General features: G+C 37.3%; 1 protein-coding gene across 6 annotated transcripts; it reads left to right on the top strand.

Moving 5' to 3' along the window:
- Positions 1 to 29,105: 29,105 nt before the first annotated feature.
- LOC130935511 (pyridoxal kinase-like) lies at positions 29,106 to 36,223 on the top strand. 6 transcript variants are annotated; one of them, XM_057865291.1, is made up of 14 exons: positions 29,106 to 29,365; positions 29,465 to 29,557; positions 31,095 to 31,191; positions 31,515 to 31,608; positions 31,763 to 31,867; positions 32,032 to 32,115; positions 32,651 to 32,724; positions 32,960 to 33,024; positions 33,723 to 33,786; positions 34,734 to 34,799; positions 35,039 to 35,095; positions 35,510 to 35,554; positions 35,654 to 35,707; positions 35,970 to 36,223. In XM_057865291.1, exons 3-14 carry the CDS (start codon positions 31,114 to 31,116, stop codon positions 36,108 to 36,110), a joined length of 927 nt encoding a protein of 308 aa, XP_057721274.1. In that variant the 5' UTR covers positions 29,106 to 29,365; positions 29,465 to 29,557; positions 31,095 to 31,113; the 3' UTR covers positions 36,111 to 36,223. The 6 variants fall into 6 exon arrangements, with proteins under 6 accessions (XP_057721274.1, XP_057721269.1, XP_057721272.1 ...); XM_057865286.1 differs by having other exon boundaries at positions 29,465 to 29,564; XM_057865289.1 differs by having other exon boundaries at positions 29,465 to 29,565; positions 31,088 to 31,191.
- The last annotated feature ends 35,866 nt before the right edge of the window (positions 36,224 to 72,089 follow it).

Below are 72,089 nucleotides of genomic sequence, written 5' to 3'. Positions count from 1 at the left end.
TTGGCAGGGTTAAAATAGAAAAGAAAATTGGATACTAAATTCCATATACTTGCATTATATATTATTATAGATATACTCTTTTTTGAGTTCTAATTTAAATAGGTTGGTTTTTAAAAAAGAGGTAATGACCAATTCGATACCTGAAAGATTTAAACACTGACATTTTGGTACCTGACTATTGTTATTGACAAAAAGGTACCTGAATATTTAAAATTTTTGCCAAGCGTGTCGACGTGCTTACCGGACCATAGCTCCGGTGAGTATAATGCTTATGTAGACACCGGTTTTTACTAACAAGAGGAGTTTTATATTAGATAGAATTTGTAATTAAAAAATTGGTTAGCCTACCTGAAAATTAAGTTAACCTAATTCAATTTAGTTTTTGCCCCAATTTAATTTTGCCCTAAAACCTAATTTTGCTCTCTTCGTTCACTCGTAGTTCAGGATCCAAATTTGGAAGATGCAAGCAATTAGGGCTCGTGGAAAAGGTGGAACCGTGAGAAAGCACTCATCCATTCAAGCCTTTGACGTGGATGGTGGTTCAAGAATTGTGAGTAAAATCTACGATGGGTGTTGCTTTTGTCCCCTTCCAGTGGTTCCATTGAAGTCGAAGACAAGTAGCAACCTTGATAGATGGTTTCTATGTTGCCCTATGTGAAAGGTAAGCTTAGAATATTGATGGATACGTGATGAAATGATGTAATTTTCTTGGGTTTGTTTTCTCCACTTATTCAGTTTTAGCTTTCAATCGCATTCTGATTCACGAAATTTTTGTGCCGTGCTAGAACACACAAAGACGTTGTGGGTATTTTCAATGGTTAGATGAAATAGAAGAGCAATGTGTGGAAGGAGAAGTTTTTTCGGAGAATAGCAACATGGTGGGCATAGCAGAACCAAAGAAGAAAAGTAAAATTAATCTGGAGTGCAGTGATGGCCGGGAAAGGGATAGGATGATTATGGTGCTATCTGTGGTGAATGACATGAAGGAACAGTTGAATAGGGTTGAGTTGTTATTTATTGTTATCTGAATATTGTTTGGGTTAAATCTAATTTTGAGTATTTTTATTTGGCTAAGTAGAAAGACAATGGTTAAATTTAAGAGTTTAAGAATGAAATTTTATTTCTTTGTAATGTTCTCCTCATTGTAATTGAGATGAATTAATGGATGCTATGTTATTATTATTCTGTGACTGGGTTATTGTTGTTGAATTGTGAGCAAGCTATATATAAGATAGGTAAGCATTTAAGAAAAGATGCCATAAACAGAAGCTGAATAAAACACCTGTCTCATAGCATGAAATCATAATCCATAAGTATTCAGAGTAATATAGTTCAGACCCAAAATAACACAAGCTAGCCCCAAAAAAACCTAACATGGCATAATGACACTTATGTTCATAGCAAGTACTACTAACCCAAGATGACAGTAACAAAATCACAAAAAACTTGGTTAGCACTTAACATGCCATAATGGCACTTAGGTGCATAGTAACTACATCAGGTCCAACATAGAACTAAAAACAAACTAAAAATCTAAGAAAGTAAGGTCACTTCTTGTTGCTTGCTGGTTGCTTTAATGGTGGTGGTCCAGATTGCTTTTTCTTCTTCAAGGATGGGGTGAGCATGAAGCCTATGAACCTGCTCTGTGTGGCTGAGCTCGCTGCTGCCATGGTTTTCCTAATCACACTTGGTGGCCTAGATGTGGCTGAAGGTTGGGCTTGAAGAGTGGGCCTAACCAATGGATCTTGTGGCATTGACCCAGATCCACTACTTGGTCCTGCAGCATTGGTTGGTGAGGGTGGGATCTAAGATTTAGACCCAGCAGCATGCCTGAGAACCATAGGTTGATGAGGGGGTGGTGGTGCAACTGCAACATTTTGTGTGGGAGTATGAGGTGTTGTTGAGCTTGTTGTTGTTCCTCTTCGAGTGGTCCTACCTCTTCTTCTTGTTGGTGGTATTGGTGGTGTTAGTGCTAGTGGCCTTGCTGCCACTGGAGGTGCTGGTTCTGAGCTGGTTGCTGGTGTACTGGCCGCATTAGGGGGTGCAGCAGTTGTTGTAGTAGACACATCAGGCTCAGTGTTCTGTATCAATAGGGTCATTAGTTTAAAAAAAGGCTTTCACAGGTCCAGGTCCAGGTCCAACATTTTGGAAAGAATAAGGTTTGCTAAAATATAATTGTTTACCTCATCAGGCTGACTTTCTGGGTGGTTTTGAGTGAGGTCTTCCTCTTCTGCAACATGTGCAGCATGTGCTGCCTCCATGGTCTCCTCCCAGTTAGCTTCATCCTCATCAATGTCTTCTTCTTCAGTTGCTGATCCAGTTGATCTCTCAAGACAAGTTCTACTATTATGTCCAACCTTGTAGAAAGACGATGAATAAAGTAAATCAGTATTCATCAAATTTAGAAATAGTTCAATGATATTATGTAAGTAGGTAGTAGAGAATAAATTTGTTTGACTGACTCTCTTGCCAGTTTGACATGTTATCTAGCCATATCTTCTCTTGGCATTGTATTGGCTCCCAGAATTTTGTTCGCTACTGTCCTTCTTCCTCTTCTTTGAAGGTCTGCCAATAAACCTCTAGTATAAAGGAGGCAGACAAGGCAACCCTTCATGATGCTCCCAATACTCTTGACTTGGTATGTTGTTAATGTGAAACTGGTAAGCCCTTTTGTATGCCTCAATGGTGAGCTTGTGATGGATATAGTCTTCAGACTTCTCATTCTTCCTCTGGATTGCTGCAATACCATGACAGCATGGTAGTCCAATCAGCTGCCATTTTCTGCAGGAACATGTTCTCTCTTGTGTATTCACCCTCACTCTATGTTACCACTTTCTGACTTCAAATTCGTTGTGCTCATCATCACCACACCATTGTGCTTCCCAGTAGTTAGCTTGTTTTTTCTCCTTCTCTAATCTACTCACTTGTATAAGGGCTATTTGTCCAGTGTAAGCCATGAGTGCGTCTTTGTGAGTTGCCATCGTCTTCATGATATAGAACCTGAGCTCCTCAAGCATTGTCAATATGCTTTTTCCCCCGCAAACCCACAATGGTTGAATTAAATGATTCACAGTTATTGCTAGTCAAACTATCTACCTTTGGCAACTTAGAAAACCTGCTTCTTGTTCCGAGGGTTACCTAAAACTGTAGGTCAATCTTGGACGAGACCTTCTGTGCTGGTCGGAACCGATGTGTCCGGCTGGTAAATAGCGGCCGGAGCTGGCACGTCCGACTTGTTGGACTGAATGTGCCGCTAATCCTTTGTCACCGAAGGGTCGGGGGTACCTGCAAGGGACTCCGATGCTTAAGTTAGCAAGGGTATTAAGCAGGTATTGAGTAGAATCAGAGTATGAGTTATACCTGGGTACTCTAATGTATTTATAATGGTGAGATGTGACCTTCTGTGGATAAGATAAGTTAGTTATCTTATCTTATCTTTAGCTTTGAGTTGAGGTCAGCGTATCTTTCAATAGAACCGCCTTTATCTCTATAGCCTTAGGCCGCCTTAGGATTTGGGTCGTGCTCCTCTATTTGGGCCCTTTACTGGACTCTTCTGTCGATTTGGCCGAGCTCTTTAAGAAGAGATCGGATAGTCTGACCTGAAGAGGTCGATCGCTTTATCTCTAATCATCCCGGGTCGGATAGCTCGACCCAGGGTATGAACAGTGCCCCTGCTTGAGCTCGGTTCTTCCTTTGGAGGTCGAGTCCTTGACTTCGGTCCTTCTTAAGTGAAGTTGAACTCAAGCATTTTGTCGATTCCTTTCTTTGTAGAGTCTTTTTTGAATGTAAAACGTTTTTCTCTAAAAGCGCGCGCTTTTGTATTAGCGCTTTTTTGGGAACGCAAGCAGTTTTAACATCCGCATTTAATTGGCATTAATTGCCCCATTCTCTCTTGGCTTTTATTTTGAATCTCTCAATCAAAAAACGGTTTCTCTTCTTCACTTCTTCTCCGTAACTCCTCCCTTGACTCTCTCATTTCTGTTTCTTGCCCAGAGTTGGTAGTTTTTTCTTTGCGACGTCTGTTCTGCTACTGCGTTTTTGGAAGAGGGCTGATTCTCCTTCTGTCTTTGCATTCTTCCACTTCGGGGGGATGGCTTTGTTGCTTCTACTCTTCAGCTTTTCTTCGAGGTTTTCTTCTATTCTCCAGGTTAGTCCCATTTCGTGTTTCCTCGTTTATTTTTGACTTTGCGATGGAGTTTTCCTTTTGATCTTCCTTTTGGAGAAAGTTTTGATCTTTCTGTTTTTATCATGCTTGACTTGTTGCATGCTCTGGATTTTTCCCTTTTTTGGTGCGAATCTCTTCTTTGTTTGCTTGAATCTTTTTCTTTTGTATGTTGCCACCGTTTCTGCCTGTGCTTTTACTGATGATTTTTTTACTTGATTTTAAAAAAGTTTGCACCTTTTCTATTTTTCTTCTTGGTCTTTTTGGTGTTCTGATAAACTGTAGCAGTAGTGTTTTTCACTGATAAACTGTAGGAGCAATGCTTTTTCTGATGAACTGTAGAAGGGTGGTGTTTTTGCGTTTTTTGCTTCTTTTGTTTCTTTCGGGATTTTATTTTCTTTTTGATGAGTGCCGGGATGTAGGCTATAGAAACAACTTGAAAACCTTGCCTGTTTACTGCCTCCAAGGGATGCCCCCAGACTTTCTTATCTTGAGTCTTGGGGTTTTCCCTTTCTGTTTGTCGAGATGTTTTGCTCCTCGTCTGGGATGTTTTTAAGTAATCCATTCTTCTCTTCTTTTTGTAGGATTTAGTTGACCTCATGTCTTCCCGAAATAACGTTGTAGAGATGCCTTCCCAGGTTCCTGTGGGTATGGCCGATTAGGTGGACTCCATGGTTCTCATGTGTGTCTCGCTGGTTGATTCTAAGTTTTGTGCTCAGCTTAGGCAGTTTTGGTGCGCGAAATTGTGATCACTACAACTTCGCACAACTAACCAGCAAGTGCACTGGGTCGTCCAAGTAATAAACCTTACGCGAGTAAGGGTCGATCCCACGGAGATTGTTGGTATGAAGCAAGCTATGGTCACCTTGTAAATCTTAGTCAGGCAGACTCAAATGGGTATAGATGATGAATGAAACATAAAGATAAAGATAGAGATACTTATGTATATCATTGGTGAGAGCTTCAGATAAGCGAATGGAGATGCTTTGTCCCTTCCGTCTCTCTGCTTTCCTACTGTCTTCATCCAATCCTTCTTACTCCTTTCCATGGCAAGCTTATGCAAGGGTTTCACCGTTGTCAGTGGCTACCTCCCATCCTCTCATTGGAAATGTTCAACGCACCCTGTCACGGCACGGCTATCCATCTGTCGGTTCTCAATCAGGCCGGAATAGAATCCAGTGATTCTTTTGCGACTGTCACTAACGCCCCGCCCTCAGGAGTTTGAAGCACGTCACAGTCATTCAATCATTGAATCCTACTCAGAATACCACAGACAAGGTTAGACCTTCCGGATTCTCTTGAATGCCGCCATCAGTTCTTGCCTATACCACGAAGACTCTGATCTCACAGAATGGCTGGCTCGTTTATTAGGCGAGCGCTCGGTTGTCAGGCAATCAACCATGCATCGTGTATCAGGAATCCAAGAGATAAACATTAGAGCCTTGTTTGCTTGTAGAACAGAAGTGGTTGTCAGTCACTTGTTCATAAGTAAGAATGATGATGAGCGTCACATAATCATCACATTCATCAAGTTCTTGAGTACGAATGAATATCTTGGAATAAGAACAAGCGGAATTGAATAGAAGAACAATAGTAATTGCATTAATACTCGAGGTACAGCAGAGCTCCACACCTTAATCTATGGTGTGTAGAAACTCCACTGTTGAAAATACATAAGAACAAGGTCTAGGCATAGCCGTGAGGCCAGCCTCCCAAGGAGGGTTCAATCATAAAAACATGATCAAAAGATCCTAAGATTGAAAGCTCCGTAATACAATAGTAAAAGGTCCTATTTATAGAGAACTAGTAGCTTAAGAATGAGTAAATGACATAAAAATCCACTTCCGGACCCACTTGGTGTGTGCTTGGGCTAAGCAATGAAGCATTTTCGTGTAGAGACTCTTCTTGGAGTTAAACGCCAGCTTTTGTGCCAGTTTGGGCGTTTAACTCCCACTTTGGTGCCAGTTCCGGCGTTTAACGCTGGGAATTCTGAAGGTGACTTTGAACGCCGGTTTGGGCCATCAAATCTTGGGCAAAGTATGGACTATTATATATTGCTGGAAAGCCCAGGATGTCTACTTTCCAACGCCGTTGAGAGCGCGCCAATTGGGCTTCTGTAGCTCCAGAAAATCCACTTCAAGTGCAGGGAGGTCAGAATCCAACAGCATCTGCAGTCCTTTTCAGTCTCTGAATCAGATTTTTGCTCAGGTCCCTCAATTTCAGCCAGAAAATACCTGAAATCACAGAAAAACACACAAACTCATAGTAAAGTCCAGAAAAGTGAATTTTAATTAAAAACTAATAAAAATATACTAAAAACTAACTAGATCATACAAAAAACATACTAAAAACAATGCCAAAAAGCGTACAAATTATCCGCTCATCAATTATCTGTCTTTCCGACTTATCCGACTTGTAGCTTAACTTTCTGTTTCATTTGCAGAGGCAATGAAGAATAACGAATCTATGAAAGTTTTTAAGAGGGCACAGAAGGCGACTGCTGCCAGAAATATTGCTGCCAAGGCGGCTGGGGAGGGGTCCTCCCAAGTGCACGAAAATCCATCAGTGCCGAGTTCCCCCGGGGTGAGGAAGGTGATCCCAACACCTTGGGTCCGCTTGGTGGATCCTCACCCTACTTCTGCCGCTCCATCTGCTGCTCCTCCAAGTAAGAAGCAAAAGACGGTTGAGCCCTTCGACCTCAATGCCCCTGATTTCAATGCCATTGAGTTTGTAGATCAACAAATCGGGCCCTACGGTACCATCTCCATGGACGATGTGTCCATTCTCCATCATCTGGAGTTTATGGCCCGAAATCATGTTAGGATGGCATATATGTCGGCTGCTATATACTGGACTGCTCAAAATCTTCCTCTCCATGCTACCAATGCATTTATGGAGGAGGCAAAGCAGGAGTTTGACCGGATGAATGGCCTGAAGGAGGAGCTTGAATTAAAGGTGACCAAGTTGGAGAAGGATCTAGAGAATGAGAAGGCAAGTTCCCTTTCACTGGCGGCTTCTTTGAGGTTGGCCGAAGACACAGCCTTGATGCATAAGGAGAGTTACGTTACGACTTATCGGGAGGTGATGCGCCTGAGGGAGGAATTGAACAATGCCCGGGAAGATTATTCTGAGCTCTAAGGTCATCTCGTTGGTAGCGTGACTGCTGCTTTCGAGAACTTGAAGGAGCAAGTTCGGGTTATTGCTCCCGAGGCCGATCTCACCCCTTTCAGCCTGGACAATATTGTCAGGGATGGCAAGATTGTCCCTGACGACGATGGTGATGATGATGCTGATCCTCCTCCTGTGTCCTCTGCCAAAGTGTCGACTTCTTCTGCTCCTCCGGTTGCACCTGATTCGGATTTCCAGGTTCTGAACCGGAAGGATGGAACTATAGATGTCGTGCCTATTCAGACTCGTCCTCCTTCTCCTTGTCCTGATGATGTCAAGAAGGCTCCTGATGCTTGTTGATCTTTTGCTGGATGTAGTTGGCCCGGCTTGTGGGCTTTCGAAACTTTTTATTTAATTGCTGACATTTATTAGTTGCTTTATCTAGCAACTTTTTATTTTGAAAGACAAACAATAGCTTGCTATCTTTTTTATAGTAGGTTTTGGTGGTCCTTTCAAGGCCTTTATAACTCTGTAGAAAAAGAAAGTTTTTTTTGACTTGGCATTTTCTTCTGTTTTCTGCTGATGTTGAAATCTTGCAGCTCGACCTCCTTGGATTATTTCGTTTTATTGCTTGTATCTCGGATCCTTTGAGGCTGTGATTGTATAGGTCCAACTTGTTTTTCGGTTTTCTATATTTGTGTTCGATTCCTTTGCGTTGGTCCTCTTCTAAGTTATTTTTGTAATCCTCTTTTTTGGACTTTTGTCAGGTCTTTTTTAGGGATTACTTATAACTTGTTTTGTAGGAGGTTGACTTCGATAGGTCGACCTCTTTCTAGGTTATTTTCGTAATCCTCTTTCTTGGACCTTTGTCAGGTCTCTTTCAGGGATTACTTTGATAACTTTTTAGTGGTAGGAGTCCGACTTGGTTATGTCGGTCTCCTTTAAGTTATTTTTTGTAGTCCTCTTTCTTGGATCTTTGTCAGATCTCTTTCAAGGACTACTTGTATAACTTTTTAGTGGTAGGAGTCCGACTTGGTTATGTCGGTTTCCTTTAAGTTATTTTTTGTAGTCCTCTTTCTTGGATCTTTGTCAGATCTCTTTCAGGGACTACTTGTATAACTTTTTAGTGGTAGTAGTCCGACTTGGTTATGTCGGTCTCCTTTAAGTTATTTTTTGTAGTCCTCTTTCTTGGATCTTTGTCAGATCTCTTTCAGGGACTACTTGTATAACTTTTTGTTTTGGGCTGACTTTGTTATGTCAGGCCCTTCTAAGTTAAAGTAATCCTCTTTAATAGGGTTGGCCAGACCTCTTTCCAGGGTTTACTTATAACTTGGGTTGACTTGGTTCGACTTCTTAACGTTCGACCAGTCCTTAAGTTATTATTTTAGCGATCCGTAAGACCTCGTCAGGTTCTTTTTGGATTGCTTTCGATAACTTCTTACATTATTCTGTGTTCACCTTCGCCGATTTGTAGAAAGTGGTTGGCATCTTTAGATCGTCCTTTGGGTGAATCGCGTTTTCACCTTTGTCAGACAATTTATCTTTATCGTGGTCGTGCAGTGAAATTGTTTTTCACTTTCTGCCGACCTGTCGCTTTATAATCGGACGATGAATACTTCAGATTAATGCATCTTGGATTCTTTGTAGAATATTTAAATAAACTTTATTCAAAGAAAAAATGCAAATATATACATGTGGGAATTTTCTTATCCCTTTAAGTCGGGCATGACCTAGATCTCAACATGGTGCCTCATTAAAAAACCTTTTTAGGAAAAAGAGCACATCCACTAGTGAGATCCGTTGCCTTTTCTAGCTGTAGTACCTTCTTAGGTTGTAGGCGTGCCATGATCGAGGAAGTTCGGACAGTCGGTAGTAGCCCTTCCCAAGTACTTCTATGACTCGGTAGGGTCCTTTCCAGTTTGTTGCCAGCTTCCCTTCTCCGGGCCGAGTTATTCCAATGTCGTTTCGGATTAAGATGAGATCGTTCTTATCAAAACTTCTTGGTACTATCCTTTGATTATATCTGGAAGCCATTCGACGTTTTAGAGCTTCTTCTCTGATCCGAGCTCTTTCCTGGATTTCAGGTAGTAGGTCGAGTTCTTCCCTCTGAAGTTGGGAGTTTGCTCCCTCATTATAATGGACTACTCTATGCGATCCTTCTTCAATTTCTACTGGAATCATTGCCTCTATTCCGTATGCTAATCGGAAAGGGAATTCCTTTGTGGTGGAATGTGGCGTCGTTCGGTATGCCCATAGAACCTGTGGAAGCTCCTCTGCCCAGGATCCCTTTACATCTTGCAGTCTTCATTTTAACCCTGCCAATATGACTTTGTTGGTGGCTTCGGCCTGTCCATTGGCTTGTGGATGTTCGACAGAGGTGTACTGGTGCTTTATATTCAAGTCGGCTACTAATTTTCTAAAGCCTGTGTCTGTGAATTGGGTGCCATTGTCTGTGGTTATTGAGTATGAGACTCTGAACCTCGTGACAATGTTTCTATATAATAATTTTCGGCTTCTTTGGGCGGTGGCATTGGCTAGGGGTTCTGCCTCGATCCATTTTGTAAAGTAATCTACTCATACTATGAGGAATTTAACTTACCCTGATCCCTGGGGAAAGGGACCAAGAAGGTCGAGTCCCCATTTTGCGAACGGCCAAGGCGAAGTCACGCTAATGAGTTCTTCTGGCGGGGCGATGTGGAAGTTGGCATGTTTCTGACATGGTGGACATGTCTTTACAAATTCTGTAGATTCTTTCTGTAAGGTTGGCCAATAAAACCCTGCCCGAAGTATCTTTTTGGCAAGAGCCCGTGCTCCAAGATGATTGCCACAAATGCCGCCGTGTACCTCTTCTAACACTTCCTTGGTGTGGGAGGTCAGCACGCATTTTAGTAATGGTACCGAGATCCCTTTTTGTACAGGATGTTGTTTATGATGGTGTAGTACTGTGCCTCCCTTTTTAGCCTCTTTGCTTCCTTTTCTTCTGTGGGGAGCGTTCCTGTTTTGAGGTAGTTGATTATGGGGATCATCCATCATTGGTCCTGGCCTGTTATGGTTAGGACTTTTTCTGCTTCCGAGATTTATGGGTTTTGTAACATTTCCTGGATGAGGCTTCTATTGTTGCCCCCTGGTTTGGTGCTGGCTAGTTTTGAGAGTGCGTCAGCTCGGGCATTTTGCTCATGGGGTATGTGGCAGATCTTGTAGTCCCCGATTTGTCCGAGTTGTTCCTTGGTCTTATCCAAATACTTTTTCATGGTGGGGTCTTTGGCTTGGTAGCTCCCTGTTGTTTGTGATGTGACCACTTGCGAATCGTTGTAAATGTTAAGTTTTTGAGCTCCCATCTCTTCAGCCAGTTTCAAACCAGCTAGCAATGCTTCGTATTCCACCTGGTTATTTGAAGCCGGGAATCCGAACTTGAGGGAGAGCTCAACTTGGGTTCCCTGGTTGCTTTCTATTATCACTCCTGCGCCGCTTCCTGTTTTATTTGAAGAACCGTCTACATAGAGATTCCACTCTATGGGGGTTTCCAGGGCATCTGTGAATTCTGCGATAAAGTCGGCCAGGTATTGTGATTTGATGGCCGTCCGAGCTTCATATTGGAGGTCGAACTCTGATAGCTCGACTGCCCATTGTAGAATTCTACCTGCTAAATCTGTTTTCTGCAATATTCTTTTTAAAGGCTGGTTAGTTCGAACTTTAATGGTGTGAGCCTAGAAGTAAGGGCAGAGTCGTCGAGATGTTAGAACGAGAGTATAGGCAAATTTTTCTATTTTCTGATAGTTCATCTTAGATCCCTGTAGTGCTTTGCTAATGAAGTAGACGGGTTGTTATCCGTTTTCGTCTTCTTTGACTAGTGCTGACGCTACTGCCCTGCTTCCTACTGCGAGATATAATATGAGTGGTTCTCCTTCTCGTGGTCGGGATATGATAGGTGGCTGACCTAAGAACTTCTTAAAGTCTTGGAAGGCTTGTTCGCATTCTATCGTCCATTCGAACTGTTTTCCCTTTCTTAAAGTAGCATAGAAGGGGAGGGATCTTATCACGGCTCCTGCTAAGAATCGGGATAGGGCAACCAATCTCCTGTTGAGTTGATGTACTTCTTTGACGCAGGTTGAGCTCTTCATGTTGAGTATGGCCTGGCATTTATCTGGATTTGCTTCAATTCCTCTTTGTGTGAGCATAAAACCTAAGAATTTGCCTGCTTCTACCGCAAAGGTACATTTTGCTGGATTGAGTCGCATATCATGCTTCCTTATGGTGTCGAACACTTGGGCTAGGTCAGACAATAATGTCTCTTTACTTTGTGTTTTAATTAGCATGTCATCCACGTAAACTTCCATGATCTTTCCGATGTGATCTGAGAAGACTTTATTCATTAGCCTTTGGTAAGTAGCTCCTGCGTTCTTGAGACCGAAAGGCATCACGATGTAGCAGTAGTTTGCTTTTGGTGTTAGGAACGAGGTTTTTTCTTGATCTGGTGGATACATGGGGATTTGATTGTACCCCGAGTATGCGTCCATAAACGAGAGATATTTGTATCCGGAGGAAGCATCTACTAGAGCGTCAATACTTGGGAGTGGGTATGGATCTTTTGGACAAGCCTTCTTGAGATCGGTGTAATCGGTGCACATTCGCCACTTCCCATTTGATTTTTTCACCAAGACAACGTTGGCTAGCCATAAGGGGTATTTGACTTCTCTTATGAATCCGGCTTCCAGTAGTGCCTGTACTTGTTCGTCCACAACTTGGGATCGCTCCGGCCCAAGTTTTCTTCGTCTCTGCTGCACCGGTTGAGATCCTGGATAAACTGCCAACTTATGACTCATTAGCTTAGGGTCTATGCCTGGCATGTCTGCGGCTTTCCACGCGAAGAGATCGACGTTATCTCGCAAGAATTGTATTAGTAATTCTTTTAAATCTCCTTTTAGGATTGTGCCAATATTGGTTATTTTTTCCGAGGTGTCCCCGATCTGAATCTTTTCTATCTCGCTTTCTGGCTGGGGACGAGGTTCTTCTCGTCAGTGAACTCCGCCCAGCTCGATTGTGTGGAACTCTTCTCCTTTGCCTCTGAGGTTTAGGCTTTCGTTATAACAGCGACGTGCCATTTTCTGGTCTGGTTTTATCGTGGCTATCCCTTTTGGGGTCGAAAACTTCATACATAGGTGTGGGGTCGAGACTATTGCGCCGAGTTGGTTGAGTGTTGTCCGTCCTATGAGAGCGTTGTAAGCTGAACTTACGTCGACTACGATGTAGTCTATTTTGAGGGTCCTGGATTGGTCCCCTTTTCCGAAGGTTGTATGTAGTGGTATGTATCCGAGTGGTCGAACCGGGGTATCTCCTAGCCAAAACAGGCTGTTTGGATATGCTTTAAGTTCTTTTTCTTCCAAGCCGAGTTTATCAAAGGCTGTTTTGAATAAGATGTCGGCAGAACTCCCTTGGTCTATTAAGGTGCGGTGTAGGTTGGCGTTTGCCAATATGATGGTGATAACCATGGGATCATCGTGTCCTATGATGATGCCGGATGCGTCCTCTTTAGTGAATGTAATTGCCGGCATGTTGAGTGCTTTCTCCTCTCCTTCGACATGATATACTTCTTTGAGATATCTTTTGCGAGAGGATTTGGAGATCCCACCTGCTGTGAATCCGCCGTGTATCATGTGGACATGTCTTTCTGGTGTCCGAGGTGATCGTTCTGTTTGTTCGGTATCTTCATCCCTTCGTCTCTTTCTTTGATCATCCTCTCGGGTGGCCAGGAATCGATCTAATTTTCCTTCTCTCACCAATTTTTCTATGATGTTTTTTAGGTTGAAGCATTCGTTTTTGGAGTGTCCTCAGACTTGATGGTATTCACAATATTCCTTTCGGTTTCCTCCTCCCCTTTTGCCTTTGAGTGGCCGTGTTAGGGGAATTTTTTCTGTATGGCATACTTCTTTGTATATCTCGACCAGGGATGCCCTGAGAGGGATGTAGTTATGGTATTTTTTATTTTTTCCCCTTGTCGATCTTCTTTTCTTTTGGATTCCTTGTCTTTGTCTCGGTAGGAGGCCCCCGATTTTGAGGTTTCTCCTAACCGAGCGTTTTCCTCCATGTTGATATACTTTTCTACCCGCTCATGTACTTCATCTAAGGAGGTCGGGTACTTTTTTGATATAGATTGGCTGAAAGGTCCCTCTTGTAGGCCATTGATGAGTCCCATGATGGCGGCCTCCGTTGGTAAACTTTGTATGTCCATGCATGTTTTGTTGAATCTCTCCATGTAGTTGCGGAGGCTCTCCCGATCTCCTTGTTTGATCCCTAGTAAACTGGGGGCGTGCTTGGCTTTATCTTTCTGAATGGAGAATCTGGCTAGGAATTTTTTAGCTAACTCATCAAAGTTTGAGATGGACTTCGGGGGTAGGTTGTCGAACCATCGGATCGCTGTCTTTGTGAGAGTTGTTGGAAAAGCCTTGCAGCAAACAGCATTTGGGGCGTCAGTGAGGTACATTCTACTTCTGAAGTTGCTGAGGTGGTGGTTGGGATCCGTGGTGCCATCATACAGGGTCATATCCGGGAGTTTGAAGTCTTTTGGAATTTTGGTTTTCATGATTTCCCTGGTGAACGGGTCTTGCTCTTTGCGTGAATTTTCCTCGAGATTAGCCCGTGGGGCTTTTGATTTGAGATCGACTTCCAATTGCTGTAGTTTTTCTTCTAACTCCCGACGTCATCGCACCTCTCTTTGGAGATCTCTTCCAATTTCCCGTTGTTGTTGGGTTTCTTTTTCCAGTTGTTTTAGGCGATCCAAGAGTGCTTATATTGCCCCTGAATTTGGTGAGTATTTGTCTTTGTTGGTTTCCGGAGTGTTTTGTAGCGTGACATCCACGTTTTTGTGTGGTGTCCGATCCTCCAGACCTGAATCGTGGTTGTTGTCATGGTCGTCCGCCATGGTGATGGGATGACTTCCAGGTTCCCCGGCAACGGCGCCAATGTTCAGAGGGTTACTGGTGCACGAAATTGCAATCACACTTTTGCAATCTCGCACAACTAACCAGCAAGTGCACTGGGTCGTCCAAGTAATACCTTACGTGAGTAAGGGTCGATCCCACGGAGATTGTTGGCTTGAAGCAAGCTATGGTTATCTTGTAACTCTTAGTCAGGATATCAATAATTATCAGGGTTGATTGTAAAAAGCAAAAGAACATGAAATATGTACTTGTTTTGCAGTAATGGGGAACATGTTGAGGTTTTGGAGATGCTCTATCTTCTGAACCTCTGCTTTCCTACTGTCTTCTTCTTCAAGCACGCTAGGCTCCTTCCATGGCAAGCTGTATGTAGGGTTTCACCGTTGTCAATGGCTACCTCCCATCCTCTCAGTGAAAATGTTCAACGCGCTCTGTCACAGCACGGCTAATCATATGTCGGTTCTCAATCGGGTTGGAATAGAATCCAGTGATTCTTTTGCGTCTGTCACTAACGCCCAGCCCTCAGGAGTTTGAAACTCGTCACAGTCATTCAATCCTTGAATCCTACTCAGAATACCACAGACAAGGTTTAGACTTTCCGGATTCTCTTGAATGCCGCCATCAATTCTAGCTTATACCACGAAGATTCTGATTAAGGAATCCAAGAGATATCTACTCAATCTAAGGTAGAACGGAGGTGGTTGTCAGGCACACGTTCATAGTTGAGAATGATGATGAGTGTCACGGATCATCACATTCATCAGATTTAGGAACAAGTGATATCTTAGAATGGAAGCAAGCATGATTGAATGAAAAACAGTAGTAATTGCATTAATCCATCAAGACAGAGCAGAGCTCCTCACCCCCAACCATGGGGTTTAGAGACTCATGCCGTAGAAGATACAATGAGAAACGTGTAAAGTGTCATGAGGTAAAGATACAATATCAAAAGATCCTATTAATAGTGAACTAGTAACCTAGGGTATACAGAAATGAGTAAATGACTTAAAAATTCACTTCCGGGGTCCACTTGGTGTGTGCTTGGGCTGAGCATTGAAGCTTTCATGTGTAGAGACTTTTTCTGGAGTTAAACGCCAGCTTTTATGCCAGTTTGGGCGTTTAACTCCAATTTTTGTGCCAGTTCCGGTGTTAAACGCCGGGAATTCTGAAGCTGATTTGCAACGCCGGTTTGGGCCATCAAATCTCGGGCAAAGTATGAATTATTATACATTGCTGGAAAGCCCAGGATGTCTACTTTCCAACGCCGTTGAGAGCGCGCCAATTGGGCTTTTGTAGCTCCAGAAAATCCACTTCGAGTGCAGAGAGGTCAGAATCCAACAGCATCTGCAGTCCCTTTCAGTCTCTAAATCAGATTTTTGCTCAGGTCCCTCAATTTCAGCCAGAAAATACCTGAAATCACAGAAAAACACACAAACTCATAGTAAAGTCCAGAAAAGTGAATTTTAACTAAAAACTAATAAAAATATAATAAAAACTAACTAAAATATACTAAAAGCATACTAAAAATAATGCCAAAAAGCGTATAAATTATCCGCTCATCACAACACCAAACTTAAATTGTTGGTTGTCCCCAAGCAACTGAAAATCAAAATAGAATAAAAAGAAGAGAATATACCATAGACTCCAAAATATCAAAGAAACTTAGCTCCAATTAGATGAGCGGGACTAGTAGCTTTTTGCTTCTGAACAGTTTTGGCATCTCACTTTATCCTTTGAAGTATAGAATGATTGGCATCTATAGGAACTCAGAACTCAGATAGTGTTATTGATTCTCCTAGTTAAGTATGATGATTCTTGAACATAGCTACTTTATGAGTCTTGGCTATGGTCCAAAGCACTCTGTCTTCCAGTATTACCACCGGATACATATATGCCACAGACACATACTTGGGTGAACCTTTTCAGATTGTGACTCAGCTTTGCTAAAGTCCTCAATTAGAGGTGTCCAGGGTTCTTAAGCACACTCTTTTTGCCTTGGATCACAACTTTATTATTATTATTTTTTTCAATACTTTTTTTTTGTATTCACTGTTTTTTCTTACTTCAAGAATCAATTTGATGATTTTTCAGATCCTCAATAACATTTCTCCTTTTCCATCATTCTTTCAAGAGCCAACAATTTTAACATTCTTAAAACAACAAATTCAAAAGACATATGCACTGTTCAAGCATTCATTCAGAAAACAAAAAGTATTGTCACCACATCAAACTAATTCAACTAGTTTCAAAGATGAATTCGAAATCCTGTACTTCTTGTTCTTTTGTGATTAAAGCATTTTTCATTTAAGAGAGGTGATGGATTCATAGGACATTCATAGCTTTAAGACATGAACCTTAAATTTTTATTAATCATGAATTAAGAACAAGACTCAAAAATAGATATAAGATAAGACTAATAGTAATAGAAAACAAAAATTTAAATAGACTCCTAATGATAGAGGTTATCACAGAGTTAGGACTCAACAACCTTGATTTTGAGAAGTGGATGCTCCCTCAACTTGTGGGGTATTTGACCCTTCAAGGGAGAGCTTTTGGCGCTTCAACTCTTGTAGCTCACGCCCCTGCTTCTCTTGTTCCTTTAGCAATTTGCAGAGCATGCGGTTTTGATTCTGCTGTTCTTCCTTAATTTGTTTCATAGCTTCTTGCAGCTTGGCAACAGATGCTTCTAGACGAGTCCAGTAGTCAATTTCAAAAAGTTCAGGGAGGAACTCCTGCGCCCTTCTTTTGATAGAGTTATCTTGCATTTGTCCTTCCATTGACCTCTTGGTGATTGGGTGCTCAATTGGGATGAATTCATCTACTCCCATCCTCACCCTAGCATCTTTACATAGCAAAGAGATTAAGCTTGGGTAAGCCAGTTTGCCTTCAGTGGAGTTCTTGTTTGCAATTGTGTAAATCTCACAAGCAATCAGATGATGAATCTCCACTTCTTTTCCCAGCATAATACAATGAATCATCACTGCTCTCTTGATAGTAACCTCAGAACGGTTACTAGTGGGCAAGATAGAATGCCTTATGAAGTCCAACCAGCCTCTTGCAACTGGTTTGAGATCTCCCCTCTTGAGTTGGTTTGGGACACCTTTTGAATTGGTCATCCACTTGGTTCCAGGGAGGCATATGTCCTCTAGAACTTGATCCAACCCCTTATCTACTCTCACCATTCTCCTATTAAAGGATTCAGGATCATCTTGTAGTTGAGGTAATTTGAAGACCTCTCTTATTTTGTCCAGATGGAAGTAAATAATTCTCCCTCTGACCATGGTTCTGTAGGTATAAAAAGCGGTTCCAGTCATTCTCTGCTTATCTGTCAGCCATAGATTTGAGTAGAATTCCTGAACCATATTTCTCCCAACCTTTGTCTCAGGGTTGGTTAGAACTTCCCATCCTCTGTTTCGAATTTGCTCTTGGATCTCCGGATATTCATCTTCTTTCAGATCAAATTTAACTTCCGGGATCACTGACCTTAGACCCATTATTTTGTGGTAATGGTCTGCATGTTCTTTGGTTAAGAACTTCTCTTGGCTCCAAAAGTCTTTTGGAGCATTCTCTTTCTTGCCTCTTGAGTTGGTTTATTTTCCTTTGGGGGCCATGATCTTGATGAGCCTTAACTTAGTGATCACGGAAAAACACACCAAACTTAGAGGTTTGCTTGTCCTCAAGCAAAAGAAAGGAAAGAGGAGAGAGAGGAGGAGAGCAAATTCGAATGGTGGTGAAGGGGGGTGTGGCTGAACATATATTTATAAGGAAGGGAGAGAGAGTTCGAAAATTTTGAAGGAGATTTGAGAAGATATGGGAAGAAATTGAGAGATATTTGAGTTTTTTGAAGAAGATTTGGAAAGGATTTGAAGAATGATTTTTAAATTTGAAAATTTGAAGGTGAATGATGAAAGTTTGAAATGTATTAATGTAAAAAATTATGGATTAAAACAGGAAAGTTTGAAAAAAATTTTAAGTGGAAAGCAGAATCTCTGTCTCCCACCTTTCTGGCGTTAAACGCCCAGAATGGTATCCATTCTGGCGTTTAACGCCCAAATGTTAGCCAATTTGGGCGTTTAACGCCCAGCCAGGTACCCTGGCTGGCGTTAAACGCTAGAAACCCCTTCATCACTGGGCGTTTTGCTAAATGCCCAGGATGCTGCACACCTGGCGTTAAACGCCCAGAATGGTGCCCATTCTAGCGTTTAACGCCCAAAATGGCACCTTTACTGGCGTTAAACGCCCAGAATGGTGCCCATTCTGGCGTTTAATGCCCAAAGTACCCCTTACTGGCATTTTTTCGCCAGCAAGCTCCTTTTCTCTGCTTTTTGCTCTGAATCCTTCTGTAACTCTGTGAATTCCTTCAATTTTGATACTTGCCCTCTGAGAATATGTATCAAACTTTGATTAAATAAAACAGATAACCTGCTAATGACTGGGTTGCCTCCCAGCAAGTGCTTCTTTATTGTCTTTAGCTGGACCTTCACTGAGAATCATTCAAGCCTCAGTTTTGAGCATTCTTGCTCAAAATTGCTTTCAAGATAATGCTTAATCCTCTGTCCATTAACAATGAACTTTTTGTCAGAATCAGTATCCTGAAGCTCAACATATCCATATGGTGACACTCCTGTAATCACATACAGACCCCTCAACTGGGATTTAAGTTTTCCTGGGAACAGTCTGAGCCTAGAGTTGAAGAGCAGAACTTTTTGCCCTGGCTCAAAGACTCTGGATGACAACTTCTTGTCATGCCACTTCTTTGCCTTTTCCTTAAAAATTTTTGCATTTTCAAAGGCACTGAGTCTAAATTCATCTAGCTCATTTAGCTGGAGCAATCTTTTTTTCACCAGCTAGCTTAGCGTCCAGGTTTAGGAATCTGGTTGCCCAATAGGCTTTATGTTCCAGTTCCATGGGCAGATGACAGACCTTGCCATACACAAGTTGGTATGGAGAGGTTCCTATTGGAGTCTTGAATGCTGTTATGTATGCCCACAGAGCATCATCCAAGCTCCTTGCCCAATCCTTTCTACGGGCAATCACAGTCCGTTCTAGGATTCTTTTTAGCTCTCTGTTAGAGACTTCAACTTGCCCATTTGTCTGTGGATGATATGGGGTTGCCACTTTGTGGCTAATTCCATATCGGACCATAGCAGAGTACAGTTGTTTATTGCAGAAATGAGTGCCCCCATCATTGATTAGTACCCTGGGAACACCAAACCTGCTGAAGATGTGTTTCTAGAGGAATTTCAGCACGGTCTTAGTATCATTAGTGGGTGTAGCAATTGCTTCTACCCATTTAGATACATAGTCCACTGCCACCAGAATGTAAGTGTTTGAGTATGATGGTGGGAACGGAACCATGAAGTCAATACCCCATACATCAAACAATTCAATCTCTAAGATCCCTTGTTGAGGCATGGCGTATCCGTGAGGCAAGTTACCAGCTCTTTGGCAACTGTCACAATTACGCACAAACTCTCGGGCATCTCTATGGAGAGTAGGCCAGTAGAAGCCACATTGGAGGACCTTAGTGGCTGTTCGCTCACTTCCGAAATGTCCCCCATACTGTGATCCATGGCAGTGCCATAGGATCTTTTGTGCTTCCTCTCTGGGTACACATCTGCGGATCATTCCGTCTGCACATCTCTTAAAGAGATATGGCTCATCCCATAGGTAGTACTTGGCATCTGAAATTAATTTCTTTCTTTGCACCCTGTTGTACTCCTGGGGTATGAACCTCACAGCTTTATAATTTGCAATATCTGCAAACCATGGAGCTTCCTGAATGGCAAAGAGTTGCTCATCTGGGAAAGTCTCAGAGATCTCAGTAGAAGGGAGGGACGCCCCAACTACTGGTTCTATTCGGGACAGATGATCAGCTACTTGGTTCTCTATCACTTTTCTGTCTCTTATTTCTATATCAAACTCTTGCAGAAGCAACACCCATCTTATGAGCCTGGGTTTTAAATCCTGCTTTGTGAGTAAGTACTTAAGAGCAGCATGGTCAGTGTACACAATCACCTTTGATCCTACTAGATAGGATCTAAATTTGTCAATGGCATAGACCACTGCAAGTAACTCTTTTTCTATGGTTGTGTAATTCTTCTGTGCGTCATTTAGAACACGGCTGGCATAATAAATGACGTGCAGAAGCTTGTTATGCCTCTGTCCCAACACTGCACCAATGGCATGGTCACTGGCATCACACATTAATTCGAATGGTAATGTCCAGTCTGGTACAGAGATGACTGGTGCTGTGACCAGCTTGGCTTTCAGGGTCTCAAATGCCTGCAAACACTGTCTGTCAAACACAAATGGTGTGTCAGCAGCTAGCAGGTTGCTCAGAGGTTTTGCAATTTTCGAAAAATCCTTTATAAACCTTCTGTAGAATCATGCATGTCCCAGAAAGCTTCTGATTGCCTTAACATTGGCGGGTGGTGGTAATCTTTCAATTACCTCTACCTTTGCCTTATCCACCTCTATTTCCTTGCTCGAAATTTTGTGCCCAAGAACAATTCCTTCAGTCACCATAAAGTGACATTTCTCCCAGTTTAACACCAGGTTAGTCTCTTGGCACCTTTTCAGGACAAGTGCTAGATGGTTAAGACAGGAGCTGAATGAGTCTCCATATACTGAGAAGTCATCCATGAAGACTTCCAGGAACTTCTCCACCATATCCGAGAAGATGGATAGCATGCATCTCTGAAAAGTTGCAGGTGCATTACACAGACCAAAAGGCATTCTCCTGTAAGCAAACACGCCAGAAGGGCAAGTGAATGCTATTTTCTCTTGGTCCTGAGGATCTACTGCAATTTGGTTGTAACCTGAATAGCCATCCAAAAAGCAGTAATAATCATGACCAGCTAGTCTTTCTAGCATTTGGTATATGAATGGTAGGAAAATGATCCTTTCTGGTGGCTGTATTGAGCCTTCTGTAGTCAATACACATACGCCACCTTGTAACTGTTCTTGTAGGAACTAGTTCATTTTTTCATTATGAACCACTGTCATGCCTCCCTTCTTGGGGACAACTTGGACAGGGCTCACCCAGGGGCTATTAGAAATAGGATAAATAATCCCATCCTCTAGTAATTTAGTGACCTCTTTCTGCACCACCTCCTTCATGGTCGGATTTAGCCGCCTTTGTGGTTGAACCACTGGTTTGGCATTATCCTCCAATAGGATCTTGTGCATGCATCTTGCTGGGCTAATGCCCTTAAGATCACTTATGGACCACCCAAGAGCTGTCTTGTGTGTCCTTAGCACTTGAATCAGTGCTTCCTCTTCCTGTGGATTTAAAGCAGAGCTTATGATCACTGGAAAAGTGTCACCCTCTCCCAGAAATGCATACTTCAGGGATGGTGGTAGTGGTTTGAGCTCAGGTTTGGGAGGCTTATCCTCTTCCTGAGGAATTTTCAAAAATTCTTTTGTTTCCTCTGGTATTTCCTGATCAGGCTGAACATCCTTGAAGATGTCCTCTAGCTCTGATTCTAGACTTTCAGTCATATTGATCTCTTCCACCAAAGAGTCAATAATGTCAGCGCTCATGCAGTCATCTGGTGTGTCTGGATGCTGCATAGCTTTTACAGCATTCAACTTGAACTCATCCTCATTGACTCTCAGGGTTACTTCCCCTTTTTGTACATCAATAAGAGTTCGTCCAGTTGCTAGGAAAGGTCTTCCTAGAATGAGAGTTGCACTCTTGTGCTCCTTCATTTCCAGCACTACAAAGTCAGTTGGAAAGGCGAATGGCCCAACCTTGACAATCATGTCCTCAATTATGCCTGATGGATATTTAATGGAGCCATCAGCAAGTTGGAGACATATCCGGGTTGGTTTGACTTCTTCAGTCAACCCAAGCTTTCTGATAGTGGATGCAGGTATTAGATTGATACTTGCTCCAAGGTCACACAGGGCTGTCTTGGTGCAAGCACCTTCTAATGTGCATGGTATCATAAAGCTTCCTGGATCTTGAAGCTTTTCTGGTAAGCTTTTCAGAATGATTGCACTGCATTCTTCAGTGAGAAACACTTTTTCAGTTTCTCTCCAATCCTTCTTATGGCTTAAGATCTCTTTCATGAACTTAGCATAAGAAGGTATTTGCTCAAGTGCCTCTGCAAACGGAATCTTTATTTCAAGAGTCCTTAGATAGTCTGCAAAGCGGGCAAATTGCTTATCCTGTTCTACTTGGCGGAGTTTCTGAGGATAAGGCATCTTGGCTTTATATTCTTCAACCTTAGTTGCTGCAGGTTTATTCCTTACAGAGGTGGTTAGAGAAGCCTTTTTAGAGGGGTTACTATCAGCACTCTCAGGTGTCTGATTCCCCATTGGCGTTTGAACACCAGGATTGGGAGAAGAATGGGCGTTTAACGCCAACTTTTTCCCCTTTTCTGGCGTTTGAACGCCAGAACTGGGCAGGGAATGGGCGTTTAACGCCAGCTTCCCCCCCTTTTCTGGCGTTTGAACGCCAAGAGTATTCCTCTCTGGGCTCTTACTGTCCTCAGAGGGATTTTGGACAGTGGTTTGGTTATCCTCTGTCAATTGTTCTTTTATTGGCTTTTTGCTACTTTGAGCAGTGTTGTTCAATGTTTTCCCATTCCTCAGTTGAACTGCTTGGCATTCTTCTGTTATCTGTTTAGATAACTGCTGTTTTGCCTGATTCAACTGTGATTCTATGTTCTTGTTAACAATTTTAGTTTCTTGGAGCATCTCTTTAAATTCTGCTAACTGTTTTGTCATCAGGTGTAATTGCTGATTAAGCTCAACCATCTGTTCTTGAGGATTAGGATCAGTGGCTACTGCTATAACTTCTTCTTTTGTAGAGAACTCATTGCTAGAGTACAAATGTTGATTTCTAGCAACAGTATCTATAAGCTCTTGAGCCTCTTCAATCGTCTTCCTCATATGTATAGATCCACCAGCTGAGTGGTTTAGAGACATCTGAGCTTTTTCTGTAAGCCCATAGTAGAAGATGTCTAACTGTACCCACTCTGAAAACATTTCAGAGGGGCATTTTCTTAGCATACCTCTGTACCTCTCCCAGGCATTATAAAGGGATTCATTATCCTCTTGTTTAAAGCCTTGGATGTCCAGTCTTAGTTGTGTCATCCGTTTTGGAGGGTAAAATTGATTCAGGAATTTGTCTGATAACTGTTTCCATGTCTTTATGCTTGCTGTAGGTTGGTTATTCAACCACCTCTTAGCTTGATCTTTTACAGCAAATGAAAACAGTAATAATCTGTAGACATCCTGATCCACCTCTTTATCACATACTGTGTCAGCAAGTTGTAAGAATTGTGCCAGAAACTCAGTATGTTCTTCCTGTGGAAGACCGGAATACTAGCAATTTTGCTGCACCATGATAATGAGTTGAGGATTTAGCTCAAAGCTGCTTGCTTTAATGGGAGGTATACAGATGCTACTCCCATATGCAGCTGTAATGGGGTTAGCATATGACCCCAGAGTCCTTCTGGACTGTTTAATTCTACTTAGGTCCATGACGGAAAAAGGGAATTTGATATGAATTCACAAGTAAAGTATTTTTTTATTTGACCGAAAATAATAAAATAAAACAAATGGAAAATAAGATCAAATTTCGAAAACTAAAAGAAAATAAGATCAAAGCAAATTGAGAACTAAATCAATTAGTTAATTAAAAAGATTTTGGAATTAGCAATTGAAAATATATGATTGAAAATTATTTTGAAAAAGATTTGATTTTTGAAATGAGGAAAGAGAAAAACAACAAAATGACACCAAACTTAAAATTTTTAGAAAATCAAACACAAATTTTCGAAAATTTTAAAGGAAAAACACGAAGAAGACACCAAACTTAGAATTTTTTAAAGAACAAGAAAGGACTAAGAACATGCAAATTCGAAAAATTAAAACAAAACAAAAGCATGAAATTGACACCAAACTTAAAATATGAAACTAAACTCAAATAAAAGACTCTAAACCAACAAAAATAAAATAGTCCTAATCTAAGCAACAAGATATACCGTCAGTTGTCCAAACTCGAACAATCCCCGGCAACGGCGCCAAAAACTTGGTGCACGAAATTGCAATCACACTTTTGCAATCCCGCACAACTAACCAGCAAGTGCACTGGGTCGTCCAAGTAATACCTTACGTGAGTAAGGGTCGATCCCACGGAGATTGTCGGCTTGAAGCAAGCTATGGTTATCTTGTAACTCTTAGTCAGGATATCAATAATTATCAGGGTTGATTGTAAAAAGCAAAAGAACATGAAATAAGTACTTGTTTTGCAGTAATGGGGAACAGGTTGAGGTTTTGGAGATGCTCTATCTTCTGAACCTCTGCTTTCCTACTGTCTTCTTCTTCAAGCACGCTAGGCTCCTTCCATGGCAAGCTATATGTAGGGTTTCACCGTTGTCAATGGCTACCTTCCATCCTCTCAGTGAAAATGTTCAACGCGCTCTGTCACAGCACGGCTAATCATCTGTCGGTTCTCAATCGGGTTGGAATAGAATCCAGTGATTCTTTTACGTCTGTCACTAACGCCCAGCCCTCAGGAGTTTGAAACTCGTCACAGTCATTCAATCCTTGAATCCTACTCAGAATACCACAGACAAGGTTTAGACTTTTCCGGATTCTCTTGAATGCCGCCATCAATTCTAGCTTATACCACGAAGATTCTGATTAAGGAATCCAAGAGATATCTACTCAATCTAAGGTAGAACGGAGGTGGTTGCCAGGCACACGTTCATAGTTGAGAATGATGATGAGTGTCACGGATCATCACATTCATCGGATTTAGGAACAAGTGATATCTTAGAATGGAAGCAAGCATGATTGAATGAAAAACAGTAGTAATTGCATTAATCCATCAAGACACAGCAGAGCTCCTCACCCCCAACCATGGGGTTTAGAGACTCATGCCGTAGAAGATACAATGAGAAACGTGTAAAGTGTCATGAGGTAAAGATACAATGTCAAAAGATCCTATTAATAGTGAACTAGTAACCTAGGGTATACAAAAATGAGTAAATGACGTAAAAATCCACTTCCGGGGTCCACTTGGTGTGTGCTTGGGCTGAACATTGAAGCTTTCATGTGTAGAGACTTTTTCTGGAGTTAAACGTCAGCTTTTATGCCAGTTTGGGCGTTTAACTCCAATTTTTGTGCCAGTTCCGGCGTTAAACGCCGGGAATTCTGAAGCTGATTTGCAACGCCGGTTTGGGCCATCAAATCTCGGGCAAAGTATAAACTATTATATATTGCTGGAAAGCCCAGGATGTCTACTTTCCAACGCCGTTGAGATCGCGCCAATTGGGCTTTTGTAGCTCCATAAAATCCACTTCGAGTGCAGAGAGGTCAGAATCCAACAGCATCTGCAGTCCTTTTCAGTCTCTGAATCAGATTTTTGCTCAGGTCCCTCAATTTCAGCCAGAAAATACCTGAAATCACAGAAAAACACACAAACTCATAGTAAAGTCCAGAAAAGTGAATTTTAACTAAAAACTAATAAAAATATAATAAAAACTAACTAAAATATACTAAAAACATACTAAAAACAATGCCAAAAAGCGTATAAATTATCCGCTCATCAGTTACCTGAAACTGTAGATCGATCTCGGACGAGACTTTCTGTGCTGGTCGGAACCGATGTGTCCGGCTGGTGAATAGCGGCCGGAGCTGGCACGTCCGACTTGTTGGACTGAATGTGCTGTTGATCCTTTGTTACCGAAGGGTGGGGTGTACCTGTAAGGGACTCCGATGCTTAAGTTAGCAAGGGTATTAAGCAGGTATAAATCAGAGTATGAGTTATACCTGGGTGCTCTAGTGTATTTATAATGGTGAGATGTGACCTTCTGTGGATAAGATAAGTTAGTTATCTTATCTTATCTTTAGCTTTGAGTTGAGGTCAGCGTATCTTTCAATGGAACCGCCTTTATCTCTATAGCCTTAGGCCGCCTTAGGATTTGGGTCGTGCTCCTCTATTTGGGCCCTTTACTGGACTCTTCTGTCGATTTGGCCGAGCTCTTTAAGAAGAGATCGGATAGTCTGACCTGAAAAGGTCGATCGCTTTATCTCTAATCATCCCGGGTCGGATAGCTCGACCCAAGTTATGAACATTTCTCGACCACTGTTCTTGCTCAAATTTGTCCAAATACTCCCATGCCCGTTTATTGATCCGTTTCACATTAGCCATTCCATCCTTGAACTCTTGATCAGTAGTTGCTTTTGCACATTGCCAGAAATGCTCCCTTATGTTCCTTATCTTTCCATTGTTTGTTCAGATAGTCTCCATGTTGGCTCTTGACCCAGGATTAGCCTTGATGATTTCATTCAGATAGTCTCTAAGCCTTAGATATTGATTCAGGACCGTTCCTTCAATAATGTCTTTGGCATTGTCCATAGCCCGATACATCATCCTCTCATTAACTGAGATATCATACTCCACCTTAAACCACTCCTGTGCCTCCCTTTGTAACATGTTGGGATGGATTTTGAGTTTCGGCACCAGCTCCTCAGCAACCCAGGCACAACTGACTGACTTACTCTTGTTGCTTATCGGACACGTATGCTCATCCACAAATGTCTTAATCTGAAACGAGGCTGGATAATTGGTCCTCGAACAGTAACACAACCAAGGGCAGTCGGGATCGTAGCAAATCATCCTGCACCTCTTCTTCTCATTCCTAAGATAAAATACATGTCTCTCAATTTGTATGTTGTACTTCTGCACTGCTGCTTTAAACTATTCCATGGTCTCGAACTCCATGTTCAACTCCAGAGTAATTTTCCCAAATGGTGTGTTCGGGTGTTGAGGAAATATAGGTTCATCTTCATTATCAGATCCAGGAGGGCTATACAGTTCATCAGATTCGTATTGGTACATCTCAGGTCCACTGTCTCCATCTGTTCTGTTCGGGTTAGACACCTCTACCCTTGGTGCTTCATCATTCTTTCCAGGTACAATCCTCTGCCTAGATGGTTGAGACCGTGGGTGATTTCTCCTTGTATTTGTCCTCTCATTTCTTTGTGTTTGTGTATCTGTTAAAACATCAATTGATATATGTCAGCCATGATGCAATACTTATCCAAACATGCTGTAACAAAATAGAAAAAATAATTTTACCTACTGCATTTTCTGTAGCTGGTTCCTTTGCCCTCAACTCATCCACAACAGGTTCTTCAATGTTAGCACCTTTATTGGCAATATGTGCATCATCATCATTGGTCTCATGTGTTTGTTCATTTACTGTTTCAACTTCTCGAGGATCACCCTCAGGTTGTTCAGATTCAGCAGCTCTTCTTTTTTGGGATAAACCACTTGGTGGTGGTCTTGGATGCCTCTTCTCACCTTCTTAACAACCTTCTCTAGAGCTGTATCTTTTTCAATGTCTTTATTCCCATTCCCGTGATTCACATCTTCCTTCATAACACCACCCTCACATTTATCCGACTCGTTAACATCAACAGCCTCCTCAATCACAATTTCATTCAAAGTCTCCTTCACAACAACAATCAAAGCCTTATTCAACTGATTAACCTCACCAATGGCCTCATTCACAACTTCAGTTTCTCTCTCATCACCAGGTGGATTGACCTCAACCATACTCTCATTGCTACCATCAGACACCACATCGTCATCAAGGATTTCAAGGTTAGCATCAATGTGGTGATCAAAATAGAGATGGACAGTGTTGTCATTTTTAATCGCACACTCACACATCCTCATCACTTCAGCATCTGTCCTAAGCACTCTAAGACCCTTACTTAATTCGCAACCAGGTTCTAGCTAATACGCTTCATTATATCCAGGGTAACCCAGGTCTAAAAATAACCCCTCAACAAAAAATAAATTACATGTCTCCACATTCACCCTGTGTATCTCAGTTACTAAACCCCCTTCGTATATCACATTACCATCTCTAACAATTTTCAAACAACCCATGTGATGATACACAAACGTAACTACACGATCCAACTAAGAAATAGTAGAGGGAAGATACAATGAATAAACAAGATGTCACCAGCAAACAAAATAAACCACTACTTAAACAAAGAACATGAAGCAGAACGTACCTCTTCGTAGGGTTGCTCCTAGCGAAGAATGGTGAGCCAACGATGTCACTTGAAAACCGTTGCCCTTGATTCGACAATGTCTCTCGCCTAGTCTCGTTCTTCTTCGTGCCAAGCTTCCAGAGCAACGTCTCTCCCTCTCTATATGACCTTTGAGTTTTACTAGTAGTGACACACTAAGTCACAGTAACTCAGTAACTAGTAATAGCATTTGCTAATTGGATTTTAGGGCAAAATTAAATTGGGGCAAAAATAAATTAAATTAGGTTAACTTAATTTTCGGGTAGACTAACCAAATTTTTAATTACAAATTCCATCTAATATAAAACTCCTCTTGTTAGCAAAAATCGGCGTCCACGTAAGCATTGTACTCATCGGAGCTATGGTCCGGCAAGCACATCGACACGCTTGGCAAAAATTTTAAACATTCAAGTACCTTTTTGTCAATAACAATAGTCAAGTATCAAAATGTCAGCGTTTGAATTTTTCGGGTACCAAATTGGTCATTACTTCTTTAAAAAATAATGTACTATTTCAAATCACTCATTTTAAATAGTAGAGTAGCAATTTTAAGATATAATTTTTAAAAATAAGAATAATTTAAAAATAAAAATAAAATTTAATTTTTTATAATAATATATGTATTTTATCTATAATATAAATAAAATAATAATAAATAAAATACACATATCATCTATTTTTAATATTATTTTATTCACAATATAAACGAAATATATACATTATTATTTTATTTACACGGTAAACTAAATAAGTATATGTGATGAATTTTTGTATAAATACTACAAATAATTTATTTTAATAAATAAAATATTTTATTTTATTTTAAAAAAATCCCCAATCCCCTCTCCCTTCTGTCTCGCTCTCAGTCCCACCAAAATGGCAAAATCCCTAACCCAATCAGAGCAAACAGCCGCCGCTACTCTCTGCTCGCCGTGAAGCCCGTTTCTGTCTTCGCCGTCGTCGGCCGCCTCTTTCTCGTCGTCAAAAACGCCTCTGTCTCCGAGCCATCTCTCTCTCTCTCTGTGTCGAGTACCACTTTCTGTGCGTAGTGCGAACGTACCCGTGCCGCCGTAGACTCTTTGCCGTCGCCGTGAGTTCTTCAATCTTCGCCGTCCCTCAACATCTTCTTCGTGCTCTTCTTTATTTCACTGATTTCCTCCCTTTTTTCACTTTAGCTTGTGATTTGCAGCTTCGTACTCAGAACGCATCCCTCGCAATTCCAGCTACCTATTAGGATACATAACTTTCTCATATCGCAGAGACAAATTCAAATCTGAACCAGGTCTTCGGTAATTCTTTACCCTTTCCATGATTTCTTCATCCAATTTTGCATGCATGTTTGGTATCTTTAACTTTACACGTTGCTATTTCTCTCTGTATTCTATGTTACATCCACAACTTTCTATTAGAGGTTATTTTTCTTCGGTCGCATTCACACTCCCAGTGCCATATTCATTAATAAACAAATTCCTAATGTCAACTTGGGTCTGTTTCCAAAATTTTAAACTTGTAATCTACCGATTTCATTAAATGCCTTTTTCCCCTCTAGAGATCTGCTCAACCTTGATGATATATGAAATAAAATAGGTAATGGAAGAGACTATGCAATATTGCAATTAATCATGTCATAGTTAACAGGAAACTTTTTTTGGGGTTTTTTGGGTGGGTTGGGGGGGGGGGGGGGTGTTGCGGAGCCTTCAAGTGTGGAATCTGGGGACCGTGGACTTTCTGGATGCATCGAAACTTAAAGAAAAGTTGGTATTTAGACCATTGTTTATATACTATATAGAATATATGCTGGATAAATCTAGTGCATTTTCATTTCATTCTTTTTGAAAATTTATAATAGATTGATTGGAAAAACTTTGATAATGTGTATTTGATCATTGCTAAGTCATGCTTGTTAATTTTTTTTACTTGGCAAAGTTTGTAATAATTTTATCTCTTTTGCATTGTTGCTCACACTATCAGATGGGTGTAGTGAGAGGAGTGATATTGGATGAATCGGTACTCTTAACTGAAGGTGGTGAGGATAAAAATGGATTCATACTATTGGTCTAATAAAGATAAATATGTCTAATAAAAAAACTAGTTTCACCTTTTTTTCCGAAATGAAGAGAAAAATATATTTATTTATTCTCTCTTAAACGTCCAAGAAGAAAACACCTTTTATTTATTTATTTCATTGGCAAGTCCAACAATAAAGGTTCAAAATATTGTTAACTTATTTATGTTCTTGATTCAAGTCAATGAATGGTTTTGTTGTGTTATTCCCCGCAATCTGATCCAAAGGCCAAAAATGGAGCAATGAAATTTGGCTGTGTATGCATCATGCATGAAGTAAGCATATCTGCAGCCATACCACACCAGACGACACCAGTGGCACTTTCATACTTTCACCAACAACTTACCGTAATAATGAATTCCAATCCTCAGAATTACTAAAATCTCAATTTAAAATAGGGATTAAAATCTTTTAGATAAGTAATCAGTAATTAGTATGTAATTTTTTTAATTCATTATTAAAAAAGAATAAAATAAGATGAATGAATGAATATAATAATAGAATGCAAAAAGTGATTTGGGGACATTTACATCAGCATCGAGCTCTTCTTCGATGTTGTTGTAGTCTCTGCTAATCAATTCATCACCACTCAGATTCTCCCCTAAAACTCACATTTTCCGGTTAAATCAAATATTCTCTCATTATGTACCTACATTCTTGCAGTCACTCGTTAATTTTCATATTCTGCAATTGATTTCGCTCTCTTGTGAATTTAATTTAACATTCTGTTATTTCAATTTCTACGGGCGAGAAGAAACCCGAGAACTTCACAGATGGCGCCTCCAATCCTTTCACTGGTTCTTCCCTCGGAGACTGGTCGAGTTCTCAGCATTCAATCTCACACCGTTCAGGTGCTTTTCATTTCTTCGGTTTTTCCTTTTCATTTTGGATTTTGCTTCATCATGTTACTTATTCAGTGATAATAATTTGTCAAATGCGCTCTTAGCTCGTTAGCAGTAGCAAGATACTATGATGTTTAGGTGCTATTAGTTTCTTGGTGATCAAATTCAAATCAAATATGCTTTGGTCAACGATTGGACACATAGTGAATGATTAAAAGAATTTTAACTTTATTGGCACTCAAATTTTAACTTTGGTTGTTGCATGCATAGAGATGGTTGAGAGTAACTAGCTAGCTTGACATCATGGTCATTTTTTGTGTTCTTCTTCTCAGGGGTATGTTGGTAATAAATCAGCTGTCTTCCCTCTGCAACTATTGGGCTATGATGTGGATCCGATTAACTCTGTGCAGTTCTCTAATCATACAGGCAAGCTGCTTCTATTTCGCTCTGAAGCCTATCATACATAATAGGGTGCGATGTTGTATCTGTCGTTCTGAATAAGTTTCAAGGATGGTATTGGTATCCTCGTTAAAATTTAAGGCGAAGTTTTTGTTAAATGGATTTGAGGACTATAATGCAGGATACCCTACTTTTAAGGGTCAGGTTTTGAATGGACAACAACTCTGGGAACTAATAGAAGGTCTTGAAGGAAATGATTTGTTGTACTATACTCATTTATTAACAGGTGAGACATGTAGAGTTTTGTAACCACTAGTTGTTATTCTATTTGTGCTGTATTTTTGTGCGGTAATGTGTTTTTGTCACAGCTTACTTGCCAGCTAATTTGTTGTGTTTTTTTTTGTTCCTTATTTTCCTTACTTCTATCTGATATAATTTCTATATTTTCAGGTTATATCGGTTCAGTCTCTTTTTTAGACACTGTATTAGAAGTTGTTAGCAAGCTTCGCTCAGTAAACCCTAAACTTATATACGGTGAGGCTTTTAGTGATGTGTTCACACACCAATAAAACTTTACAAGATAGGATAAGCTGTCCTATATTGGCCTTATAAAATGTTTTGATATGATCGTTTATCATTTTCGGGTTTATTTTAGCATGTGTCCATCTTATAGTGGTCTAGCTTTTATGAATATTTAGATATTAATTAAAGTAAAGAATGGAGGACATAGCTCATGTCCTCAGAGGAAAAGTGAGAAACAGAAAAGGAAATTTACGTACTGTTGTAGCTAGAAGGGACTTTGCTTTTTCTTTATTAGTGTCAACTACAGTTTGTTCCGAACTGCCCCAATATTACTGGAATGTTTTATTGCAATTTTCACTCGTTAGTGGTATATTAAGACTGGGAAATACGACTTAATTTTTCTGTTTTGGTACTGGACTGGAATCTCTTTTTTTTTCTCCATTCCCTGTTGATGGGTTATATTTGAAGCTTGGGTAATCTGAGTTGACTTGAATTATTTAAACAAATTTGTATATTTTCAGTTAAAGAATTTGTGTTTCATTGTCAGTTTGTGATCCAGTGATGGGTGACGAAGGAAAACTTTATGTTCCTCAAGAGCTAATATCAGTCTATCGTGAAAGGGTAAGACTGGTTAACAAAGATGTTTCTGTAGATGTTCATGTGCAAATAATATATACAATGCATCAAGTTTAAAGAATATAAATCTTTTAGCTTAGTTACCAATAATTGAAAACTATATTTTAATGCACTAGTACTGGGTTCCTAGTTATGAAAAGATTCAAACAAAATTCCTTTCCATGTTACCTTTCTTATTTTTAATTTAAAAACTACATATTTGAATAACACATTTTGGCAGGTTGTTCCAGTAGCTTCAATGTTAACTCCTAACCAGTTTGAAGCAGAACTACTAACAGGATTCAGGTAATTATCCCACAAATAAGGTTGCATGAAGCCTTTCCCCTCCTGTTATATAGTTTCCTTTCTTTTCTTTTCGTATGTTTGTTTCAATGTCTACCACTCTATAGGTGGTATAAGATTAGTTCCCTTTTTGTTTTTGAAGTATGAAACTTCATAATCAATTTTTGTCTATGGAAGTAGATTAATTTTTTTAAAATTAGGATCGGGATATGAACATACATTGAAATTTTGCATTCAGCACTCTATTTGTAGTGTAGTGTACAGCAACAAATTTGATTTACTTGCAATAGTTTCTAACGAAGGTTCCACTTTCACTTCTTTGTCATTGTTATTATTATTTATTATCCTGGTAGTATCAGTTTGGGAGGGAGAGGGGAGTCCACCTTATTATTATTTATTCTTATTTTATTATGCACTGATACATTTACTCATCTATTGCGTTGTAATTTTTCTCAGAATTAAATGGGTTTAAACTTTAGAACCAAGTTTGTTATACACATTTTCCTTTTTATTAGATGTTTTCTAGTGATTGAAATTTGAAAAATTAGTTTCAACAGCAGAAGGCATTATGAATTTCGTTATTATTATGCTGCTTCTTTGCCACAACTGATGCTATTAGATTTTTACTTATTTATTCTGTTTGTGTATTTATACGAATATGTCAGTTTTTCCTGCATATTTATTCATTGTACTTACTGTAGGATTCAATCTGAAGATGATGGCCGGAAAGCTTGTAATTTTCTTCATGAGGCTGGACCATCAAAGGTTTACCTTTATATTTGTACATGGAAAAGCTCCAATTTTGACAAGTGAAATATTCAGTACTGTTGCAACTATGCATATTTCATTATTTATTGATTTAGATAGTCCTTTAGATAGAACTGGAACCACATAACTTCGGCATCTCTTCCACCCTCAATATTTCACTGAATGGCAAGACATGGATTACACATTACAGATAATGCTCATCTGCTTTCAGGATTGTTGGATCAAACCATCTATACTCAATTGCATTTTGCTTTTGACTAAATTTTAAATTGGATCGTTATCTCCCTCCTTTATTTCATTTAATTTCCATGCATTGTCAATATTACATTTTAATTTCACACATACATTCAATCATATATTGCCATGTTAATAAACGTAGTTATCTTTCACACTAGTAGTTAAATCTTCTCAATGAAAAGAATTTGATGATACTGAAAAAAAATTTACAATGTTAATGCATTAAAATTAAATTTTAGTAATGATATGATGATGATGATGATATGTCAGGAACATGGTTATTATGGAGTGCTCAAAGTCCCACATAACATGATATCTCGTTATTTTCTTAGTTGTCATATTTCTTTGTTAACGTAAAAATGATTTAGGTCTCTTGCTCCAATGAAAATTGTGGCTTTTATTTCTTAAAAAAATAAAATTTTGCAACATCATTTGAGAGGTCAGATATTGTGTCAGCCTAATGTGGTGCACCTCTATTTTTATAGGCAACCTGCATTTACTCTCACAGACACAGTTCAAAGTTTGAGGCTTATTGTTCTCAAGTTTTAGATATTCTTTTCGAAGTGTTCTCTTTTTACTGCTTTTTTTTTAATTCCAAGAAATAGTATATGCCTAGTGTTACAAATTATAATGAACTTGTCAATTGTTCTGAAAACTGCAATTTAAGTTCTCTCTCAAACATTTAGCTAATATATATGACCCTTCAGGTTGTAATAACAAGTATAAATATAGAGGGGAATCTTCTTCTCATTGGCAGCCATGAAAAGGAAAAGGTGGGCTAGATTTCACTTGAATGTAATTTGATCCAAATTTTCTATTTCTGATTTCACTTTCAGATATGAGCAACATTGCGAATCAAGTTTTCTTAATTTTCATATTGACCTTTCATAATATGGTTGCTTGTCTAAATTCATTTTTCTGTAGAACTACTTTAGTTTTAAATACTGGTTTCACTTCTATATGCTGCATATTCTTCAGTGACCGCTGAACTAGTTTTATTTGTTTGCGACAGGAAAAGCCTCCCAAACAATTTAAGATTGTGATTCCAAAAATACCAGCTTACTTTACGGTATAGTTCAGTTTTTGATAAGTTTGATTGTTATGTATGTATGAATGTTAAAGCTTTTGTGAAGCCAAACTTGGATTGAGTTCAGCTTTTATTAATCAATGTTTGTCTTTCTTATGTAATTATCGAAGTATCTCTCTATTTCTCTATATATGACTGAAATGCAGAGACCTGTTCATCATGTACATCCCCACATAGACACCTTTGTCTTATTTTTGTAGACAAACACACCATGTTATCGCTTTGCAACTAGCTACCACACTGTAGTGGATTTCATTTTTCATTAATTCATTCAGTTGCCATTTAATTGTTTATCCATTTGACCAGGTGCTCTTTCGACAGTAAGACATTTATCAAATCCAATTCAGCTTTCAGACTTCCAGTAACCAAAATTTCAATTATGTTTTTTGCTTGTAGGGAACGGGAGATCTCATGACTGCACTTCTTCTTGGTTGGAGTAATGTAATACCTTTGCGTAGGAGTTATGGTTATAGTTATAGAGCCTTCCAATTATACCTATGACCATAATAGTAACGAGCTGTATGTCTTTATGCATTGCAGAAATACCCTGACAACCTTGAGATTACTGCAGAACTTGCAGTATCAAGCTTGCAGGTATTCATTTTCTTCACATGTCACTTTAAGCTTACTCTTTTCTTCCTACTCTGATGATAGTGTGCAAATACTGGTGGAGTGATGGAAGTTCTTTTAGCATTTGACTTCTTTGACCAATTTATTGCCGTCTAGTCAATTGAGGATATCAATTTTCATATTTTAAAACTTTTGACATTCATGATGATTGATGAAGCCGTAAACTTTCGAACAATGACAATTGATGATAATTGATAAATGATGCAAGTATTGCCCATGTTTGCAGGCTGTTTTGCAAAGGACACTCAATGACTACAAAAGTGCAGGTCATGATCCCCAGTCAACCAGTCTAGAGATCAGATTAATTCAAAGCCAGGATGATATTCGCAGCCCAGAAATCAAATTTAAAGCTGAAATATACAGCTAATTGATTATGTGATTTCAACATTTATGTGCTTACAATATTTAAACTTTTATGAAAGGATTTGTCAGTAGTTACATTTCAAGCAATTAGGTAGACAAGTCGCTTCATTTTTCACATATCTAAAGCCCAAAAGATATGTTTGGGAACAAAAATAACAAATAAAAAAAAAAGATAAATATGATCCAAATTTAACTAATGAAGTCCTTTTCTTGAAGTTGGATCCGTGCTACTGGCGCTAAACGCCAGAGATTTGGCGTTGGCGTTTAGTGCCTTAGGAGGCAGAAATGTTGCTGTCTTCCTGGTGCTAAACGTCAGGCTCGGTGTTTAGCACTCCACGAGATTGTGATGCCAGAAAAAAAGTATAGACTATTATACATCGTTGTAAAAGTCCAAAAATGGGCTTTCTAATGCTGCTGGAATTGCGTCGATTGGACTTATGTAGCTCAAGTTATGTTGGAGTTTGAGGAGGTTAGGGTTGATAGCATCCACTTTTTACCTTTTTCTTGTACACAAATTTTGACAAATTCGTTCGGATTTTTTCTAAAATTAATAAAACCTCAATGCGCCTCAAAGTAGTATCTAAATAGACTTCAAACACCAAAATCTAAATAAAACTTAATGAATTCATATATAAAATAATAAGAAAGTATAAAAAAGATGCCCATGCATCAATCCCAATAGTCACGAGGGAGAAATAATATCCCTGAGGCATCTCAGACTGCTCCTGCTGAGGAGGGGAAACTGGCTCATAAGGCGGTGTTTGCCCAAGCTCCTTGGCATATTCCATATCCCTCCGAGTGATCAGTCTCTCAATGTCGACAGGGTGTCTCCTTCAATATGGACTTGAGCGGCCTCACATAAGCGGAAGATGATGTGAGGGAAGGCCAATCTAGCAGAGGTGGATGCCTTCACTGTTATGCTGTATAACTTGCAGGATCACACGATGCACATCCACCTCATTATCGAGCATGATGCAGGGAATCATCACGACTTGATCAATAGTAACCTCGAACTAGTTACTCTTAGGAATGATGGAGCGCTGAATTAACTCTAACCACCCCCGAGCAATTGGCCTCATGCCTGCCCAGTTCGTATGGCTGACCTCTAGAATCCCTCCTCAAATTTGCTCTGGGAAGGCATATGTCGGTGAGAATTTGGTCCAGTTTCTGATCAGTGTTGACTCTCTGAGTGTAAGAGTGAGGCTCATCTTTGGATGGTGGCAACTGAAGTATGTTCCTTACCCCTTTTTGGACTGAACTCTAAAATCCTCCCTCAGACCAAAGTGTGCCAGTTCTTTGGGTCGTGGTTCACGCATTAACATGCTTGTAAGTCACCCAAATATTGGCGTAGAACTCCTTGACCATCAGCACACCCACATCAGCCACGAGGTTGCATAGAACTTCCCTACCCTTCCTCAGAATCTATTCCCGAATCTCCAGATATTCATCCGACTGCAAATCAAGTCGGACCTCTGGGATCACCTTCTTTTTGCTCACAATCTTGTGGAAGTGATCCTCATGGATCTTGGAACGGAACCGGTTATCAAACAAACCGGTTGCGGGAGCCTTTTACTTTCTCTTTCTAGAAGAGGGTTTTCCAGTCTTGGGTGCCATATGGGATATGAAAAAAAATAGAAAAGCGGAGCGCCCCAACACTAAACTTAGAACTGTTGCTCGTCTCTGAGCAAAGAAAAAGAAAATAAGAAAAGGAAAATAAAGGGTAAAAGGGATGAGAATGGTTGTGAGTAAGAGAAATGTGAAAAAGGAGAGGATAGATATAAAGAGGGTGGGGGTTACAGTTGGAGTGTGGGAAGGGAAGTAGGAAAAGAAAAAGAAAAATAAAACGAATGGAATTTAGGGTTAAGGATTGGGAAAGAGAGATTTGGGGAAGATTTGATGAGATATAATATGGTGATGGGATGTGGAAAATTGAATAAATGGATTTGGGGTGAAAAATGAATTGAGGGTGGTTTAGGGGAGGTAATGATGGAAGGGAAAGGGGTATGAAACGGTCAAAAGGGAGGGGGTGTAGTAGTTACCATTGCAAATTTGCATTCCCTTTTCTCAAAATTCAATGCTGCGTCCCTGGTGCTAAACGCCAGCTTTAGCTTTTAGCGCCACAACGTTGTGAAACTTGTGCCCTCTGGGGCGTTAAACGTCCCCCTCGGCGTTTAACGCTAATTTTGCAACTTTTTTGAAAATGATAGATGAGGCCTGGCGCAAAACACCCAGCTGACGTTTAGCGTCCTATGAGGCATGAGTTTGTCTTGGATTGCATGCCATTCAGGGTGTTAAACGCCCTCCCTGGCGTTTCACGCCGGCACCCTAGCTGGCAATCCTAGCACTAAACCCCCAACCTGGTGTTTAGAACCCAAATTAATGTAATTCATCTTCGATTTGTGTGCTCCTCGGCGCTAAACGCTCAGTCTGACATTTATCGCCACCCATCAGAGATCTCCTTGATAATTGTGCCATCTCTGGCACTAAACGCCTAGGTCCGTATTTAGCGCTAGAACACTCGAGTAAACTATTCTCTAGGGTGTTCTGTTTCTCTTTTAGATTCCTCTTGTTCCTATTCTAAACACTTTGCATGACCACAAACACTATTAAACCAAGGAAAAACTAAGAATAATCATTAGAAATAGATAAAAAGAAATGAGAATCACAAACTGAACATAAAATCAAGGATACTAAGGGTTTGGTTGCCTCCCAACAAGCGCTTTTTTTACCATCATTATCTTGACAGTCAGCTCTACTAAGTCAGAAGATGAGTGGACCTCTGACGATCGATCTCGCCTCCAAGATAGTGCTTTACCCTCTGACCATTGACTGTGAACCTTCTATCTGAGTTCTCTTCCTGAAGTTCCACGTAACCATAAGGCAACACTTCGGTTATCACAAAAGGTCCTGACCACCAGGACTTTAGCTTCTCAAGAAAGAGCTTGAGCCTAGAATTGAATAGTAAAACTTTCTGGCATGACTCAAATGTTCTTGTAGTTATCTTCTTGTGACGCCACAGCTCGGTCTTTTCGTTGTAGAGCTTAGCATTCTCATAGGCAGAGCTTCTGAACTCATCAAGTTCATTCAGTTGGAGTAGCCTCTTCTTTCCTGCAGCTTTAGCATCAAAGTTCAGGAACTTTGTTGCCCAATATGCTCTGTGCTCCAACTCCACTAGTAAGTGGCAAGTCTAACCATAAACTAACTGGTACAGAGACACTCCAATAGGAGTCTTGAGTGTAGTCTAGTATGCTCAAAGAGCATCATCTAGTTTCCTTGCCAAGTCCTTCCTTGAAGTACTCACAGTCTTCTCTAGGATCCTCTTGAGTTCCCTGTTGGAGACTTCAACCTATCCACTTGTCTGAGGGTGATAAGGGTTTGTCACTTTATGATAGACTCTGTATCTCTGTAGAAGTGAGTCCAACTGTCTGTTGCAGAAGTGGCTTCCTCTAATCAGTGTCCTTGGGACACCAAACTGGATGAAAATATATCTCTGTAAAAAAGCTCAACACTACGTTGGCATCATTGGTGGGTAAAGCCACTGCTTCCACCCACCTGGACGCATAATCCACTGCCACCAAGATGTAAGTGTTTGAGTATGAGGGTGAAAAAGGTCTCATGAAATCAGTACCCCACACATCAAACAACTCAATCTCTAAAATCTACTACCGTGGCATCTCATGGTTGTTGGGGAGATTCCCAACTCTCTGACACTTGTCACAGTTTCTTACACATTTCGGTGAGCCTCGAAAGAGAGTCAGCCAATAAAAACCGCTCTGAAGGATCTTGGTGGTTGTCCTTTCACCACCAAAGTGGCCTCCATACTCTGAACCGTGACAATGCCATAGGATCCACTGTGATTCCTCATCTGAGACAATGCCGTATCATACCATTTGAGCATCTCTTGAAAAAGATAAGGTTCCGGTTCAATGCCATAGGATCCACTGTAATTCCTCATCTGAGACAATGCCGGATCATACCATCTAAGCATCTCTTGAAAAAGATAAGGTTTTTCCCACAAGTAGTACTTAGCATAATTTAAAACCGTTCTAACTTGCTGTTTAGTGTACTCATTGGGGATGAACCTCATGGCCTTGTAGTTTGTAATATCTGTAAACCACAGAGCCTTCTGAATCATAAAGAGTTGCTCATCCGGGAGGGTCTCAGTCACAACAGTGGGGGGGTTGCATTAATAAGGAGAATATACATAGTTGTAGAAACTATAGAGGGATCAAACTCATAAGTCATACAATGAAGTTATGTAAAAGTATGATAGAACAGAGGCTGAGACAAGAGATACAAGTTACAGGGAAGCAATTTAATTTTATGTCTGGCAGATCTACTACTAAAGCTACGTACTTATTAAGAAGGATGATGGAGAGGTAAACATAGTAATAAAAGGGATCTACATATGGTGTTTATTAATTTGAAAAAATCATATGATAGGGTGCCAAGGGAGGTCTTATGGAAGGTTTTAGAAAGAAAAAAAAAAGTAAGGATCACATATATTTGTGTAATTAAAGACATGTATGATGGGGCTACAACTAGTATAAAGACTCGAGGTGTTGTGACAGTGAAATTTTTTATTGGTATAGGATTACATCATGAATCATCCTTAGTCTTGATAAGAAATTAGAACAAATGATAAAAGGGATAAGAAAAGGATGGTGAAAAGACGCAATAGAAAAGACACAACAGAAACATAAAGGATAGATAAGGGTGTTCCTACTAGACCTCTAAAAAACCTGTTCTTAGCAACCTAGGTCACCGGAAGAGATTTTCTGCTAGACCCTCAAAGAACCTGTCCTTGACAACCTAGATCAAAGGGATGAAAATTGAAAGAAACCATCATGTAGATCACCTTAGTGTTGGATCCTTCAATCTTCTTCATGCAACAAGCAATGCAAATCACTCACCTCACTTAATCACACTAAAAAATGTGCATAAAGCAACTGAAAATTTTATTCATCAAAAGTTGTATAAATTGTCTCATCATAAGTGTTTAAATAGGCCCCTAACAAACTAGCTAAAAGATAAGATAAGATAACTTAATTTAAATCTTCTAAAAATAAGATAACTAATTTAAATCAGATTTGATCTTATTGGATTAGATCAGATTTGATTTAAATTTTAAAATCCTAAAGATATTATAACTAATTTAAATCAGATTTGATCTTATTAGATTATATCAGATTTGATTTAAATTTAAAATTCATAAAAATACTACTAAGAAAATCAAAAGTAAATCAAATCTTCCAACATACTCTAAGAGCAAAACAAATTAAAATAAATGCCTAAAAAAATTCAAAAATTAATAATAAGTTACGCCTCCCACCAAATTTGAAAAGCATTATTAGCTAGGCTTCTTGTTGTTTTAACTTAGCTCAATAGGCCTTATGAGTTGTCGCCATTTCAGCACCATTGTTTTTGAGATGGACTCTTGGTCTTCTTGATGTCCAAGATTGGCATGGTATAATTCTTCTAATATTCAGATCTTTGAATGTGACGAGATTACCATTCTATTTTTTAGTTCTAAAATGACAAAAATGCCCTCCTGACCACGTATCATCCTCTCCCTCTTAAAAAAGATTCGTCCTCGAATTTGAATATATATCAAAAGGAGAAAATTAGAGATACTAAACACAAGTGGACTATCATACCTACTAAGGAAGTTATGCTTGCTGGAACTGTCGTTGATGATCCCTAACACCCGGAATGGACCATCTTCTCTAGCAACAAGTGTTGTTTTACTGTGAATGAGAAGCTCTTCTTCCCTCCAAGAAATCCAAACCCGATCTTCGGGTTCAAAAACCATGGTTTGATGGCTCTTCTCTATCCACTAAATTGTGGCTATGTCCCTTATGTGTGCAAGTTCAATCTTTCTAACTATACTTTCACCATCTAAAGTAACAACATTACTCAAGGGTAAAAACAAGAATTTTAAAATAGTAAAAGATTGAAAAATATTCAGAGATTTACAAGGATAACAACCAACAGAATTATAAATATAAGATTTATGAGGATACTTAATACCTCACACAGAATTATCCAAAAAAGGCTTAACATACAAGATATGTTCATCCAAACAACTAGCATAAATTAGCACAAACTCTTTGTGAAACAACTCAATAATGTGTGTGACATCTTTAATATTTTGATTTGCAATTATAAGTATCATCATATTAAATCTATCCACTGAAAAAATTAATGATATGTGTACATTTTCTAATCCTCGGCAACCCAAGTAGAAAATCCATAGAAATATCAATCCAAGTATAAGTAGCAATAAGCAAAGGAATGCACAACATATTCAAGAAATGCTTGAGATTCAACTTTCTTAGATGTAATAAAACCAAAATAAATTTCATCTATACTCCTACTTATGAGGCCAATAAAAATATATAGATAATATATCTGAGATTCTTTCTATTCCACTATGGCACTTTAAATCAATATCTTTACAAGCAATAGATATAGAGCAAAAATAAAATTTAGTTGCATAAAAATTCTTCATATAATCAAATACTAAGAATTTAGGAGTAAGAGTTGTGATTAAATCATACCTCATGGATAATTTATTAGCAATCAAGTTCTCATTACCTTGTCTAAGGTGTGCAATTAGTTGTCTTTCTTCCTTTTCATTCATATTAATGCCTCCATAATTGTCCAGTGAATCTGCAAAACTTTGAAAAGTTGACATAAAAATACTAGGAATTTTATGGTTAGATATATGACAAATTAAAGACTCTTTAGAATTCAATGATACTAATGCATTCTTGTCTACGTTAGAACTTTCTAGATCTCTCTCACAAGTGTGTTTATTACACTCAGTTTCTTTGTCGCTCATTGACTCCTTTCTCTCACTATTCTTATCTTTTCTCTCAAAACTCTGGCTTTCAATTATTGAACATTGATCATTTTCACTCAAACACTCACTCTCTTTCTCTGTTTCTTTTCTCTCTTGATTTTTAAATTCCTCCAAGTACACATCACTCTTTACAGCATACTCAACAAATTCTTCCATCATTGGCTTGGAAGAAAAATGAGAGATATGCTTAGAAAAACTCATCTTCTTATGTCGATCCATAATATTCTTCTTCATTTGCTCCACCTCAGTCGCAATAATGACGAAATCCTTCATAGTTGTGCAATGGTAAAGTTTAACATTATCTGCAATGTCTTTATTTAGTCTAATAAGAAAGCGTCTCATAAGAACATCAGAACACTTTGTAATATTAGCCTTGGTTCCCAAAGACATCAACTCCTTGTGGTACTCCATTACTGATTTGGAACCTTGTTTCAACTTATGAAGCTGTTCAAGAAACTCATTATGGTATGTTGATGACACAAATCGATTCCCATCAATTTTCTTTATCTTCTCCTAAGATTGAATTGGTGGTTTTCTGATCTGTCCTACTATTTTTGTCTAGCTCAGCCCACCAGACAAGGGCATAATTTGAGAAAGCTATAGTCGCTAGTTGTACCTTTTTTACCTTAGAGTAGTTGTAACACTGAAATAGAAGCTCCACCTTTCGTTCCCATTTCAGGTAAGCCTCAGGGTTACTTTTGCCTTTAAATTTTGGGATATGCATTTTGATAGCATTGAGGTTACTATGAATATCTTCCAGTTGTCTATGACACCAGGATCTGGGTGAAGTCTCCACCTTAGACTCCTTAGAATGATTATGAACAGATTTTTGGGACCGTGCTCGTCAACTAGGGGATAAAGAATTAATTCTTGAAGCAATGTTCTCAAGGTGCTGTTCAATCCTTTCTAGTATGCCAGTGATTGTGTTGACGCGGAAAGTCAGTTGTGGATCGTGGGTCGCTTCGTTATTAGCCATCGCTGAAAAATCTATGAAAGAAAAGACCTTACAACACTCTTCTCACATGTATCACTCAGAGTAGAACACTCGTGTTTATACTCAATATGTGGCTTTTATCCTCTATTGACCTCACCACTCTTGCCTTTTTTTACTCTTGGATGGCTTTAACAAGTTGCACTTTAGAAAATGAGAAATTGAGATACCAAAAATAAGATAATCTGAATGATAGAGATGCTCAACTTGACAAAAAAGACAACCAAAATATATGACAAAGGAAGAAAAATAATAAGTGATACTAAGATGACAGTAACTAGAAAAATTGAATCTTAATTGGAACCCAAAGGAAATTTAGAAAGCTAAAACAAAGCTGAAAAAAATTGATCCTTTTTTTTTGTAGCCGACATTGACGTAATTGCAGAATCAAAATTTAAAAATGTTTTTTTTTAACTTTTTTTAAGTCTTTTTTTTTTACTTTTTTCTTTTACCTTGACTTTAAGATATAATAATTGCAGAAACATTAAACAAAATAAGAAATTTTGTTATTTTTTTTGGACTCTAAAATAAATTTGTAGAAATTGAAGAGAAAAATAAAGATATTAAACAAGACCCATTGAACGTGTAGATAAATAAGAATTTATCTACGAACTGTAACTGATACCAGATAATAAGAAATTATAACGAATGATAAAGGGATAAGAAAAGGATGGAGAAAAGACACAACAGAAAAGACACATCAGAAACATAAATGATAGCTAAGAGTTTTTCTACTAGACTTTTAAGAAACCTGTTCCTAGCTGCCTAGCTCACCGGAAGAGATTTCCTACTAAACTTTTAAAGAACCTGCCCTTGATAGCCTAGATCAGAGGGATGAAAATTGAAAAAAACCACCACGCAGATCACCTTAGTGTTGGATCCTTCAATCTTCTTCATGCAACAAGCGAAGCAAATCACTCACCTCACTTAATCATACTAAAAAATGTGCATAAAGCAACTGGAAATTTTATTCATCAAAAGTTACGTAAATTATCTCACCAATAGTGTTTAAATAGGTCCCTAACAAACTAGCTAAAAGATAAGATAAGTTAACTTAATTTAAATCTCCTAAAGATAAGATAAATAATTTAAATCAGATTTGATCTTATTGGATTAGATCAGATTTGATTTGAATTTTAAAATCTTAAAGATATGATAACTAATTTAAATCAGATTTGATCTTATTAGATTATATCAGATTTGATTTAAATTTAAATCCCTAAAAATACTACTAAACAAATCAGAAGTAAATCAATTCTTTCAACAAACTCTAACAGCAAAACAAATTAAAATAAATGCCTAAAAAATTTGAAAATTAATAATAAGTTATGCCTCCCACCAAATTTGAAAAGCATTATTGGGCTTCTTGCTGTTTTGACTTAGCCCAATGGGCCTTATGAGTTGTCACCATTTCAGCACTACTATTTTTGAGATGGACTCTTGGTCTTCTTGATATCCAATATCGGCATGGTATAATTCTTCTAATATTCAGATCTTTGAATGTGACGAGATTATCATTCTGTTCCTTAGTTCTAAAATGACAAAAATGTCCTCCTGACCACGTATCAAGTCCATATCTTTTCACATTAGTCTTGGAAGTACTCAAAGAGCATATCCAAGAGCCTTTAAAACTTAAAGGTAAATTCTATCGCATTGCTATCAGATCGACTATGCTTTATGGTATACAGTATTGAGCAGTCAAAGAGGAGTATGAACATAAGTTAAGTGTGACAGAGATGAAGATGTTGAGATAGATGAGTGTTCATACGCGATTGAATAGAATAAGGAACGAAGATATAATAGAGAGAGTTGGAGTAGCGCCAATTGTGGAAAAGATGATAGAATTGCATCTCAGGTGGTTTGGACATGTGAGAAGAAGACGACAGAGCACCCAGTCAAGAGCGTGGATGGATGGAAGATGGACAAGGGGTGAAAGGCAAAGGAAGACCTAGAAAGTCCATCTATAAGGTGGTCAAACGAAATCTACATGAAAATCATCTTTTTGTAGAAATGATATATGATAGAGCTCAATGACGTCGTTTGATCCATGTAGTCAACCCTACCTAGTGGGACAAAGTTTCATTGTTGTCGTATACTTAACAAACTAATGTCTAAAAGAAAATATCTTGTTCAATAAAATTACTTCTTAGGAAAGGCCAAACTTTAAAAAAATTCTTTGTAAACAACATTTAATATATGATTCTTAGAAAAATCATCGGCCTTCTTAAGTAGTATCTTCAAAACATGCTTATGTGTAATTCTTGATAAAACAACATATAATTATTTATATGCCGAGAGTTTGTCCTCCTAAAATACCCCTTAAGCCATCCTCTGTGTTTAAATTCATAAAAATTTAAAAGCAATCGTATCTTGGAAACCATTAAGTTCTCAGGGACTCTTCTTTCAGAGAGAACTACTCTCCATGAGAGAGAAAACTAAATAATACCTAACTCTTGCTACATTATTTAACACTTTAGAATTCATACCTACAATTTGGGCTGGGCTAACGGCATTACAGAAGTTATCCAAGCCCAAGGTTGTTCGGTGCCCCTAATGAACCCAAATTAGACCACTCCTTATGGCGTATGCATTTTGTAACAAATTATTTTCAAAACATTCCAAAAGAATTCTGAAGTACCTAAACGTCAGATATGTACCGTAAAGCTTGGTTTAGTGACAACTATATTTGCCTTGCTAGGAAGTGCATCGTGTTCAAATCCCAGTTATCTCTAAAAAGTTGATATATCATATATGGAATCTATTAAAAAAGGAAAGGTGTGCGTGTGTAAGAGTATTTGACAAAAAAAAAATCAGGTATAATAACATTTTTATGAATTTGTATTTTACAAAATCGGTCCTTCAATTTAATAATAAAATAATTATTATTTTTGTCCTATTACAAAAAAGGATCACTTACATCAAGATGTCCAAAACAATTTTTTTTAAGATTATGCATGAGAATGTGGCAAGTGTCCTCACTTATATTTTGGTTTATTCGAACTGATTATTATAAAAAAAGCCAAATTTTATAACCAAACCTTATACGTAGAATTGATTAATTTGGTTCATTTCAACTGATTTTTTTACTTGTACATTAAAAAAAATTAGATTTTTGCACAAATACAATATTGGACTTGGACTGTTTATGTTAAAAAAAATTCAAAAGAGCCAAAATTAACCCTTACACCTCATAAAAAAAAATCCATTACAAAATTATACATCAGTTTGTAGGTTCTTTATTATTTCTCAGTTTGGAGGTGCTACACAATCTTTTGGTGCTGGTGTTATCTTGGTAAATCCATGGAATATCACAGTCTTTTGAAGTTGCTAATAACATACTTTCTATACTATTATGATGAGGACAATGGTCTGATGCAGCTAGTTCTAATGAAGTCCAATTCAGAATCACTTTTTGCTCCTGAAATGACCCAACAGCATGCCATCCAAGATGGAGAATTCAGCCTTGAGAATTTGTTACAAAATAATGGTAAAAAGATACCCACTAGTGGACTTGTTAGCGTGAAATCCAGTAAGATAGAGGAATTATGGAGCGTGACATGGGCGACGACAAATCGTAGCATAGCACAGCTTCCTGGAGAAGATGAAATCAGTAGCAGCAGCAAGCTAAGGAAGAAGAATCGGCGCAGAAGGGGAGGGATTATGATGCTATTGGAAAACCGAGAGTGTTAACTAGACTCCGAAAATGGCGATGGACCTCGGACAAAACAGCATCACCGCCGGCAAAGATCCAGGAAAATGCGAGGAAGCATGCTAGTGGAGGCTGCAACTGGATGGGAAACGGCGAGGAGGCAAGTCGCATATTGGGAAATAGAGTTCTCTCATCGTATCATCGGGTCCCTCATCTAAATCACTGCGTCGCCGGAACACCAACACGGACAGAATCGTGGAAAGAAGACGAACTGAACTAACCAAGAGAAGGAGAAGTGGCGCTACGGAAAGGAAGAATGGACCTGAAATGACTATTTAGGACACAAGGAGCTGCAAGAGAATAGAAGTTGGATAACAACAGCCATAAGGGAGAAGAATCGATCAACGGAACCAGACAACCAACGCCTCTGGCTCGAGGAAGAAGGAGATTGATGCAGATCTTTTGGGTTGGGTTGGGTAGGACTCAGGATCCTTTCCCGGTTGATAAAAAAAAAGGTGAGTTCTTTGGTGGCATGGTTTTGGATGGCTAAGAATACCTATGTGTTGACTGGCAAATAACTTTGCAACATATGGCATGTATGGCAACCCGTAGAATAGTGTACTAAAGGAAGAGTGTGGTAAACGACAAACATTAATTGCAATGGCAAATATGAAAATTGGCTTCCAGAAAAGGAGTTTTATTGAGGTGGGCTAGTTGAGGGGATTGAAAAATAAAAAGGTCTGGAACTAAAAAAGGGCTGACCAATAATAAGAAAAAGTGGTATTAAATAATTAAAAGGATGCAGCAGCCAGCAAGTCACTGATAAGTTATAAATCCTTAAATGAAATTGAGTATCGTAATAAATTACTTTTTAATTTATTAGATTAAGAGATACTTTAAATAATAATAATAATAATAAATAAAACAATATAATAAATAATTGTATTTAACTATTTGTAATATTTTGTTAAGTTAATGCAATTTGTAACAAATAATAAATTAAATCATATTTGTTATAAAAAAAATCTATCTATATATTTTTTTTTAACTTCAATAAAAAAAGTAAAAAACACAATTTATTCCATTGATTATTTCAGGTGGGATCGATGGAAGCATGGAGTCACACATAAACCAATACTAAAAAATAGAAATATATATAAATGAATATCATTTCATCCTAATTTTATGTTATCGACTACAAATAGGTATCTTAATTTATATAGAGTATTTTATTCAAATATTGTTATTATAAAACAAAATATTTATATTATTAATATTATATAAAATAAAAAATAGTTTAATTTATTTTACAATGATATTTATTTTAGAATTATTTTGAATTATAAAATATTTTAATATTTTTATTATTTGTATAATAAATTATAAGTATTATTTATCTTTTAATTTATTTAAATTATAACTATGTATGAATGAAGTATATATTTTGTAAATAAATGAAAAATTAATATTTATGTGCGTTTAAGAATATATTCAACATTTTTTTTTACTTATTATTCTAGGTAAATGTACTTTTCAATTAAATTATATTTATTTTTATTTTAAAAATCTTTATTACACTTTTTATTTTTATTTTTATCTTATTTGTTAAGTAAACATTTTATAAAATTTAAACTGAAAATTGTATTAAATATTGTTTTTTGATATGAATTTGTTGATTAACAGTATAATTGGTAATTCAATGTAAAATAATATATAGAGTAAAGTATCGTTTTTGTCCCCAACGTTTGGGGTAAATTCTATTTGTGTCCCTAACGTTTAAATCGTCTTATTTGTATCCTTAACGTTTGTAAAAGTGATTCAATGTTATCCTACCGTCAATTACACATCATGAATGCTTCGGTTTAAGTTTTAAAAATCTCTTCTTAAAGTTAGAATACAAATGTCTGGGATAGAGTCGATGATCCACTCCCTAAAAATAGTTCATCAAAAGTTGAAACTAATTCCTACAACATTTACATAATTCATTTTTCTAAGGACATAATTGAATCTAAACACAAATAGTAGGTATAATATTAAAATCCAACACATTTAAGTGAGACCTAATTGAGAATGAATACATCCAAGTGAGAATAATTAAAAATACAATTTAATTTGTTAGTATAATTGACAATAGAATAACATTAAATCACTTTTATAAACGTTAGGGATACAAATAAGACGATTTAAACGTTAGAGACACAAATAAGACTTACCCCAAACGTTGGGAACAAAAACAATACTTTACTCTAATATATACATAAATCTTAGATTGTAAGAAGGATCATAGAATATTTAGAATTATTTTGAATTTTACAATATTTAGATGTAATTATTTATTTATAGTTATTTTTATTATTTTTATTTTTATCCTATTTGGTATCTAAATTTGTTATGAAATTAAAATATTTAATATTAAAAATTTAAATCTGATGCAAAATCAGGTAAATTTTGTAAATTGAGAAAAGCTTCACCTACTCTGACATAGCAAATTTACTATATTCTCCTTTGTCACTATTGACGTTAGACAAAAGATTACCCTTTTCAAAGACTTCAGCAGATCTTGTTCTCACCATCAACTATATATCTCCTTCCACATGTCAACTTTTCCTCCAAACACATCATTTAGCCATCTTAGTCACCAAACACTTTCATCCACCAGAGACGTCACCAAAAAAAAAAACTAAGCATGCCAAGGATCGGTTTATTTAAACCGGATGAGGTCAAATTGGATTTAGAAAACCGAGTTTAGAAAATAATTTATTAATCAGTTATTAAGAATTACCAATTACAATGTGTCACTTTAACAACTTTAAAAAAAAATTGTTTCATGCATCTTCACGTGAGTCTTCCCCATTACAAAATGAACCTATTACCAGATAAAATTGGAAAACACAAAAAAAAATATATAAAATCTTTTGAAACAGGAAGGTTCCGATCCGCGTCAAGCTGAATTGCGTGAGGCTTGATTGTTGTTTGAATATAAATAACCTTTCTTATCGTATTAATGTTTCCAGTAAGTCTCGGATGACAACATACAGAATAATTGGAGAATAGTCACATCCATGTTGTGAAAAATAATCAAAGAGTCAAAGAAAAAAAGAACATAATAATGAATAATGACTCGTCATCTTTTATAGACAGAAAAAAATATAAGAATATGCATGATTTTTCACTTTTTTGTCTGATCATCGTCTTCTTTATCGATGTCTTGGGCAACAACAGTACGAATCTTGAAGCGCTGAATCTTTTCTTGTTCGATTGGCTCCTCATCAAGACCACGCGAAGTAGTATTACGCCCTTGGTTTCGTTCCTTAGCCGTAAGTTCTTCCAAATTGATTTGGTCTCTGATGGTAGCAGGCATTTGCTTCTCGTACTTGTCCAACATGCGATTAACAATCTTATCAACTTTGCCAACTTTCTTCTTTTCTCCTTCGTCTTTGTATTTTGGAAGAATAGGCGCCTCATTCACGTAACTTTGATCATCGATGCTCGATTCATAATAATTAGATGTTGAGGGCATGTTGACGTAACTGTTTGTGGAAGTCATGGACTCATGGGCATTGTACAACGTAAAAACGTGATAATATCATAATAATGACTTTAGAGAAAATGAATTGAACGATGTGTGTGGTATGTTAACAATTGCGATTAAGTTGTAACAGGTGCATAGACCAATATTATCCCATATTTATAAGTGTTATTAGTCCCTTTGGATGTTGATGATTAGTTGATGATTTAAAAGTCAAAGTTGATGTTCAGTCAGAGATGACCACGTCTTGCAGAGTCCAACCATCTTATTCATTCAACATTTGGCCAATGCGATTGGATTGATGACTGGGTAGAACTTATTATAATCAGCGAGATGATCAAAACCTAGTAAAAACAGAAACAGTACCGAGTAAAAGGTATTTGAAATTGAAACTCGGAATATCATTTTGAATTCACAAGTATTCAAATACAAACTCCACCTGCATTCACTTCACCAACTTATTCTCTTTTTAAATTTCATTTCTTGAGGAGTATATTGAAGGAAAAGGAAAAATACTTTTACGTCCTCTTTATACTTTAGATCGATACTTTTAATTTTTAATATTAAAAATAGTAGATAAAAAATGCAAAAGTTAAATTTTCAAATTTTATATAATAAAAAAGTATATTTAATGGGGTATTAAAAAGTGATATAAATATAGTTATAGGGTTATTTGCTTCTGCTAGGAAATATTTTTTCAATTAATGGTTGGTCAACAAAATATAAAATAAATACGAATCAAGGATTTTGGTTTTTTGTTATAGAAAGAGAAAGAAAAATTAAAAAAGAATATTAGTTTGGGTTAAAGAAAGTTAATTAATATTTTTTTTTCATAAGATATGTGTATTTGAAAAACAATTAATCTTTACATGCAAGTTATTTAATCAAACAAGTCCAACAAATTATTTACACTCACGCATTTATGTAAATGCTGTTTCTTCTTCTTCTTTTTTATCATCATCATCATCATCATCATCATCAACATCATTATCATCATCATCATCATTATTATCTTCTTTTTTTTTTCATCTTTTTCTTCTTATTTTACCTTCTCAAGTTTCTTCTTGGTTTACTCCCTTAACAAGAATAAAAACAAAAAATATCAAACAAAGAAGAAAAAGAAACACATAATGCTATAAAATTACTTAGAAGAGGATGAAGCTACATTCATTCAACTAAAAGAAAGAAAGAAATAAGAAAAAAAGAAGAAAAAATGCAGCATTAAAGAAAATATTTTGTGTATTTGTAGCAAATTTCGGTGTGAAATTAAGACATTTATGTGTATGTTAAGAACTTTTGATATATTTGTACTGGTAAGTTTCGCATAATTCAAAACTCTTCTTTTCATCATCATCATCATCTTCTTTTTTTATTAATCTTTTTCTCTTTATTTTACTTTTTCAAGTTTCTTCTTATTTTACTTTCTTAACAAGAATAAAAACAAAAAAATCAAATAAAAAAACACATAATGCTGTAAAATTACTTGAAAGAGGATGAACCTACACTAATTCAACTAAAAAAAGAAATAAAGAAAAAAAAGTAGAAAAAATATAACATTAAAGAAAATATTTTTGTGTATTTGTACTAAATTTTGGTGTAAAACTAAGATATTTATGTGTATTGTTAAGAATTTTCGGTGTATTTGTACTGATAAGTTTTGCATAATTCAACTCTTCCTCTTTCTCCTCTTCATCTTCTGCTGTTTCTTCTTCATCATCTTCTTACTTCATTTTCTTATAATTTTTTGGGAGAAAAAAATTAAACAAAGAAAAAAGTATAATGTTGTAAAATCAATAGAAAGAGGAGGAGAAAAAATGCAGCAATAACAACAGTAATAAAAAGAATGACAAAGAGGATGAAACACGCAAAGAAGAAGAAGAAACACGGAGAAAAAGAAGGAGGAACGCAAATAAGAAAGAGAAGAAGAAGAAGGAGGAGGAGGAGGAGGAGAAGGAGGAGGAGGAGGAACGCGGAATACACACGTTGGAGGAGGAATGATGTGATTTTACATGCGCATCATCACTACAGGAGAATCGGCGCTTAGCAGTGGTTTATATAAGGATTAGCGGTGGTTTAAAAACCGTTGTAGTACAGGGCGTGAACATTAGATTTTATGGCGGTTTCGTTGAACCGATGGCACAACCGCAGCGAAACCACTTGAATGGCGTCGATTGATTTAGCGGCGGTTTATTTGGCCAACAGGAAATTCGATTGCATTTTCTGGCGGTTTTAAACCGCTGCTGTTCTTTTGACCGCTGTGTTTTTTAAAATGTATTTTGCGGCGGTTCCAAACCGCCACTATTTGATTTTCCAAAAATTTAAATTTATTTTCGGCCATTTGATAATCGCTGTTATTGTTCCGTCTAAATGGCCGCAAAATTACTGTATTTTGCACCGGCAATCAATGCTCTTTTAATTACTGTATTACTGTATTATTTTTTTGTTATTTTTTGAATTTTTTCTAATATTAGAAAACTTAATTATTTTGTAACTGAAAAAATAAATTGACGGGTGAACGAATATTGGCAAAACTGATAAAATTATTCATTAATCCAAATATCAATAGAGTGTATTTCTTACTAAGAGTTGCATAATCAACAATAAAAAAGTGTATATTTAACTTAAAGAATAAATTTGAAATCCTCAGTTCTACTCTCTACTCTATCCCTCAAATGAATTCATCCATGCTGCCACGTCTGGTGGCAGCTCTCCACCTTGCCTTTGAACTAGACGCATTAGAGCACTCTCCATTGCTTGCTTTTTCGTCTTCTTAGCTGCTACTTCATCCCCCCATTGCCTTCCTTTTTAATTTTTCAGCCACCAGCTCTGCTTGTAGTTCAAGCAACACCCTTTGGGTCTCCTCCCTTTGAGTTCCAATACTCGACTGAGATGAATTCGTACCGAACACTTGACTAGTAGTCGATCCAATTCCCATGCCATGCACTCTACCTGGGTGCTCCTTTCCAAGATCTTGAGCAAGTGAATCATTCTGAGACAATAGTCTAGATGATTCATCATGTTACTCAATCTCCGCAATTCTTTTCTACACAATTAGATAAGCGAACATAAGCATTTATTAGCTAATTGCTAACCGAACAAACTTTGAACACAATTTTAACAAGCAAAATCTATGAGAAACAACATAGTGATTCTCAACACATTACTTACACCAATAGCCTGAGCTACATCATGGAGATAGGATCCATTAGATCGTTTGTGCGTTAAGACAAACAACTCCCCCTACTAACTGGACGCCCTTGTCGTTCCGACTGCAACAATATAGCTTAAATAGTGAATAGGTATATGTAGAGAAGGTTCAAAAAGTAAGTGAATCCTAAATTACCTCTTCTTCTCCAAGCCTTGCCAAGCGTTTCGATTCGCCAGTATGAGTGTATAACTGCTTCGATCGATTCTCAATATTTTTTCTACACTTCTCCTGTTATGCCATCAAAAGTAAGAGCTACTAGACACTATTTCTGACTAACTCAATGTGACATAAATATAATTTTGAAAGTATGAAATAAAAATAAATTACCTTTGTTTCTTCACTGTTGCAATAATAAAGGAACCATCTCCAATGATCTGCAGTAATTTTCGGTGGACGGCCTTTAATATTTTGTTTAAGAGTCAGATCTGATTTGTAAAAGTGATGATACAAATGGTTCCTCGTGTCCTTCCAAGGCCTTCCTAGAATTTTTAATATTGTACGCTTGATAATTCCTCCACTATCTTCTTCAAAATGGAACAATTCCTGCAATAGTAGAATTAAATTGTTAGTAGGCGTCGAATTAAGATTCCGGAACTGTACAAAAATATAACGATTTACCTATTCATTATAGATCTTGTCCCTAGAGCGAACCTTTCTCCAGTCCTTCTTGCAGATTGGAAATTTGGTGTAGTCAGATCCTAGCATTCTGACAACGTCGCTTAGTATACCAGCTTCATTTCCAACTGGTTGCAGTCTATTGTTGAACCTGAGTACGATCTTTCTACCGCTAGGTGGCTTCATAGCCTCTCTCACACTTAAATGAAGTTGCTTAATTGTCCCATCGGACTCTGTTTATCATAGTTAGTTTGTGTGAGTAACCACTGTGGCAGATGCGATGAAATCATAAAAAAACATTACTCATAAAAAAATACATGGGATAAATTCTTGTATACCAATTATTTTAACATCCCAAAATTTGGTGGTCTTGCGTCTCTTGCGCTTCAGAGCCTCCGATGTAGCAAACAGGTTATCAACGTGTTACTCAAAAGAATCTACCACATCTGCCTCTGGGTCTAAGTCTTCATCAGGCGGTTCCGAGTGTTGAGCACCATTCGTGCAAGTCTGTGGAGCAGGCGGTGGTTCGGTACGGGGTAGTCGAAAGGGGCATAAAGATAAGGTCAAGGCGGCACTAGTACCACCAGAGGGGGAAATTAGGCCATCTACTTGGGGCACAGATGAAGCTGCAGCAGATCCTGTTTGAGTTTGCTGACATACTGGGTCTAACTTTGATTTCTTCGTGTAACGACCTATCCTGGGCATCTTAATAAACTTGGTACCACCAACAGTATCACTTAATACTATTATAAAAATGTAAAAAATAAACAAAAATTCAAAAGCATTAAATATAAGCAAATATTTAGAGATGTAAAGCAAAATATCTCAAATTATAGGTCGTAAAAGAAATAGCAATAGGTTTAAAATTTTTAATTGGGAGCAACATGCCTTTTCAATAGCTTTGTCAATTATATTTTTCTGAACAAACAGGCTCAATATAAATTAATAATAAAATGGGGTTCAAATAAGCAACTATATATGCTAGGACATATATAAAACATATAGAACTTGATAAAATTACCATAAGCAACTATATATTCCTTTCACATTCGAATGTACATGTAAAGGCATTAGTTACAACTTTGTTGCATAAGCACTATACATGCATTACCAAAATTCAAATCAAAATCCAAGACATGATATATATATATATATATATATATATGGAAGTTAATAAATCCAAACTTTCATGTTCTTGCAGAGTATTAATTATCTTTTGAAACCTAAATCAATAGAATTTAATTATCTTTTGAAACCTAAATCCAGCAAACAATAATGAGAATGATCAATATACTCCCCCCTACTTTATCACTTTCTCGTAAATAACTCTATACATAGTAGGAGTAATACATTCCTCAAATTAAACGCATACCCTATTTACATTTGAGAATGATCAATATATGTTAAGTCTCTAACCCTTCATATAATAATGTCTATACTTAGTCAACAAGTCAATTACTAGCTATGGAAATAAAAAAATTTAAGTACATTGAAAAAATCATGAACATTGAATTCTTTAATTAACCGTGAAATCTTAATCTGACCTCAACTATAAAAATGTGTGCTTATTCTTTCAATTATTTAAACTACTCAGTATTAATTTCTTAAACTCGTGCGTTATTTGATAACTTGATATACGAATGTATAAATAAACTCATTTCCTTGACCTATATTAATATATCATATCAGTTTATAATTTTCTTTTTTCTACCTACATTAAAGAGAAAATTTAGACATGGATTGACTTTGTAAATGTTTTGAGAAAAAGGAGAATGGTGTTTACTTTTTTTGCCCTTCTCATAGTTAAAGCTATCACAAAACTAACTAAAATAAAGGGGGTAAAGACCATGTAAATTCAAAATTCTAGAAAATGAAAAATCATAGACAAATTTTCCAACACAGTTACAACCAATATAATTTTCATCGGCACACAACAATTGTGGATATGATAATAATATAACCTTCTTGCTAATGATAATCAAATAGCTAGTAAAATGCTAGGAACAAAAAACACCACTAAACGTGGCAAAGCAAAGTTAAACCAGATTATTGGAAAACCAGATATGTTAAATGGTGCACGAAATTGTGATCATCAATAATGGCGTCAAAGACTTGGAGCTCTCAAACGTGGATCACAATTTGTCACAACTTCGCATAATTAACCAGCAAGTGCACTAGGTCGTTCAAGTAATACCTTACGTGAGTAAGGGTCGATCCCACGGAGATTGTTGGTATGAAGCAAGCTATAGTCATCTTGTAAATCTCAGTTAGGCGGATTCAAATGGTTATAATGGTTTTCGAAAATAAAGATAAATAAAGCATAAAATAGAGATAGAGATACTTATGTAATTCATTGGTGGGAATTTCAGATAAGTGTATGGAGATGCTGTGTTCCTTTTTGAATCTCTGCTTTCCTACTAACTTCCTCCAATCATTCTTACTCATTTCTATGGCAAGCTGTATGTAGGGCATCACCATTGTCAATGGCTACTTCCCATCCTCTCAGTGAAAATGGTCCAAATGCTCTGTCACAGAACGGCTAATCATCTGTCGGTTCTCGATCATGTCGGAATAGAATCCAGTGATTCTTTTGCGTCTGTCACTACGCCCAACACTCGCGAGTTTGAAGCTCGTCACAGTCATACAATCCTTGAATCCTACTCGGAATACCACGGATAAGGTTTAGACTTTCTGGATTCTCAAGAATGCTGCCAATGGATTCTAGCTTATACCACGAAGATTCTGATTAAGGAATCCAAGAGATATGCGCTCGATCTAAAGTAGAACGGGAGTGGCTATGAGGCACACGTTCATAGGTGAGAATGATGATGAGTGTCACGGATCATCACATTCATCATGTTGAAGTGGAACGAATATCTTAGAATAAGAATAAGCTGAATTGAATAGAAAAATAATAGTAATTGCATTAATACTCGAGGAACAGCAGAGCTCCACACCTTAATCTATGGTGTGTAGAAACTCCATTGTTAAAAATACATAGGTAATGGTCCAGCCATGGCCGAATGGCCAGCCTTCAAAACATGATCAATAGTCTGCTAAGATGAACAATTGAATAAAACTGAGACCAAAGATATCTAATACAATAGTAAAAAGTTCTATTTATATTAAACTAGCTACTAGGGTTTACAGAAATAAGTCTAAGTGCAGAAATCCACTTCCTGGGCTCACTTTGGTGTGTGCTTGGGCTGAGCTTGAGCTTTACACGTGCAGAGGCTTCTCTTGGAGTTAAATGCCAAGTTGTAACATGTTTTTGGTGTTTAACTCTGGTTTGTAACATGTTTTTGGCGTTTTACTCCAGAATGCAGCATGGAACTGGCGTTGAACTCCAGTTTTTGTCGTCTAAACTCGAACAAAGTATGGAGCATTATATATTGCTGGAAAGCCTTGGATGTCTACTTTCCAACGCAGTTAAGAGCGCACCATTTGGAGTTCTGTAGCTCTAGAAAATCTATTTCGAGTGCAGAGAGGTCAGAATCCAACAGCATCAGCAGTCCTTTGTTAGCCTGAATAAGATTTTTGCTCAGGTCCCTCAATTTCAGCCAGAAAATACCTGAAATCACAAAAAAATATACAAACTCATAGTAAAGTCTAGAAATGTAAATTTTGCATAAAAACTAATAAAAACATCCCTAAAAGTAGCTAGATCCTACTAAAAACTACCTAAAAATAATGCCAAAAAGCGCATAAATTATCCGCTCATCACAACACCAAACTTAAATTGTTTCTTGTCCCCAAGCAACTGAAAATCAAATAGGATAAAAAGAAGAGAATATACTATAAATCTCAAAATATCAATGAATATTAGTTCTAATTAGATGAGCGGGACTTGTAGCTTTTTACTTCTGAACAGTTTTGGCATCTCACTTTATCCTTTGAAGTTTAGAATGATTGGCATCTATAGGAACTCAGAGTTCAGATAGTGTTATTAATTCTCCTAGTTAAGTATGTTGATTCTTGAACACAGCTACTTTTATGAGTCTTAGCCGTGGCCCTAAGCACTTTGTTTTCCAATATTACCACCGGATACATAAATGCCACAAACACATGACTGGGTGAACCTTTTCAGATTGTGACTCAGCTTTGCTAAAGTCCCCAGTTAGAGGTGTCCAGAACTCTTAAGCACACTCTTTTTGCTTTGGATCACGACTTTAACCACTCAGTCTCAAGCTTTTCACTTGGACCTGCATGCCACAAGCACATGGTTAGGGACAGCGTGATTTAGCCACTTAGGCCTGGACTTATTTCCTTGGGCCCTCCTATCCATTGATGCTCAAAGCCTTGGATCCTTTTTACCCTTGCCTTTTGGTTTTAAGGGCTATTGGCTTTTTCTGCTTGCTTTTTCTTTTTCTTTATATATATATATATATATATATATATATATATATATATATATATATATATATATATATATATATATATATTTTGGCCACTTTTTTTCGCAAGCTTTGTTCTTCACTGCTTTTTCTTGCTTCAAGAATCAATTTTATGATTTTTTCAGATAATCAATAACATTTCTCTTTTTCATCATTCTTTCAAGAGCCAACAATTTTAACATTCATAAACAAAAAGATAAAAAATATGCACTGTTCAAGCATTCATTCAGAAAATAAAAAGTATTGTCACCACATCAATATAATTAAACTAATTTCAAGGATGAATTCAAAACTCATGTACTTCTTGTTCTTTTGTATTAAAAACATTTTTCATTTAAGAAAGGTAAAGGATTCATGGAATTATTCATAGCTTTAAGACATAGACGCTAGACACTAATGATCATGTAATAAAGACACAAACATAGACAAACATAAAGCATAAAATCGATAAACAGAGAGATAAGAACAAGGAAGTTAAGGAATGAATCCACCTTAGTGATGGTGGCGCCTTCTCCAGGACCAATGGTGTTCTTGAGCTCCTCTATGTCTCTTCCTTGCCTTTGTTGCTCCTCCCTCATAACTCTTTGATCTTCTCTAATTTCATGGAGAATGATGGAGTGCTCTTGGTGTTCCACCCTTAATTGGTTCATGTCATGACTCAATCCTTCTAGAGAAGTGTTGAGTTGTTCCCAATAGTTATTTGGAGGAAAATGCATCCCTTGAGGCATCTCAGGGATTTCTTGATGATGAGCTTCCTCATGCGTCTCTTGAGATCCATGAATGGGCTCTCTTGTTTGCTCCATCCTTTTCTTAGTGATGGGCTTGTCCTCTTCAATGAGGATGTATCCTTCTATGACAACTCCAGCTAAGTAGCATATATGGAAAATGAGATGAGGAAAAGCTAGCCTTGCCAAGATGGAGGGCTTTTCGGCTACTTTGTAGAGTTCTAGAGAGATGACTTCATGAACTTCTACTTCCTCTCCAATCATGATGCTATGGATCATGATGGCCCGATCCACAGTTACTTCGGATCGGTTGCTAGTGGAGATGATGGAGCGTTGGATGAACTCCAACTATCTTCTAGCCACATGCTTAAGGTCCAGTCTTCTCAATTGAACCGGCTTGCCTTTTGAGTCTCTTTTCCATTGAGCTCCTTCCACACATATGTCCATGAGGACTTGGTCCAACTTTTGATCAAAGTTGACCCTTCTAGTGTAGGGCCGTGTGTCTTCTTGCATCATAGGCAAGTTGAACGCCAACCTTACGTTCTCCGGACTGAAATCTAAGCATTCCCCTGAACCATTGTAAGCCAATTCTTTGGGTTTGGGTTCATGCTTTGATCATGGTTCCTAGTGATCCATGCATTTGCATAGAACTCTTGAACCATTAAGATTTCAACTTGTTGAATGGGGTTGGTAAGAACTTCCCAACCTCTTATTTGGATCTCATGTCGAATCGCCGGATACTCATTTTTCTTGAGCATGAAAGGGACCTCAGGGATCACCTTCTTCTTGGCCACGACTTCATAGAAGTGGTCTTGATGGACCTTTGAGATGAATCTCTCCATCTCTCATGACTCGGAGGTGGAAGCTTTTGTCTTCCCTTTCCTCTTTCTAGAAGTTTCTCCGGCCTTAGGTGCCATAAATGGTTATGAAAAAACAAAAAAGCTATACTTTTACCACACCAAACTTAGAATGTTGCTCATCCTCAAGCAAAAGAAGAAAGAATAGATGAAGAAGACGAAGATATGGAGGAGAGGGAGAGAGATGTGTATTCGGCCAAAGGAGATAAGAGAGGGTAGTGATGTGAAAATGAAGAAGGATAGAGGGGTTTATATAGTGGAGGGAGAGGGGTTAGGGTTCGGTTATTTAGGGTGGGTTTGGGTGGGAAAGAGATTTTAAATTTGAAGGTAGGTGGGGTTTATGGGGAAGAGTGGATGGATGTGAGTGGTGAAGAGGTGATGGGGAAGAGTGATTGAGGTGATTGGTGAATGATGTTTGGAGAAGAGTGTTATGAAAAAGTGTGAGAGAGAGGGAAAAGGTAGGTGGGGATCCTGTTGGGACCACAGATCCTGAGGTGTCAAGGATTAATCATCCCTGCACCATTTAGGCGTGTAAAATGCCCTCTGTATGCAATCCTGGCGTTTAACGCCAGATTGATGCTTGTTTCTAGCGTTAAACGCCAGCTCTATGCTTGTTTTGGGTGTTCAACGCCAATCTGCAGCATGTTTCTGGCGTTGAACGCCACTTCCATGCTTGTTTCTGGCGTTCAACGCCAGCTTGATGCTCTGTTCTGGCATTGAACACCAGCTAGATGCTCCTTACTGGCGTTTAAACGCCAGTAAGGTCTTCCTCCAGGGTGTGCTTTTTCTTCTGCTGTTTTTGATTTTGTTTTTAATTTTTGTAATTGTTTTGTGACTCCACATGATCATAAACCTAATAAAACATAAAAGAACAATAGAAATATAGATAAATAAAAATTAGGTTGCCTCCCAATAAGCGCTTCTTTAATGTAAATAGCTTGACAATGATCTCTCATGGAGCTTCACAGATGTTCAGAGCATTGTTGGGACCTCCCAACACCAAACTTAGAGTTTGGATGTGGGGGTTCAACACCAAACTTAGAGTTTGGTTGTGGCCTCCCAACACCAAACTTAGAGTTTGATTGTGGGGGCTTTGTTTGACTCTGTATTGAGAGAATCTTTTCATACATCCTCTCCATGTTTACAGAAGGATAACCTTGAGCTTTAAACACAAGGTAGTCCCCATTCAATTGGAGGACTAGTTCACCTCTGTCAACATCAATCACAGCTTTTGCTATGGCTAGGAAGGGTCTTCCAAGAATGATGGATTCATTCTCATCCTTCCTAGTGTCTAAGATTATGAAATCAGCAGGGATGTAAAGGCCTTTAACCTTCACTAACACGTCCTCTACCAATCCATAAGCTTGTCTTATTGACTTATCTGCCATCTCTAATGAGAATGTGGCAGCCTGTACCTCAAAGATTCCCAGTTTCTCCATTACAGAGAGTGGCATAAGATTTATACCTGACCCCAGGTCAGATAGAGCCTTCTTAAAGGTCATGGTGCCTATGGTACAAGATATTAAGAACTTACCAGGGTCTTGTTTCTTTTAAGGTAGAGTTTGCTGAACCATGTATCTAGTTCACTAATAAGCAAGGGAGGTTCACCTTCCCAAATCTCATTACCAAACAACTTGGCATTCAGCTTCATGATGGCTCCTAGATATTGAGCAACTTGCTCTTCAGTTACATCTTCATCCTCTTCAGAAGAAGAATAGTTCTCAGAGCTCATGAATGGTAAAAGGAGGTTCAATGGAATCTCTATGGTCTCTAGGTGAGCCTCAGATTCCTTAGGTTCCTCAGTTTGGAACTCCTTTTTGTTTAGAGGACGTCCCAGGAGGTCTTCCTCACTGGGATTCATGTCCTTCTCCTCCTTTGTGCATTTGACCATATTGATTATATCAATAGTCTTGCACTCTCTTTTTGGATTCTCTTATGTATTGCTTGGAAGAGTACTAGAAGGGGTTTCAGTGATTTTCTTACTCAGCTGGCCCACTTGTGCCTCCAAATTTCTAATGGAGGACCTTGTTTCACTCATGAAATTTAAAGTGGCCTTAGACAGATCAGAGACTATATTTGCTAAGCTAGAGGGGCTCTGCTCAGAATTCTCTGTCTGTTGCTGAGAAGATGATGGAAAAGGCTTACTATTGCTAAGCCTGTTTCTTCCACCATTATTAAAGCCTTGTTGAGGCTTTTGTTGATCCTTCCATGAGAAATTTGGATGATTTCTCCATGAGAAATTATAGGTGTTCCCATAGGGTTCACCCAGGTAATTCACCTCTGCCATTGCAGGGTTCTCAAGATCATAAGCTTTTTCTTTAGAAGATGCCTCTTTAGTACTATTGGATGCATTTTGCCATCCATTTAGACTCTGAGAAATCATGTTGACTTGCTGAGTCAATATTTTGTTCTGAGCCAATATGGCATTCAGAGCATCAATTTCAAGAACTCCCTTCCTCTGAGGCGTCCCATTATTTACAGGATTCCTTTCAAAAGTGTACATGAACTGGTTATTTGCAACCATGTCAATGAGTTCTTGAGCTTCTGCAGGCATTTTCTTTAGGTGAATGGATCCACCTGCAGAATGGTCCAGTGACATCTTAGAAAACTCAGATAGACCATAATAGAATATATCCAAAATGGTCCACTCTGAAAGCATGTCAGAAGGACACTTTTGGTCATCTGCTTGTATCTTTTCCAAGCTTCATAGAGGGATTCACCATCTTTTTGCTTGAAGGTCTGAACATCCACTCTAAGCTTTCTCAGCTTTTGAGGAGGAAAAAACTTGGCCAAGAAGGCCATGACCAGCTTATCCCAAGAATCCAGGCTATCTTTAGGTTGTGAGTCCAACCATGTTCTAGCTCTGTCTCTTACAGCAAAAGGGAAAAGCATGAGCCTGTAGACTTCAGGATCTACTCCATTAGTCTTAACAGTATCACATATCTGCAAGAACTCAGTTAAAAACTGGTAGGGATCTTCTGATGAAAGTCCATAAAACTTGCAGTTCTGTTGCATTAGAGCAACTAGTTGAGGCTTCAGCTCAAAATTATTTGCTTCAATAGCAGGGATTGAGATGCTTCTTCCATAAAAGTTGGAATTAGGTGTAGTATAATCACCAAGCATCCTCCTTGCGTTATTGTTGTTGTTATTATTTTCGGCTGCCATCTCCTCTTCTTTTTCAAAAATTTCTGTCAAGTTCTCTCCAGAGGGTTGTGCTTTAGCTTCCCTTAGCTTCTTCCTTAGAGTCCTTTCAGGTTCAGGATCTGCTTCAACAAGAATGTTCTTGTCCTTGCTTCTGCTCATATGAAAAAGAAGGGAACAAAAAATAATAATAGGGATCCTCTTTACCACAGTAGAGAGATTCCGTTATGTGAGTAGAAGAAGAAAAGAATAGAAGAAAGAGGAGAAAAATTCGAACACGGAGAAGAAGAGAGAGTTCGAATTTTGAGTAGAAGAGAAGTGTTAGTGAATGAATAAATAAATAGAAAGAGGTGAGAGAGAGAATTCGAAAATTGTTTTTGAAAAAAAGGTTAGTGATTTTCGAAAATTAAGAGAAGAAATAAAATTAAAATTTGAAACAATTAGTTAATTAAAAGAATTTTGAAAAAGAGGGAGGTGATTTTCGAAAATTAGAGAGAGAAAGGTGGTTAGGTGGTTTTGAAAAAGATAAGAAATAGTAAAACAAAAAAAAGTCAATTAGTTGTCTTTCTTCCTTTTCATTCATATTAATGCCTCCATAATTGTCCAGTGAATCTGCAAAACTTTGAAAAGTTGACATAAAAATACTAAGAATTTTATGGTTAGATATATGACAAATTAAAGACTCTTTAGAATTCAATGATACTAATGCATTCTTGTCTACGTTAGAACTTTCTAGATCTCTCTCACAAGTGTGTTTATTACACTCAGTTTCTTTGTCGCTCATTGACTCCTTTCTCTCACTATTCTTATCTTTTCTCTCAAAACTCTGGCTTTCAATTATTGAACATTGATCATTTTCACTCAAACACTCACTCTCTTTCTCTGTTTCTTTTCTCTCTTGATTTTTAAATTCCTCCAAGTACACATCACTCTTTACAGCATACTCAACAAATTCTTCCATCATTGGCTTGGAAGAAAAATGAGAGATATGCTTAGAAAAACTCATCTTCTTATGTCGATCCATAATATTCTTCTTCATTTGCTCCACCTCAGTCGCAATAATGACTAAATCCTTCATAGTTGTGCAATGGTAAAGTTTAACATTATCTGCAATGTCTTTATTTAGTCTAATAAGAAAGCGTCTCATAAGAACATCAGAACACTTTGTAATATTAGCCTTGGTTCCCAAAGACATCAACTCCTTGTGGTACTCCATTACTGATTTGGAACCTTGTTTCAACTTATGAAGCTGTTCAAGAAACTCATTATGGTATGTTGATGACACAAATCGATTCCCATCGATTTTCTTTATCTTCTCCTAAGATTGAATTGGTGGTTTTCTGATCTGTCCTACTATTTTTGTCTAGCTCAGCCCACCAGACAAGGGCATAATTTGAGAAAGCTATAGTCGCTAGTTGTACCTTTTTTACCTTAGAGTAGTTGTAACACTGAAATAGAAGCTCCACCTTTCGTTCCCATTTCAGGTAAGCCTCAGGGTTACTTTTGCCTTTAAATTTTGGGATATGTATTTTGATAGCATTGAGGTTACTATGAATATCTTCCAGTTGTCTATGACACCAGGATCTGGGTGAAGTCTCCACCTTAGACTCCTTAGAATGATTATGAACAGATTTTCGGGACCGTGCTCGTCAACTAGGGGATAAAGAATTAATTCTTGAAGCAATGTTCTCAAGGTGCTGTTCAATCCTTTCTAGTATGCCAGTGATTGTGTTGACGCGGAAAGTCAGTTGTGGATCGTGGGTCGCTTCGTTATTAGCCATCGCTGAAAAATCTATGAAAGAAAAGACCTTACAACACTCTTCTCACATGTATCACTCAGAGTAGGACACTCGTGTTTATACTCAATATGTGGCTTTTATCCTCTATTGACCTCACCACTCTTGCCTTTTTTTACTCTTGGATGGCTTTAACAAGTTGCACTTTAGAAAATGAGAAATTGAGATACCAAAAATAAGATAATCTGAATGATAGAGATGCTCAACTTGACAAAAAAGACAACCAAAATATATGACAAAGGAAGAAAAATAATAAGTGATACTAAGATGACAGTAACTAGAAAAATTGAATCTTAATTGGAACCCAAAGGAAATTTAGAAAGCTAAAACAAAGCTGAAAAAAATTGATCCTTTTTTTTTGTAGCCGACATTGACGTAATTGCAGAATCAAAATTTAAAAATGTTTTTTTAAACTTTTTTTAAGTCTTTTTTTTTTACTTTTTTCTTTTACCTTGACTTTAAGATATAATAATTGCAGAAACATTAAACAAAATAAGAAATTTTGTTATTTTTTTTGGACTCTAAAATAAATTTGTAGAAATTGAAGAGAAAAATAAAGATATTAAACAAGACCCATTGAACGTGTAGATAAATAAGAATTTATCTACGAACTGTAACTGATACCAGATAATAAGAAATTATAACGAATGATAAAGGGATAAGAAAAGGATGGAGAAAAGACACAACAGAAAAGACACATCAGAAACATAAATGATAGCTAAGAGTTTTTCTACTAGACTTTTAAGAAACCTGTTCTTAGCTGCCTAGCTCACCGGAAGAGATTTCCTACTAAACTTTTAAAGAACCTGCCCTTGATAGCCTAGATCAGAGGGATGAAAATTGAAAAAAACCACCACGCAGATCACCTTAGTGTTGGATCCTTCAATCTTCTTCATGCAACAAGCGAAGCAAATCACTCACCTCATTTAATCATACTAAAAAATGTGCATAAAGCAACTGGAAATTTTATTCATCAAAAGTTACGTAAATTATCTCACCAATAGTGTTTAAATAGGTCCCTAACAAACTAGCTAAAAGATAAGATAAGTTAACTTAATTTAAATCTCCTAAAGATAAGATAAATAATTTAAATCAGATTTGATCTTATTGGATTAGATCAGATTTGATTTGAATTTTAAAATCTTAAAGATATGATAACTAATTTAAATCAGATTTGATCTTATTAGATTATATCAGATTTGATTTAAATTTAAATCCCTAAAAATACTACTAAACAAATCAGAAGTAAATCAATTCTTTCAACAAACTCTAACAGCAAAATAAATTAAAATAAATGCCTAAAAAATTTGAAAATTAATAATAAGTTATGCCTCCCACCAAATTTGAAAAGCATTATTGGGCTTCTTGCTGTTTTGACTTAGCCCAATGGGCCTTATGAGTTGTCACCATTTCAGCACTACTATTTTGAGATGGACTCTTGGTCTTCTTGATATCCAATATCGGCATGGTATAATTCTTCTAATATTCAGATCTTTGAATGTGACGAGATTATCATTCTGTTCCTTAGTTCTAAAATGACAAAAATGTCCTCCTGACCACGTATCAAGTCCATATCTTTTCACATTAGTCTTGGAAGTACTCAAAGAGCATATCCAAGAGCCTTTAAAACTTAAAGGTAAATTCTATCGCATTGCTATCAGATCGACTATGCTTTATGGTATACAGTATTGAGCAGTCAAAGAGGAGTATGAACATAAGTTAAGTGTGACAGAGATGAAGATGTTGAGATAGATGAGTGTTCATACGCGATTGAATAGAATAAGGAATGAACATATAATAGAGAGAGTTGGAGTAGCGCCAATTGTGGAAAAGATGATAGAATTGCATCTCAGGTGGTTTGGACATGTGAGAAGAAGACGACAGAGCACCCAGTCAAGAGCGTGGATGGATGGAAGATGGACAAGGGGTGAAAGGCAAAGGAAGGCCTAGAAAGTCCATCTATAAGGTGGTCAAACGAAATCTACATGAAAATCATCTTTTTGTAGAAATGATATATGATAGAGCTCAATGACGTCGTTTGATCCATGTAGTCAACCCTACCTAGTGGGACAAAGTTTCATTGTTGTCGTATACTTAACAAACTAATGTCTAAAAGAAAATATCTTGTTTAATAAAATTACTTCTTAGGAAAGGCCAAACTTTAAAAAAATTCTTTGTAAACAACATTTAATATATGATTCTTAGAAAAATCATCGGCCTTCTTAAGTAGTATCTTCAAAACATGCTTATGTGTAATTCTTGATAAAACAACATATAATTATTTATATGCCGAGAGTTTGTCCTCCTGAAATACCCCTTAAGCCATCCTCTGTGTTTAAATTCATAAAAATTTAAAAGCAATCGTATCTTGGAAACCATTAAGTTCTCAGGGACTCTTCTTTCAGAGAGAACTACTCTCCATGAGAGAGAAAACTAAATAATACCTAACTCTTGCTACATTAATTTTTTTTGGTATAGTACGTTACTCTTGCTACATTATTTAACACTTTAGAATTCATACCTACAATTTGGGCTGGGCTAACGGCATTACAGAAGTTATCCAAGCCCAAGGTTGTTCGGTGCCCCTAATGAACCCAAATTAGACCACTCCTTATGGCGTATGCATTTTGTAACAAATTATTTTCAAAACATTCCAAAAGAATTCTGAAGTACCTAAACGTCAGATATGTACCGTAAAGCTTGGTTTAGTGACAACTATATTTGCCTTGCTAGGAAGTGCATCGTGTTCAAATCCCAGTTATCTCTAAAAAGTTGATATATCATATATGGAATCTATTAAAAAAGGAAAGGTGTGCGTGTGTAAGTGTATTTGACAAAAAAAAAAAAATCAGGTATAATAACATTTTTATGAATTTGTATTTTACAAAATCGGTCCTTCAATTTAATAATAAAATAATTATTATTTTTGTCCTATTACAAAAAAGGATCACTTACATCAAGATGTCCAAAACAATTTTTTTTAAGATTATGCATGAGAATGTGGCAAGTGTCCTCACTTATATTTTGGTTTATTCGAACTGATTATTATAAAAAAAGCCAAATTTTATAACCAAACCTTATACGTAGAATTGATTAATTTGGTTCATTTCAACTGATTTTTTTACTTGTACATTAAAAAAAATTAGATTTTTGCACAAATACAATATTGGACTTGGACTGTTTATGTTAAAAAAACATTCAAAAGAGCCAAAATTAACCCTTACACCTCATAAAAAAAAAATCCATTACAAAATTATACATCAGTTTGTAGGTTCTTTATTATTTCTCAGTTTGGAGGTGCTACACAATCTTTTGGTGCTGGTGTTATCTTGGTAAATCCATGGAATATCACAGTCTTTTGAAGTTGCTAATAACATACTTTCTATACTATTATGATGAGGACAATGGTCTGATGCATCTAGTTCTAATGAAGTCCAATTCAGAATCACTTTTTGCTCCTGAAATGACCTAACAGCATGCCATCCAAGATGGAGAATTCAGCCTTGAGAATTTGTTACAAAATAATGGTAAAAAGATACCCACTAGTGGACTTGTTAGCGTGAAATCCAGTAAGATAGAGGAATTATGGAGCGTGACATGGGCGACGACAAATCGTAGCATAGCACAGCTTCCTGGAGAAGATGAAATCAGTAGCAGCAGCAAGCTAAGGAAGAAGAATCGGCGCAGAAGGGGAGGGATTATGATGCTATTGGAAAACCGAGAGTGTTAACTAGACTCCGAAAATGGCGATGGACCTCGGACAAAACAGCATCACCGCCGGCAAAGATCCAGGAAAATGCGAGGAAGCATGCTAGCGGAGGCTGCAACTGGATGGGAAACGGCGAGGAGGCAAGTCGCATATTGGGAAATAGAGTTCTCTCATCATATCATCGGGTCCCTCATCCAAATCACTGCGTCGCCGGAACACCAACACGGACAGAACCGTGGAAAGAAGACGAACTGAACTAACCAAGAGAAGGAGAAGTGGCGCTACGGAAAGGAAGAATGGACCTGAAATGACTATTTAGGACACAAGGAGCTGCAAGAGAATAGAAGTTGGATAACAACTGCCATAAGGGATAAGAATCGATCAACGGAACCAGACAACCAACGCCTCTGGCTCGAGGAAGAAGGAGATTGATGCAGATCTTTTGGGTTGGGTTGGGTAGGACTCAGGATCCTTTCCCGGTTGATAAAAAAAAAAGGTGAGTTCTTTGGTGGCATGGTTTTGGATGGCTAAGAATACCTATGTGTTGACTGGCAAATAACTTTGCAACATATGGCATGTATGGCAACCCGTAGAATAGTGTACTAAAGGAAGAGTGTGGTAAACGACAAACATTAATTGCAATGGCAAATATGAAAATTGGCTTCCAGAAAAGGAGTTTTATTGAGGTGGGCTATTTGAGGGGATTGAAAAATAAAAAGGTCTGGAACTAAAAAAGGGCTGACCAATAATAGGAAAAAGTGGTATTAAATAATTAAAAGGATGCAGCAGCCAGCAAGTCACTGATAAGTTATAAATCCTTAAATGAAATTGAGTATCGTAATAAATTACTTTTTAATTTATTAGATTAAGAGATACTTTAAATAATAATAATAATAAATAAATAAAACGATATAATAAATAATTGTATTTAACTATTTGTAATATTTTGTTAAGTTAATGCAATTTGTAACAAATAATAAATTAAATCATATTTGTTATAAAAAAAATCTATCTATATATATATATTTTTTTAACTTCAATAAAAAAAGTAAAAAACACAATTTATTCCATTGATTATTTCAGGTGGGATCGATGGAAGCATGGAGTCACACATAAACCAATACTAAAAAATAGAAATTTATATAAATGAATATCATTTCATCCTAATTTTATGTTATCGACTACAAATAGGTATCTTAATTTATATAGAGTATTTTATTCAAATATTGTTATTATAAAATAAAATATTTATATTATTAATATTATATAAAATAAAAAATAGTTTAATTTATTTTACAATGATATTTATTTTAGAATTATTTTGAATTATAAAATATTTTAATATTTTTATTATTTGAATAATAAATTATAAGTATTATTTATCTTTTAATTTATTTAAATTATAACTATGTATGAATGAAGTATATATTTTGTAAATAAATGAAAAATTAATATTTATGTGCGTTTAAGAATATATTCAACATTTTTTTTACTTATTATTCTAGGTAAATGTACTTTTCAATTAAATTATATTTATTTTTATTTTAAAAATCTTTATTACACTTTTTATTTTTATTTTTATCTTATTTGTTAAGTAAACATTTTATAAAATTTAAACTGAAAATTGTATTAAATATTGTTTTTTGATATGAATTTGTTGATTAACAGTATAATTGGTAATTCAATGTAAAATAATATATAGAGTAAAGTATCGTTTTTGTCCCCAACGTTTGGGGTAAATTCTATTTGTGTCTCTAACGTTTAAATCGTCTTATTTGTATCCTTAACGTTTGTAAAAGTGATTCAATATTATCCTACCGTCAATTACACATCATGAATGCTTCGGTTTAAGTTTTAAAAATCTCTTCTTAAAGTTAGAATACAAATGTCTGGGATAGAGTCGATGATCCACTCCCTAAAAATAGTTCATCAAAAGTTGAAACTAATTCCTACAACATTTACATAATTCATTTTTCTAAGGACATAATTGAATCTAAACACAAATAGTAGGTATAATATTAAAATCCAACACATTTAAGTGAGACCTAATTGAGAATGAATACATCCAAGTGAGAATAATTAAAAAATACAATTTAATTTGTTAGTATAATTGACAATAGAATAACATTAAATCATTTTTATAAACGTTAGGGATACAAATAAGACGATTTAAACGTTAGAGACACAAATAAGACTTACCCCAAACGTTGGGAACAAAAACAATACTTTACTCTAATATATACATAAATCTTAGATTGTAAGAAGGATCATGGAATATTTAGAATTATTTTGAATTTTACAATATTTAGATGTAATTATTTATTTATAGTTATTTTTATTATTTTTATTTTTATCCTATTTGGTATCTAAATTTGTTATGAAATTAAAATATTTAATATTAAAAATTTAAATCTGATGCAAAATCAGGTAAATTTTGTAAATTGAGAAAAGCTTCACCTACTCTGACATAGCAAATTTACTATATTCTCCTTTGTCACTATTGA

Source organism: Arachis stenosperma, chromosome 6 (genome assembly GCF_014773155.1).
Source record: "Arachis stenosperma cultivar V10309 chromosome 6, arast.V10309.gnm1.PFL2, whole genome shotgun sequence".
NCBI classification, from domain to species: domain Eukaryota; kingdom Viridiplantae; phylum Streptophyta; class Magnoliopsida; order Fabales; family Fabaceae; genus Arachis; species Arachis stenosperma.
Note: the sequence above shows the minus strand (reverse complement) of the source record. Positions and strands in the feature narration are given on the sequence as shown.

What these genes read in the sequence shown, in the direction of transcription:
- LOC130935511 (XM_057865291.1), top strand. Translation starts at nt 31,114, where the DNA reads ATGGCGCCTCCAATCCTTTCACTGGTTCTTCCCTCGGAGACTGGTCGA. An exon ending in GCAGTTCTCTAATCATACAG is followed by an intron (nt 31,609 to 31,762) that starts GCAAGCTGCTTC and finishes ACTATAATGCAG; the next exon opens with GATACCCTACTTTTAAGGGT. An exon ending in TTGCAGTATCAAGCTTGCAG is followed by an intron (nt 35,708 to 35,969) that starts GTATTCATTTTC and finishes CCATGTTTGCAG; the next exon opens with GCTGTTTTGCAAAGGACACT.